This window comes from Pongo abelii, chromosome 3, assembly GCF_028885655.2.
Source record: "Pongo abelii isolate AG06213 chromosome 3, NHGRI_mPonAbe1-v2.0_pri, whole genome shotgun sequence".
In the NCBI taxonomy this organism is placed as follows: Eukaryota; Metazoa; Chordata; class Mammalia; order Primates; family Hominidae; genus Pongo; species Pongo abelii.
Genome location: NC_071988.2, coordinates 95543682 through 95615770, shown reverse-complemented (window position 1 = coordinate 95615770; position 72089 = coordinate 95543682). Strand labels below are relative to the sequence as shown.

The window sequence follows — 72089 nt, the reverse complement described above, 5'->3', positions numbered from 1 at the left end:
AGACATAGTGTAGGTGCTTAACAATGCTTTAAAGTGGAAATTAATTGCTTGATAAACTGAAATACTGATGGTACCATGGGTAAAAGTACCTAGAAATGAATCGATCTCTGAGTTTATAATAATGAATAGAGCAGAACAGATATGTGAAATAACTCTAAAAGACCAAAATTTCTCCTAGGCCTGTAAGATATTGATTAATTTAATAAAACTGAAGTACAAATCAGAAGGGAGATTTAGGAAGGCTAAGGTTGGCTCTGTCTATCTGAACACATTTCTAAGAAGGGTCTTCTCTAACTGAAGGAATCCATCTCTTTTCTCTTGTAGCTAATACATCATTATTGAAGAGATGAATATATCCACCTCACTCAGTCTAATGCCGTTGCAACTTTCTGGTTAGAATTTGTCTTCTCTGGTTCTTTAAGGGTAGTGCAGGCTAGATGGATCCTTTTGTCCTGTCACTTCAGTCATAATTCTCGCTATAAATTTATAAATTCACTTTCTGGATTTTTACTTCACTCTTGTGCAAGTTTGGTTAGACCACCTCTCCAAGTCAGCTTTACCCTCCAAGAATAGCCATGATGGAGTTTTGAGCCTACAGGTCACTGATTCATTCACCAAGTATTTATTCAGCACCTATTGCATTCCAGGCACCGTGATAGGCCCTAGGGTGCAGAAATTGATATAGATAAGAAGCAGAAAATAACAGTGCATTGTAATTAAGTGGCATGATACTAAGAAAATTACATGGAACCCTGAGATTTACAGAGTGTGGGCATTTAGCTTAGACTTGGTAGATTCAGCAAAGCTTCCTGGGAGAAATGATACCTGGAAAGGGTGAGTTGTACTGATTAGAATGGGACAAGGTGATGCTATGCGTATTTTATTGGGGGCAAGGATTGGGGAAGGAGTATACTAGTGTTCCAGGCAAAGGAACAGCATTTAGTCTGCATCTAATTAGGAGCCAGAGAAAAGCAGCTGTCAGAGCTGTGTCTATAAGCTGGCTGGACCACTGTCAGCAGCCTTATATAGAAACCATGAAATAGATTCTGAAGACACATCTTAAGACATATCTGATGTCTCATTCTTAAAACAACAAATACTCTTCTTCCGTGACCTCTTTTCTTTGTCACAAGCCATATAAACAGACAGCAAGCCACAGCTCAGGCAGTCAGTGGTGTTCCTCTGGGCCTCATCTTCTCTGACATCATCCTGCTTTGTTTCCTCATGTTTTGAGAGAGACTGTTACCTACCGAGAACTCTTGCTGTGGAGATTCTATTAAACATGAGTCATTCTGGAGACCTTACCATGTAACACTTTCATGCATTCAAGAGTTATCAAAATATGTGCTATTTGAAAATTATATACAATTCAGGGATTTGGAGACTGCTATTTGAGGCTTCTGATATTAATCTATGGAATTCAGTACACGTAATCAAGAAATGATTTTCCGAGCGCAAGCTGAAGAGAATTTTATTAAGGATTTCAACATGAAAAGGACAAATTTTGGTATAGAATAAAAGGACTGTATTGGGCTGTTGGGAACATTGACAGCAGATACTGCATTTCAAAGCTTAGACATGTCATCTAAGATGGGTCAGTTTTCTACCCAACCAGAATATCAGTGGTGGAGTGGAATAACCAGGGTGTGATTGAAAGGAAAACCTCTCTAATATCTCCTGAATCACCGACATGTTGCCTTGTAGCAACTATGTATTTTTTAGAACATTTTTCCTTCAACATATGTTCTCAAAATGTCAAAAGTATGCCTTGGAAAAAACAAATTCAAAATATAGTATTCGTATAAGAAAAAGCTTTAATAAATATAAAACCTAAAAACTCTCACAGAAGTGAGCCTCCTTAAGTTCTTTTTGGAATGCCAACACATAAAAATAAGTGACTAAACCACAGAATTGAAACCAAGTTGTTTCATTCATTTTATTGTTAAAGTTTCAAAGTAATTATAGGATATGATTAAATCAAAATAAATTAAGGGTAAAAATGTGCATAGAATAATTCCTAAAGGTCTCTTGCCTCCATTACCACTTCCTCAGTGCCATTTTCTAGATGTAATCTCTGGTATCTATTTGTTTTTAGTTCTTCTGGCGATGGTTATCATAATTTATATATATATTATATATATAATATAATTTATATATATATTTTATATAATATAATTTATATATATACACTATTGTAATAACTCTATTCTCAACTTATCAATTTTAAACATTATTTAGTTCCATTTATGGGAAAAAAAGTAATACCTAACATGATCTCCCAATTCCATTTAATTCTCTCTCTCTTTTCTTTTTTTTTTAATTGAGACAGTGTCTCACTCTGTCACCCAGGCTGGAGTCCTATGACATGATCTCGGCTCAGTGCAGCCTCTGCCTCCCAGGCTCAGTGATCTTCCTACCTCAGCCTCCTCAGTAGGTGGGATCACAGGAATATACTACCACACCTGGCTAATTTTTTGTATTTTTGGTGGAGATAAGTTTTTGCCATATTGCCCAGGCTGGTCTCGAACTTCTGACCTCAAGAGATCTGCCATTATCTGTCTCTCAAAGTGCTGGGATTATAAGCATGAGCCACTGAGTCTGGCCTAATTCTCAATTTTTCATAAGTTGTAATTTTATTCTTCTTTATTCAGTTGCCTTTATGATTTAAAAAATACTGTTTTTGATTGATTGACTTTACATAGAGAATATTTCTCGTTCCTAATGAAAAATAGAAATTAGTGCATTTTACTCTGTTTTTTAACTTCTTCACTTTTTACTTCCTAATCTCCTCCAATGGTTATTTTATTACATTAATATTGCCCTACTTTATACCTTTGACATTCTCTTCTGTTACTACAATTAGCATCATTTATGCTTTTTTACATAGATTATTTAAAAATTAAATATTAACAAATAGCATTTACAACATTAGGGAACCAAGAAAATATTATACCTGCAGAGAAAGGGATATCGTTTAAATTTTGCTGTTCAAAGGAGAATTTTCCAAGCATTTCTGTGTATCAGTATATCCGAAAGTATCTTTCTTCCTAGTTTCCTTTACTTCTTGTGGGTCATATTCAGCTAGTATTGTTTTTTGTTGTTTGTTTGTTTGTTTTTGTACCAGGTGTCATTCTCTTTCATGTTCTCTCTTTCAGTTTTGTTTTTGTATTTTTTTACCCTAATGTATCCCCTCAAATAAACATTTTCACAAAGGATGTGTGAGCTGTTGAGTACTTTTACATCTTAAAATTGCTTTATTTTCTTTCACATATGATTGATAGTTTAGCCATGTTTCAGAATTCCAGTTTCAGAATAATTTCACTCCATAGATTATAGTAATTGCTTCCTTGCCTTCTGATGTTCAGTCTTGCTGCTGAGAAGTCCAACAGCATCAGTCTGACTCTCCTTTTAGGATACCTCCCCCTTTTTGAAAGTTTTTAAGATTTTCCCTTAAGGCATATTGTCATACATTTTAGATATTATTTTAAAATTTAGCATATCTGTATTCTATTCTAATATGGATCATTAACACTTTCAGGGTTAAGTAAATTTAAGTTTTATAGTTGCAAGTAATTTTAAGTAAAATTTTTGTTTCATGAATAAAAGGGATTAATACGGACAGGGAATGCGGAAAGGCAGAATTAAACTTCCTTGACGTATCTCTAAATGGGGAAATTTGTTATGCTGCAATTTTTTTATTTTTATGATCAAATAGAGTGTACAAACGAAAGCATGTTTATATAAATTAATTATGCAAAGGAAGTACTAAAAATGAAAGAGCATTTGCATATCTATTCTTTAGTTTCAGTATAATTGATTGTTACCTGTATGGTGTCAGGAAATATTTGGGACAGATTCTTAATCAGATGTAATTTTTTTCCCTAAATGACTATTATTTAAAGCACCGACTATTGGATTTGTTTTCTCCTACATGTTTTCTAATGAATTTCCATGGCAGAGCTTTAATTGACTTCAAAAGGAACTCAGCATAAGGAGGAACTACGTGGGATACAAAGAAAGAGCCAGACTTGGCTTTCTATAAACATACCATGTCCTATGTCTGAGTCATAACCATTTTGTTGACTGTTTACTTTCCTTGTTGTCAGCACTATAGAGCTAACACCAACGACTTGGAAGTGAGTTACATGCTATTCTTAGTTTATTACAACCAGCTCTTGATAACTTTGTTTATCATCATGTACTCTGTGGACTGATATCTTTTCCCTACTACAGCCTGGGATGTGGCCTTGTGCCAGAGCATTAGACTCTTTAAAACCAGAACTTTTATCACAGTCTCAAAACATGGATGGGGGAATGAGAAGAGACTGTATTAGGACTGCAAACGAGATATTTACTTAACTTAGGTTAAAAGATTTGACCAATCTTCAGGTGGGTATAGATTTATGTGACCTCTATGGCACCTCCTAATTCCCATCATCGTTTTAGCCAAAAACTTCAGATTCCTCCCTAACAATAGCAAATAATCTTAAGAATTAGAAGGAACCATAGAAATCACAGAATTCTATATCCACCTGGAGGCTGGTCAAATCTTTTAACCTAAGTTAAGTAAATATCTCTCACAGTCCTAATTTCATCTTTTCTCATTCGCCTTATCCACAGTTTGACGCTTTGATAAAAGTTCTGGTTTGAAAGATTGGAATGCTCTAGCACAAGGCCGCCTCTCAGGCCATAGCAGAGAGAAGATACCAGCCCCCAGAATACATACAGAATCATGAAATAAGTATTAAATAATATAAGCATTACTGAGTAGGGGATAAAGACCTGACTCTTGGAGGGAAACAGTGTGGATTCAAATCTTGTTTTCCTACTTTTTATGTAGATGGCTTTAAGAGGTTACTTAACCTTTGAACACTTTGATTTACTTGTCTACAAAAAAAACTGGAAAGGAGATAGAGTTATGAACAGTGGATGTGGGAGCCAAAAGCCAGCCTGTTAACATTGGGAGTTGAAGCTTCGATCCCACACACACAAAAAAATGGCCACAGTTACACTAGATGGCCGTGTTCAATTTAAGAAACAGTCAACCCTGCTCAGCCTCTTCTTTTCTTGAGGGCTGAGTTATGGTGAATAGGATCACTCTCTCTCCTTTCTAGTTTCCTATTTAAAACTAAGTTTCATCACCTTTTCTTTTCCTATACCCTCCACACTCTCTACCCCAACTTCTCCTTTGCCTTACTTAATGGTATATTTCCTGTAAAAGTTATAGTAATAGCAAAAAAAAAAAAAAAATAGCCCCTGTTAAAGGTTGTTCATCAAAGACCAGAAACAGCAAATCAGAGCCTATTAATTGTGTGGAAGAAGAGTAATTTATGTGGTAAAAGAGAAACCCAAAATCTAGATTGATGTTGAGCCAAACATTTTGGTACAAGATGTAAATAGAGGAAAGGTGGTTTTCCGTTTAGCCTCATTTTCTGAAATAGGAGAGATGTCTATGTAAATTAGGCCAAAAAAGACACAAACACATACACACATGACAGATCCTTGTGCCAAGAGCCTTAATGTATGTGTTTTCTTTCTTTTGTCCTTCTTTCCTTCCTTTCTTCCTCCCTTCTTCCCTCTTTCTCTTCCTTCTCCTCCTTCTCCCCATTAGCATCCTCCTTTTCTTCTTTTTTCTTCTTTCTCTTTTCCTCCCCATCTTCTTTCCCCTTCCCCTCCTCTTCCCCTTCCTCTTTTCCTTCTTTTTTTCTTCCCCTCCTTCTTCTTCATAGTGATGATGGTAAAATAAGTCTACATCACTGAAGAAATGAGATCTCAGGGAAATAAGCATGTTTATGAGGAGGTAGAGGAATAAATGACCTACATTTTCTTTTATATTTCAAGGAATTCTGTTGCTAGGAGCCATCATGTTGAAATACTGCATGAAATGTGGATTAGGGACTGGGGAAAGTGATAAAATAATCAGCTCCCCCTTTCACACAGCACTGCCCTTCTGGAGCATCATGTTAGAGCAGAAAATACTAGTTTTGGAATCAGAACCAGCTTTAATTTTTAGTTTTGTGATCTTGGACAGACTATTAAAAACTCTTTTAATCGCAGTGTCCTCAGTAGAAAAATGGGAACGAAAAGGAGTATTTTGTAGGGTTGTTTTGAGGACAGTGATTGCACTCCGTCCATAGGAGACACTCGGAGGAGGTGGATTGCTTTCACGAGCTGCACCTTTAGTTTGTGTCTACTAGTTCTCCCCCATGTAACCATTGTTTTCCTCATTTTAAACAAAGAAGTAGGGTGAATGTAAGATGATTCTTGTTAATAGAAATAAAAACATTTTATGTTTATCAAGTACACCACAATGTGCAAGTGTTTTTACCTGCATGAATTAAGAACAGCTGGGGAAGAGAAATGAGTAAGCAGATGAAAGAGAATCCGCAGGACCTAGTTGTCCTCTGGGTTTTGGCTCATAGAAAGGCCAGTGTTATATTATACCAGAATCTTCTTCTTTTGTTTACTTCAGCTGTCAAGTGACTAGTTAGATAGTTGAACATCTAAGCTTTAGACATTGCTTTCAATAAACAATTTTTTTGAGATGGAGTTTCACTCTTGTTGCCCAGGCTGGAGTGCAATGGCACGATCTCGGCTCACTGCAATCTCCGCCTCCCGGGCTCAGTGATTCTCCTGCCTCAGCCTCCCGAGTAGCTGGGACTACAAGCACGTGCCACCACACCCAGCTAATTTTTGTATTTTTGGTAGAGACAGGGTTTCATCATGTTGACCAGGCTGGTCTCTAACTCCTGACCTCAGGTGATCCACCTGCATCGGCCTCCCAACGTGCTAAGATTACAGGCAGGACCCACCACGCCTGGCCCAATAAACTTATTTTATCAGCATAATTTGCATCATGTGCTTGTTTCATTCATTCATTGCTTCAGTAAATATTTATTTGGTACCTACTATGTGCCAGGTGCATTTATAGATGAAAACTAGCTTTATACTAGACAGATAAGTCTCCCATTCTTACTACAATGAAGGGCCACAACCTGTCAACAATTTAGTATAAAAATAAAGATAACAATTCCAAATGGTGTATGACAGTTTTAAAAAATGAGGTAAAGAGGATTGAGATGATGATGACTATCATATGTTAAAAGTGTCAGGAAAGTTCTCTTTGAGCTTGGATGAAAGATGAGGAGACAACCATGCAAACATTTAGGGGGATGATATTCAAAGCAGAGGGAATGGCAAGTGCAAAGCCACTGAGCCTGGAATTATTTTAGGGTATGTTATACTGCCTTAGGAGTCATTTAGAGCAGGGGCTCCAACCTTCAAGCCAGGGACCAATACCAGTTGGGTCCATGGCCTGTCATGAATTGGGCTACACAGCAGGAGGTGAATGGCTGGCAAGAGAAAGAAACTTCACCTGTATTTACAGGTGCTCCCCATTGCTTGCATTACCACCTGAGCTCTGCCACCTGTCAGATCCGCAGAGGCATTAGATTCCATAGGAGTGCAAACCCTTTTGGGAACTGCACATGTGAGGGATCTAGGTTGTGTGCTCCTTATGAGAATCTAATGCCTGATGATCTGTCACTGTCTCCCATCACCCCGAGATGGACCCATCTAGCTGCAGGAAAACAAACTCAGGGTTCTCACTCATTCTACATTATAATTCATTATATAATATATAATGAATATAATATGTAATGAATTACTTCATTACATATTATAATGCAATAATAATAGAAATAAAGTATACAATAAATGTAATGCACTTGAATCATCCTGAAACCATCCCCCCACACCCTGGTCTGTGGAAAAATTGTCTTCCATGAGACTGGTCCCTGGTGCCAAAACAGTTGAGGACTGCTGTTTTAGAGTGTGCATATGATGTTACTAACAACCAGATGATGTTATTTGAACTGTGAAGAAGGCAGAATTACAAATATGTCTGGCCACACTCTTGTAACTGAATAGAATGGACTAAAATCCTGTCCATATCCAGGTTAACAACCTATGTGCATCTCACATCCACAAGGAGAACCAGGTTCATAGGTCCCAGAAGAAACTTGGTGAATTACTTAATATAGTAAGCTCTATGAAATTTTATGCTTTGATTTTTCTTATTTCAGGAAGTGTCTAGAAGATGTAGGGATAGAGGAGTTTTGTTCATATACCTTCCTCTGCTTTCACTCCCCCTTACCACCTTCTTTTCTGTCTCTTTACAGAGGCTGTTGTGATATCCTGCATGGACAAGGAAATGATGTTCATCTAAAACACCCACTTGGGAACACTTTGATGCCATTGGCTCTGATTGTCTTTCTCTTATGCCTACCGCCATCTCTAGCCCTGTCCCAGTATGAGAACATGGAAACTCATTTTGGAAAATGTGAAATGAGTGATCCCCAAAAGTAGCCTTGCTCATGATTGGGTGATTATATTAAGGGTGATTTTTTTTTCTTCATTGTATTCAGCTGTTTTCCATTGGGTTTTTTGGCAACAAATATAAAAAGTTATAGTTTTCTTATTTTTAAAAGACATGTTGCCTCATAGAAGTAGATAATATCAGAAATGACTTTTTTTGTGTCCAATGGCTCCATCTGCCCCTAGTTATTGTCCCCCAAAAGAGGGGTATGTACGACTTGAAATAGCCAAATGACCTTGTCTCATACAGTTGTATCCATTTTGGCCGACAGCATAGATAAAAATTCTTTATTTATACATGACGGTGGGTAGACAGAAATAATTCCTTACTTTGTTTTCTATATTTTAAAGCATTTTTTCAGAGAACTGTTTTCAGTAGCAAGTTGCCATCATGCATTTAAAACAAATTTGATTCAGGGACAAATGTTAAGGAGATCACTTGCACAAAGGGAATTAAGCTTGCTGGGTGTAACATGGGCTAGGGATAAGAAAAACAGTTTAGAAAAGGATGTGATATCACTCATCTCTTTAGGAAAGCATTTCTCTGTCTTAGAGTTAGAGCTCCAGGCAGAGGAAATGGGAAGGCGGGGAAAACATGGACCGGTTCCAAAGGAGATGATGGGTCATAGAGAATGAATGAGTCAACTAGCATCAGAGGGTGTGTAGCAAGGGTTTAGGGGAGAGGGAATAATGGAATCTATGAGTTCTTTGAACCCCCTCACTCCCACACCCATATACACACACCAGGTTCTTGGGGGACATGAACAGTTCTTAGTGTCCTGAGAGAGTGACTGTGTTCCCCAAGCAACCAAATCACTCCAGAAACTGATTTGGCTGGGAGAGTGTGACACATCAAAGTTAGGGAGGTGACGAAAGTAGAAGAATCACTCTAATAGGAGAACATCATCAATTATCAGTATTTAGTTCTATTTAGAAAGGATTGGAAGGAAGGGAGAAGTCACTTCTTGAAGAGAAGATGCAAAAAGTTGATAGCATTTAGTCGTGGCAAAAGAAGTGCTTTGAAACAGTTCTAAAATGCAATCCTAATTAGTTACTTTAAAGTATCCCACAGGTCTCTCCAGATCATGTGTGTGAGGTATTTGAATTTTTCAGTGGTCACAGATGAGAAGACCATCGCTTCTGCGAACATCTACTTCTGCACCCCAGGCATCTAGCATACTCACCTATGTTCGCCCAAGTCTTTTATCATAGCTTGTTCATCATATTTATTAGGTTGGCAAAAATGTAATTGCAGTTTTTGCCATTACTTTCAATGGCAAAAAAAACCACAATTATGTTTGTACCAACTTAATATATTCCCAGCATTAAAATTTCTTGGAATGTATTTAATGCTTGCTATTCCAGGAATCTTAAAATTCTCTACTAGGATTTCTTACTTAGTGTTTAAGCCCTTAAATTAAACAAATAAAAATACTATGTAAGACATGTGCCATATACAGCAAATAAATCTCATGAACCCACATAAAACAGGTAAATAAAAATATGAACTGAGTTTTGTTCATACTAATATTCAGTGTCCTTTTGACACTGCTTCTTCTGAAGCAAACCAAAAGTGCTTGGAAATAAAACTAAAAGGTTGATTTTATCATCATACATCTATAGCCTCCAGAGTGACCTATTAAATTATAAATGGAATTACGTTACTCCTACAATTAATACCTTCTGTATGAGGAAACAACAACTTCATTATACCCAAAAGCTCCCGCATGATTTGGCCTCTGTCTGCTTGTCTAAACTAGGGTGTCGTGACACGCCTTGGTTATACCATCAAAAGTATTGTTTGAAAGTAAATCAGGTGGTCACTCAACTCCAACCTCACTTCTTTGCTACTTCTATTCTTTCACCATACTTAGGTTATACTTGCCATCTCTACGTTTCAGGAGGAGGCTAAATTATTCTATATTTTTGGATCCCTGCCTAAGACATCCCATCTGCCTAAAGTACACTTCTCCCCCTCTTCATCTGGTTAACATTTAGGCACCTTTCAAGTCTGCTGAAACTTAACTTCTGCACACCCCAGTATAAACCTGTGAGCCTCTTTAATTACACTCTCCATTGCACATGTGAGAATTTGTAGTCCTGTATTTTCATGTTTTTATTTCTTTAATATTTGTCATCACAAGTCTCTGAGGCAGAGACAGGACTGACATGCAACTGATTCTCACTATTATGGCCTTTAAAGGTTGTTGTATATCTGTTTTGTTGACAACAGACACCTAGTACACAACACAGTACCTAAAACATAGTAGACACTCAGCACATTTGTTCAACAAATGAGAGAATGACCATGGATGCTCTCATGGAATCGATTTTTGTGAATTCAATTAATGCAGCCTTTATCAAACTCTTATTCTGTGTAGATCATGAACACAATGGCTTAAAAATCAGCAGCATCAGTATCTGCTGGAGCATGACAGAAAGACAGAATCTTGAGTCCAAACCTAAATGACAATCTGCTGTTTAATGAGACACAGGGGAGGTTTCAATTATACGTTAAAGTCTAAATACTCATCTTAGCACACACTTATCTAGTAAGCCTGGAAAAACAAGAAGCTGAATGGTCATTCACACTCTTCACTTTTAAGAAACCTTCATGGCCTGCCAAATGGGCCAATTACTACTTTTAACGGGAATGAAAAATGTTGGGAATTTGCCAATTTATTCTAAACTTTTAAAATGCTATCCCTAGTTTTTCTTGAAGATCATATAGCAAAATAGATAAGGCTGCTAGTCATAAAGTTTCTGATTTCCTGTCTAAGCATATTGTCCTAATCTAACAAAGAATAGTCATAATTGGGGGTCTAAGCTAAAATAAAAATAAAGGTACACAGTATTAAAATTCTACAATGATTTTAAAATAAGTACAACTGTCTAACAAAAAATTTGCCATTAAAGTTAAAATCACAGTAATATATAATAAACTCATTCACATTGGTGACTCACACATCATTTATGCATGTCTTTAAAGTCCCAGCGGACTTTCACACAAAAAGAATTTTTGCCTTTCACTTACTTCAACAGAGTCAATTGATTTCCTGTTAATCAGGATTTTAAAATGTCAACTGAGGTTTACTTTGAAATAAGTGAGGACAATTTAGGAGGACTTAGATCAATATCCAGAATGTCAGTGGTGATCAAACGAACTTTGATTCATAGCAAATAATGTTACGAATTCCATAGTTGATCTGGCATTTTCATTGACTTGGGAGCCTTATTTGTCAGCATGAATGCCATAAGGAGGTCAAAGAGAGCAAACGCAGTGATACATGCAGAGGCATGTTTAAGTCTGGCATTTAGCATACCTGGTGGCTGCCAAATAAAAATCTTACATATTAGGCAAAACTTTATATATATATACATATATATATATATATTTATCACTGTACTCATTAAAATGTTTGACATAGTATTGAGAAACTAAGTAAGGCACTAATTTGTCTTTTAAGGCCCCAAACCCAGAACCTACAAACAAAATACCATATATGAATTAAAAAATTGAATTCTCTATTCCAGTATTTATTGATGAAGTAGGCTGATTTAGCTTACTTCCATTACATTTTGTAAAGATTCATGAACAGAGAAGAACTATGTTTTAATGAATATGAATTCAGGGCATCCCCACGTATAGATAAAAGTGTTCAAGGCTTCATGAAGGAAACAGAGACAGAGGCAGTACAGTGTAGAGGTTAAACCATAAGCTTTAGAGTCAACAGAACTAGACACAAGTCCTGGTTCCCATCATTAGCAGTGAGCCTCATCTAATAAAAATTATCTCAGAAAGGCTTTAAAGGATTAAAGCAAATAACCAGATAATGCATGAGAATTACTATTAACAATATAAAGAGAATAACAGAATGAATGACTATTTAAAAAATCATTTAGCTTTCTGGAAACTTCAACAACATTCACAGTGGAATAAAATAGCCATCGCAACACTGCTCTTACCAGAGGTTAGTTTTGCATAGTTCATTCATTCGGTTAATATGTCTTGATTAAGAACCCATACTACATTGTGCTAATTACCAGAGAATAAAAAAAACACAAACATCCTATGAAATGGAACTTAGAGCTTAATAGAGTTAAGATTTTTTAAATAATAATTATATCATCAAAACTATATGAATTTTAATAAGTATTACGGAAGAAAATCAAAATGCTATTGATAAATATTTCAAGGAGAACTTCTTTAAATATCAAGGTCGAGAAAGGTTTCTGAGAAAAAGCAGCATTTCAGCTAAGATATGAAGAAGGAGTAGGAGTTTGCCAAGGAAAGGGGCAGGAGAGTAGTCCAGGTACAGATCAATACAGATGTAGCTTTCAGGATGGCAAAGGGTTGACAATATTGGAGGAGCTGATCGGGCAAAGATCAAAGTGATGGGAGTTCAGGTGAAGCTAGACCATGCAAAGCCCTGGGTGTCTTTTATCCCAGATGTAATGGGCTGCCATCAAAGGGTTTTAAAAAGATGAATGATGTAATTGCATCACCCTGACTTCTGTATGGAGAATGAATTCGAATGTGACAATAGTGGAAGCAGAGAGACCAGTTTATTAGGGAATGTCTTAAAATGTTAAAACATAAATTTACCTTTAGCACATTCATTCTGGAGGCAACATTGCTGGAGCATGGGAAAACTGGGGTTCTACAAGTTCACGTTTCAGATGCTTTTCATATCATTTTAATACATGTGTTTGCTAAGAGATTATGTAATAATTGTGTATGTTGGCTCATTCTCTTTCAACAAATATTTATAAAGCATTCTCATGTGCCAGTTACTGTACTAGGCACTGGGAATAAGGAAGTGAATAAAACACATGAATACATTATTCTAATTGATCGTACATTTTAGTGGGGAAAAATTAAACTAGTAAATAAATATATAAGATATACCTATGAAGAAAAATCCAAATCCAAATGAGGGCACTAGTGAGTAAGAGATGATACAATTTGGGGATGGTTAGGGAAGATCTCTCAGATAAGGTGATTTTTGAGCAGAAATGAAGAGTAAGCCATTTAAAATCTAGACAGTGGGGACATAAGTGCAAAGGCTCTGAAATGAGCCTTGTGTTTAATTTTTTCAAGAGTCAGCAAGGCCTGGCACAGTGGCTCATCCCTGTAGTCCCAGCACTTTGCAAGGCTGAGGCAGGCGGATCACTTGAGGCCACGAGTTTGATACCAGCCCAGCCAACATGGTGAAACCCCATCTCCCCTTAAAAAAAAAAAAAATTAGCCGTGTGTGGTGGCAGGTACCTGTAATCCCAGCTACTCGGTAGGCTGAGGCAGGAGAATCACTTGAATCCAGGAGGCGGAGGTTGCAGTGAGCCAAGATGGCACCAAGGCAAGGCAAGGCAAGGCAGGGCAAGGCAGGGCAAGGCAAGGCAAGGCAAGGCAAAGGAAAGGAAAGGAAAGGAGTCAGCCTGGTCAAAATTAATGCGATTCCATCATCATCATCATTATCATCACCATTCTTATTCTCATCAGCATCACTACCCTCACCACCATTATAATCACCATTATCACCATTGCCACTGTCATCGTCACCATGGTCATCAGTATCTCTACTACCATCACCATCATCATCACCATGTAACTTTGGAAAAGTTTCTTAGAGGCTCCATAAGGCATATTGTTGATACAGCCTCATCAGAGACAGTCATGTTAGTCAGAAAGAGTCTAAATATTTTCGTAGTTGCAGTTTTTATGGTACTTTCATCTTAAAAATTATGAAAAATGTCATTTAAGGCAGATATTTTTAGTCTTTAGCCTGAGTTAAGAATCAACTGAGACACTTAATAAAAACATCCATTCCTGTGACAAGATTTTGACTCATTTGATCTAGAGTGGGGCCCAGGAATTCACATGTGCAAGAAACACCCCAGGTGATTATTGATGCAAGTGGCCCAAGGACTATACTTTGAAAAAAATGCCATTTTAATGCCTTTAGTGAGTGAGGTCTTACAACTCTTACAGTTTGTAAACACTTCCTCCATTGCACATCTGTGCTTCAACTCCATAACGGTGCTATAAAATATTATTCTGCAAATGCAAAATTCACAGACAAGTCAAGAAGGACTAACCTTAATGAGAAACTATCTATAATACCTGGAAATTGATGGACAAGTGAAACCAATGATGTCAAATTCATTGCCACTTGAAGTCTGAGACCAATACTTAATAATTTTTCTTCCATGTAACTTACTTTTCTAACTGGCCTCAATGACAAAAAATCTTTTTCAACTAATATTACTTAAGGGGAAATTCTTCAAACAGATATATTTTATAAGAAGCCTTATATCTGGAATTCTTAGGGAATAGTGTTATGGTTAATTAAGACATGTTAAACATGAATTACATAAGTATTGTTTATTTTCAAGTAGTACTAGAGTATACAATATGCTTAGCTTTAAAATAATGTTTTGCAATGCTTCAGTATCCCAGGGTTGTAATAATGATTAATAACTACCCCTGTACTGGAAATTTTCAGAAGTGCCAATTAGTAGAGAATTCTGATTAATAAAATGCTGGGTAATATAAAATGAAATAACTATTTCTCCCTTCAAATGTTAATATTTGCAATGCAGAAATGTGCTTTCAATAAAATTTATCTTGCCTTTATATCAAGTATCAGCTGATATTTTCATCTTAACTATTTAGTAGTAACCTAATTATCCTCTACACAATCTTCTTGCCAAGATGATTATATCCTGTTAGTGAGTTTACAATCTTTAAAAGTAGTTACTGGATCATCATCTTGTTTTGTCTTAGAAAAGGAAACTGACACCTAATATAGATCAGCTGTTTGAATATGCAGGGTTTATTTTTTTCCTCCCCAGTAATTAGCTCTTTTTATTACCTGATTTCAAAAGGGTAATAAGGTATTGGTTGATGTCTATTGTTTTTGAAACACAATAAACCTAAGATGAACATTTGTAGAAACATGGTAAGAAATATTAACAAAAAACCCACTAATTTTGGATTAGACTCTGAGATTCTCACCTTAGTAATTTGGTTAAATGATTGCCACACTGAAATTTTTTCAAGGTGCTTTTAAAAATAATTATGGCTATTATAATAAATAACTCTATTGAAGTTGAACTTAAAAGCAGACTAACATTCTTTATCCATATAAATCACTTTTATATTTAGACTAAAAACTCAAAATAACCTTCCCTCTCATTCCCACCCCACATCCCAGCATAATGTTAATTCTTTAATGGGGTGTTTACATTGACTATTACCTTGGCTTCATGCGAAGCACAGAGTTTTTTTGTTGTTTGTTATTGTTGGTTTTTTTTTTTTTTTTTTTTTTTTTGAGATGGAGTCTTGCTCTGTCACCCAGGCTGGAGTGCAATGTCACGATCTCGGCTCACTGCAACCTCCATCTCCCGGGTTCAAGCAATTCTCCTGCCTCAGCCTCCCGAGTAGCTGGGACCACAGGTGCCTGCCACCATGCCCAGCTAATTTTTTGTATTTTTAGTAGAGATGGGGTTTCACTGTGTCAGCCAGGATGATCTCGATCTCTTGACCTCATGATCTGCCCTCCTTGGCCTCCCAAAGTGCTGGGATTACAGGCATGAGCCACCGCGCCAAGCCGAAGTGCAGAGTTTTTTTTAACATTATCACTGCCGTTTTCCCATTCAGCCTGCCCGTGAAAATAAAAGATGTTTGGATCCCAAAATCCAATGAAATTAAACTGTAAAATCCAAAGTAGAATTTAGTAGCTATAAGCACATTTATTTTTGGCCAAGCCTTACCTGGTCTACCCTACAGGCAAGGTGCCTGTGAATCAGGATGTGACTTGGAGTAAGGTTAGGTGGATGTATGATTTTTCTTCACTTCTTCCCCTCCTTCCCTAGGACAGTCTTGAAATCATAAAGGCCAATAAGGCTGCTTTTCAAATCAGGTTATAGTTTCCATCAGTCTCTCTGATGATGCCCTGTTTTTCTTGCAAAGGAAGTGCAGCACTCATTAGATCTTTGCTTAAAAGGATGAAAAATGAGCTCTGACACTGGAGCAGGTTGGGGGAGTGCAAGAGCTTGGATTAACAGCAGGCTTTTTGAGGGTTTCCTTAGCCACTTTTTCAATTTTACCTAACCTAAGGGAAAGCCACCCTTATTCTTCTTAGAGTTGTTGATGGGTGATCATCATACATGCACACATACAGTTTTATTTTAATTGGTTTTTAAACTCATGCATGCTGAGACATCTCCCTGGCACATATCTTCATCTTAAATATTGCAGGTGTAAATCACCAGTAGAAATAAAAGACTCAGGTACAATCTTTCCTATGGAGAGATTGAATATAGATTACACGACATCCTGAGGCATTTGCATCATCTGCTAAGACTTCAGGTTTTTGTTCTATGCATTGCTAATGCATTCCTTTGGTTGTGGTGCTTAAATCTCTTGTGTGAGGAAGCTCAAAGTAATAGGAAGTTGTTGATTTAAAATGATAGAAAGATTGCAACAATCTAAGACAGGCTGATTCTTGATTGTCTGTTAGTCAAGAGAAAGGCATATGTCTCCTGTTTTTTTTTTTTTTTTTTTTTTTTTTTTGATTCATGCCAGTCCAGGAGCTCTGCTATGGCATGTCAGTACAGATGTGAGGCATGGAGTCGTCCTGGAAGTTGAGATCTCAGTATTTCATACATTTCCTGTAGTGTAAGCTCCTTAAAAACAGGGGCTAGGAGCTTTAAAATCCACTGTATTTAGAGGGCCTGCGTCAGACAGCCCAGAGGAGATGCTTAATAGTATTCATTGGAGCAAACAGAATTATTCAATCTTTTATTCAAGAGAAACTGACTGAACATTTATCAGATTAAAACATTTATGGAACACTTTTACAGTATATAAAGATAACATGATATAGAAATTAACCTTAAACAACTTGTAGTTTATTAGAGAAGTTATGTATGAGTTAAACTCTAGTAGATACAAGAAGGTAATAGGCAACACTAGAGAGGTATCAGTTTTGCATTTTTTTAGATTAATTAAAAAATATTTCCAGGCTGGGTGCATGGTCTATGCCTGTAATCCCAGCACTTTGGGAGGCCGAGGTGGAAGGATAGTTGAGCCCAGGAATTTGAGACCAGCCTGAGCAACACAGTGAGACACTGTCTCTAAAAAAAAAAAAAAAAAAAAACACATTAGCCAGAAATGGTGGCTTGTGCTTATAGTCCCAGCTACTCAGGAGGCTGAGGTGGGAGGATAGCTTGAGCCCAGGAGTTCAAGGCTGCAGTGACCTATGATGGTGCCACTGCCCTCTAGCCTGGGGACAGAGCAAGACACTGCTTCTGAAAAAATAATAAAATTAAATAAATAATAAAATATTTCCATACTGATTATTCAATATGATGTGATGCCTTGGAAAACACTATGAAATATACTGAATATAAAATAAATGTGAAGAATTATTATTGTTATAAATAGCTCTGTTGCTTCTCAAGGGACCCCATATTGGAGCCACTGCTTTAAGAGCCTTCTTCATGAAACCCCGTTTCTACTAAAAATACAAAAAATTAGCCGGGCGTGTTGGCGGGCGCCTGTAGTCCCAGCTACTCGGGAGGCTGAGGCAGGAGAATGGCGTGAACCTGGGAGGCGGAGCTTGCAGTGAGCTGAGATCGTGCCACTGCACTCCAACCTGGGGGACACAGTGAGACTCCGTCTCAAAAAAAAAAAAAAAAAAAAAAAAAAAAGAGCCCTCTTCTTCCTAGATTTCTACATATCTGTAAAGAGAAGAGGCAGAAAATCTATAAGGTCATGATCTTGGTCTTGCTGCATGTCAGAATCATCTGTGGAGTTTTTAAAACTCTTCATGTTCAGGCCACATTCCACACCATTAAGTCTGAATCCTTGAGGTTGGAACCCAAGTATTTCTACTTTATAAAGTTCACTAAGTGATTCCATTGGTTGAGGCCATTGTTCCCAGCCATGTCTGCATATAAACATCATGAGGAGATTTTAAACACCAAATCTCACTCTAAGAAATTCTGATTAATTTGTCTGGAGTAGGGCCTGGGCATAGACATTTTTTAAGTCTAAATTTGATAGTAATGTGTAGCCGGGACTGATACCCACAGGGTTAAGGGATTATATAAAGTTATATTTGTGAGGAATACATGGCAAAATCAGTCATGTGTTTTTGCCACTGGCTGTTGTTTGCTGGCCATCTTGGGATAACTAATATCCAATTTGAGAGACTACTTGTTTAACTAACTTTTCTGAGTTGTAGGGGGTTATGAAGATGATCAGAAAGGATTTCTATCCCTGAACCAATGACAGATTTGCACCTGGGCAGGCAAGAAGACTTTCCTGGAATTCTTGGCCTCGTGAGCTGCTATGGTCACACTTAGTCATTCCTCTTCAGTGAAAAAAGCCCAGGCATGAATAGCGTGCAAGTATGTGTGATCACTTCAAAACAATGTCCCCACCTATACAAACCACCATATGGGAAGAAAATTTGCCTCATGTACATGTCACATAGGTAAAACAAGACATTGTGTTATTTCAATTCTGGCTTGTTCATGAATACTTCTGTTGTATAATCCATGATACCATTTGGAAATTTCTTAGAGTATGCATTTCTCAGAACTATTAATATAAATTGATGATCTTTCTGATGCATTTTATCGCTGTTTATGAAAGTAAAATATTGCAAAACTGAATTTTATTCAAAAATTCAGATACCTCCCATTTAAAGGCAAAATTACCAACTGGAATTTCAAGTTGGTAAAAATCTAAATAATAATATGCTGGTTTTACAACTTTGAAAGAGTTTGTGTGATTTTTGTCCAGTTAAGACAAAAATGTAGACAAGTGGAGGAGTGAACACAAGGTTAAAGAGAAGGTGAAATAATTACAGGAAGACTAATGATTCTAAGTGATGTCAGCAGGAATTCTGGTGCTTTTGAAAAAAAATACTCATCTCCTCTCCAGACATTGAATTCATCTTATTTAGATCACTTAATATAATAATTTCCTTATGCATTCAGATAATTTTGTGTTTTCATTCAAATAAATCACAAGAATGGTAGCCTAGGGCAGTTTATTTTGTTAGATTTATTTTTTCAGCTCAGCTCCACCTAGACAAAGTCTGACAAGTTATTGTGGACTCATAACTGCATAGATTTTCACTGGGAAGTTCATTGGTGTGTGATTGCTCTTTTTTGGACACAGTTCAAAGAGAAATGGAATCCAAAACAATTTTGCATTTACTGGTGCTTTTGCTTAACCTTCTTGCATATACTCTAATTGTAGCCACAAATATCAACTCCATTAGTATCCTACCACTGACAAATTCCAAATCAACCTGAGGAAGATGAAAGATACAGATTAAATGGGTCAGCTCCATGTGGTTAGTCTTGGCTTCTCCTAAGAACAGTCCTTTCGGCAGAAGGGAAGGTAATATACACATATAGTGAATATCCATTAGATATGTTATTCCATGTAATTCTCATCACAATCCTTGAAGTTAGGGGAGATAATTATACTAATTTTAAGGAGTCACAAACAAGAATTACTTATAAGTAATTTTATACTTTTAACATTTTTCATTGTGAGTTGATTTTTATAGATGTAAATATGTAATTTGAAAGAACCTACATCTATATTTTAGTCTATTTGTATGCACACTAATAATCCCACATCAATTAGATTACTTGGAAGCTGAATGCATTGAAGGCATTGAAAAAAATTAAAAATCTCTAGGCATTGGATAAAAGAAAATCCATGGAATACTAGACTCTTAAATCCAAGTCTAAAATGTAATGTCAAACATACCTGGATAAAGGGATAAAAGAAACACGTGGCATATATTCTATTATTTGAAACTTTGAAAAGCTAACTTGCCTATAGAGATCTCTTTTTATCTTTCCTCTTCTTTTTAAATAAATCTCCCGCCCCTGCCCCCACCAGCACTGAGCACAAATCAGGGCCTTACTAGTCGACAGAACTAACAATCCAAACCCTTTCATCCTCATTGGGAGCATGTCTGGGAGTCAGAGTGGGGAATAAAGGATGAAAAATCAAGCCTGTTAGTGTGGCTACGGAGCAGTGGCTCCTGGAAAGGGTGTGGGGTGAGGGAGGACACTGTTATTATTGGTGTCTTGCTGCTCTTTGTTGGACATAGTTCAGAATCTCTAATATGACCTTAAGGTCCTGCTTAATTTGGCTCTGCTCACTTCACCAGTCTAATCTCCCACTATCTGCTCCTTACTCCCTTTTTTTGTTTTTGTTGTTGTTGTTGTTGTTTTGTTTTGTTTTTTTGAGTCAGAGTTTTGCTCTTGTTGGCCAGTCTGGAGTGCAATGGCATGATCTCAGTTCACTGCAACCTCCGCCTCCTGGGTTCAAGTGATTCTCCTGCCTCAGCCTCCCAAGTAGCTGGGATTACAGGCATGCGCCACCATGCCTGGCTAATTTTGTATTTTTAGTAGAGACGTGGTTTCTACGTTTTGGTCAGCAGGCTGGTCCCCAACTCCCGACCTCAGGTGATCAGCCCGCCCCAGCCTCTCAAAGAGCTGGGATTACAGGCATGAGCCACCACGCCTGGCCTATCTGATCCTTAAAATCTAGACTCATCTTACAGGATTTCCTCCAGGACTTCAAACGTGACTTGTGTTCTTCCATCTCAGGGTGTTTGCTCAGATTCCCTCTTTTACGTGGATAGAAAACACCTCTAGTCACTCCTTCCAGTTAACTAAAATCTAAAATGTACTCGAGTTTTTTTGTTTGTTTTTTAGGAGGAGTTTTGCTCTTGTCGCCCAGGTTGGAGTGCAGTGGCATGATCTCAGCTCATTGCAAACTCTGCCTCCTGGGTTCAAGCAATTCTCCTGTCTCAGCCTCCCAAGTAGCTGGGATTGCAGGCACCCACCACCACACCCAGCTAATTTTTTTTATATTTTTGGTAAAGATGGGATTTCACCATTTTGGTCAGGCTGGTCTCGAACTCCTGATCTCGTGATCCACCCACCTCTGCCTCCCAAAGTGCTGGGATTACAGGTGTGAGCCACCGCGCCCGGCCTGCACTCAGGGCTTTAAGCATTCTTTTTGGGGAACGTTTCCCTGATTCCTCTAGAGGTGTTTAGGTCCCTCTGATATATATACTACCATATCAGTCTGTGGTCTCTCTTTTGTAACATTTAATGGCTTTATGATTTCTTATCTAATAGCTGTCTTCCCTAGTGATGATGATGATTATAATTAACACCTATTTAATATCAGTAACAATTTCCTGAGGGAGCTATTATTATTATTTCCATTTACAGATGGGTAACTGATAATTAGTGTTATTTAATAACTGACACAGGGAGACAGTAAGTGATAAAGCCAGGAGTTAAATCTGGGCACTTGAAATACAAAGTCATACCCTTGATCATTTTATGCTAGCTGAGCTGCACCTGGCTGTCTTGTTTTCCAATCTATTCCTTGAATGTCACACAATGCCAGATGCATCCAGAAACTTATATTTGTTGAATGTGGAAATAAATGATCTGAGAAAGAAAAAACAAAATAAAACAGCTCTTGAAATTGACAGCTAGACCACAGTATTCCCCACTGAATAAAAACTATACTCACAGAATACCAAGAAGGGCCAAACAGGGCCACTTCACCACCACAGTAGAACTTAAAAACAAAACCACTGCCCAATAATTGCAAGCACAGAGACAGGGATGCAACACAATCGCTAAAATAACCAAATATCCTCCTCTCCCAGCAAACATGAGTGGCTGTTTTTTCTTTACTGATGACAACTGAGCCCCTAATCCTTCCTAATGCCTCTTAAATAAAAATTTTTAAATATCTAGTTATTGAACTTCCCATGTCTTCTGACATACTCAATCCAGAACAAAGCCTTACTTCCTTAATCTCCTGCAAAATCATCCAGCACAGAACCAAACTATAACGAGCCCTTTCCTACTCCATCTTACCAAAAATGCCCTGTGGTTATTTCTTGTTACCACAGCAGCACAGTTGATATACGTGGATTTTTTTGACTACATGTGTGTTTCTGGACTTTCAATGGTGAGCATTGACAGAGCAAATGTGTGCTTATTTAACAAAGTTGTGGTTAAGTAAATTAAACTTCAGAAAATTAAGTGAATTAACCTTCTGCCCATTAAAGTGTTAATATTCTTATTAGTAGTTTATGCAGATCAATTTTACAACATGCTATATACAGTAAGTCCTCAATGTGGTTGATGAGTTATTGAAAACTGTGACTTTAGGCAAAATGATTTATAATGAAAACAATATTACCATTGGCTAATTGATAGAAACAAGATTTAAGTTCCTATGGCATATTTCTGGTCATAAAAACATCACCATACTTCTAAGTAAGAAACAAAGCACTTCTAATATTAAATATTGAAATAAATGTGAGCTATACACACGTTTAAAATAAAGATTAATAAAAGCTAGTAAGATAATTATTTACTAAATTTGTGGTGAATCAGTGAGTGACAGAGGCCATAGTGGTGGAGAGTTAAATTAAGCAACACTTATTTGCAAAGAGAAAATTGTCCGGAGCATCTCCTACCACCACACGGTTGAAAAACAATCACCAATGTGGTCGGCCCTCTGAGTGCTTCTACTTCCTTACCGCAATGTTTATTGCTGAGTATTTGTATGATCGCCGCCTACTTTACAAATTTTTATTTGACAATACTTTGTGTTCATTCATTTTCCAACGCACTTATTCCAGTTCAGGGTAGCAGGTGGTCTGGAGCCTCTCTCAGCAGCTCAGGGGCAAGGCAGTATCCCACCTTGGTCACTCCATGCAGGGCACACATACACACACACACACACACACACATATACACACTCAGACTAGGACAATGTAGACACCCAATTGACCTACCATGCTCTAGTTTGGGAGCTAGAAGGAACCTGGAGTATCCAGAGAATATCCAGAGTCCTGGGGAGAACATGCACACTCCACACAGACAGTGGCCTCTGCCAGGAATTATTTTTTCCATCAATTTTATAACAAAATGATGATATTAGAGGACCAGCGGTACTGAATTACCCTACTCCTGACCCGTTGAATGATATATTAATGAATTTAGTTTACCATGTGAACATTTGGCCCTTTTAACCAACATACCTTGAGCATTGACTTAAAAAGCAAGCAAACAAACACAAAGCTAGTCCCTACTTATATTGTTACTCTTTGGGAAAGCAGCATTATTACCAGGAAGAGAAAAGATGAAATATAGACAGACACAAATGATATGGCTAGCTTTATAAACTTGATTACATGAGTTACAGAATATTCTTATATTTGAGAAACCTGGCAAAAAGCCGAAGGCTGTATATTGATGTCTTCCATATCTCTGTGCAGCATCCCTTTCTTTATTTATTGCTTCCCCTGGCGTTTAAAGACTTCCTTCTGTCCCCTCAATTCTCACTGTTCACACTCTTGCTTCTTAGCCAGGATTATCATCTTCAATAACTTTCCATTTTTCCTTCATTCTCTTCACATTAAAATCCCTCTCCTGGTGGGGCACCTTTTTCCATTAATATGATTTATGAATGTGTGCTAATGTAGTTAAAGGTGCTAATAGATTAATGGGTTATACCTCCTCTGTTACATTGGCCTTTTAAAAGGAATCATTTGTCTTAATCCAAAGATTGATATTAATATTGGGAAGAACATTTATGGTTTAGTAGCAGAGATCTGGAATGAAAAAGATTTCAGCATAAGCCAGTTATTTCATATAAATAGAATCTGGTAAATGTACAAATAGTGATACCTACATAATTATTTTCTATTATAGAAGCATCACTACTCAGGAACTTTCAACTTGTAAACTTATATACACTTTATAGATGCAAAAGAGAAGTACAATGCAAATGTAGATCAGTTCTGCTCACCATTAAAAAGTGGCATATGAAATCATGAGGGGCCACTTCTGCCTTTGGGCAGAGTGTTTTATTGGCTGTTTTGCATAGTTTTGAGGTGTTTCAGAAACATAGATCATTGTACAGTAAGATACTTATTAATAGGTTAAGAATACTGTTTATATGCCATCCACAGTAGTTAAAAACAGAAAACATTACAGACAAAAGTGGAAGAACTTCACATTATGGTTAGAGAATACATATCAGTGTTGAATGCCTGTTAGTCATATTAATTCAAGTAAAGACCAGAAATAGAAAATAACAAGTCAGGAAACTTAAAGTTTAAACAAAGATTGAAAGTATGGCTGTGGAAACTTTTCTAGCAATTCACACATGGCTCATAGGTCTGGGAACTGTTGGCTTCTAAGCAACATCAAAGAGAGCAGTTACGTGGAACATAACCCATGCTGCCCTGGCAGCTCTATATAATCCTGACAAAGATAACGAAGTAGGATGTTATGGCCCAGCCAACTGTCAGTGGAGATGATAGTGGTTTGTTTAAAAAAAAAAAATGCTTTGTAGGATATATATCACCAAGAAAGAGACAAATATAGCAAATTTTTAATGGTTTGAAGGATTAACTCCTTTCAATGTAGTAAAATACCTATAAACTGACTTCAACATAAGAAGAAAGAATTTTGGAACATTCTTTCAGAACTTAACTCGTTCATAAATAAAGCAGCTTTTGGATTATTCTTCCTTGGTTATTGATGTAATTATTTTTAGCACCTTTTAAAACAGGCAACACCTGTGTTGCACCCACAGTTTGCGAAGGCAGAGTTACAAATATATAATTGTTTCTAAGTGTTATAGTCATTGTCATAGCCTTCAATTTTTCAAAAAAATTAAAGATGCAAAAATTGGAAAATACATGTCCAGAAACAGAGGAATGAGGAACTAAACCATGGTCTGTATATAATGAAATATATTATATAGCTATTAAATTTATATGAAAGTCTTGTATTAAATGCAAAAAGAAAATATTAAATTGTATATATAAAATCAATGTACAGAAAATAATACCAGAAACACAGATAGTCATTGTCTTAGGCATGAAAACTTAGGAAAACTTTCTTCTTCTATTTATATTTTCCAAATTCTATATTTACTTTTAAGATAGAAAGAAACAAACACTCTCAAAGTGATTTTGCAGACAGGTACAAGAAGATTGTAACATATTGTTCTTTCACTAATTGTGAAAAGGAAACTTTAGACTTGCTATTTGGCTGTAATAAATGTTAACTTTATATTCTTAAATTTTGGTTTTAAAATATCAACTTTAGAGCTGATTCTGAAAACAGTGCTGGAAAATCCTCTTGAGTTCACAGGGAAACATTTACTGAAAACATATTTCTCTGCAAATCATTGAAGAATTGTGTATTGATCTAACAGCAAAAGTAACTGGGTATCTCTGTGACACAGGAATCTACACAAGCTTTTAAAAATGATTATTTAATTTAAGATGTGAGTGGGAACATATTTTATTCCTTTTCGAACTAATTTTCATGTGAGTTCTTTTTTGTCAATTTTCTTATTGTGAAAACAATACAGGATTATTGTAGAAATTTGTAAAATAATGGCCAGGTGTGGTGGCTCATACCTGTAATCCTGGGGGTTTTGGAGCCTGAGGCAGGAGGATCCTTGAGGCCAGGAATTTGAGACCAGGCTGGGTGACATAGCTAGACCCCAGTCTCTACAAAAAAATTTAAAAATTAGCAGGCTGGGCACAGTGGCTCACGCCTGTAAACCCAGTACTCTTGGAGGCCAAGGCGAGTGAATCACTTGAGGTCAAGAGTCCAAGACCAGCCTAGCTAACATGATGCAACCCTGTCTGTACTAAAAATATAAAAATTAGCTGGGCGTGGTGGCAGGCACCTGTAATCTCAGCTACTTGGGAGGCTGAAGCAGGAGAATTGCTTGAACCCAGGAGGTGGAGGTTGCGGTGAGCTGAGATCATGCGACTGCACTCCAGCCTGGATGACAGAGTGAGACTCTGTCTCAAAAAATAAAATAAAAATAAAAATAAAAATAAAAATTAGCTGGATGTGGTGGCAGGTGCCTGTAGTTCCAGTTACTCAGGGGGCCAAGGATGGCTTGAGCCCAGGAGGTCAAGGCTGCAGTGAGCTATGATTGTGCCAGTGCACTCCAGCCTGGGCAACAGAGCAAAACAAAAAAAAACAAAAAAGGAAAGAAAGAAAGAAAGAGAAGGAAGGAGGGAAGGAAGGAAGAAGGAAGGAAGGAAGGGAAGGAAGGAAGGAAGAAAGAAAGAGAAAGAGGAAGAAAGACAGAAAGAAAGAAAAAGAAAGAAAGAAGAAAGAAAGAAAGGAAAGAAAGAAAGAAAGAAAGAAAGAAAAGAAAGAAAGAAAAAGAAAGGAAGAAGGAAGGAAGGAAAGAGAGAGGAAGGAAGGAAAGAGAGAGGAATGAAGGAAGGAAAGAAGGGAGGGAGGGAAGGAAGGGAAGGAAGGAAGGGAAAATTAATGAAATACACAAATGACTTTTTCAAAATTCATATTCACACAGATTATACAGAGATAATAAATATTAACTTTATTTTATTCATTCTCTTTCTCTCATTTATCTTTTCCTTTCTTTCTCAAAGCTAGGAACTCACGGGATAGTTTTTGCCGCAGCCTGAAGGGTCACCAATCAGATCTCCCATCCAGAAAGAATGTGCCAATCAACTGTGAGGAGTGACTTAGCTAACAGTCTTCAGCCAGCAGGCACTTTAAAAATCTGCCATAGTGTTTGAGGAGCTCTGCTTGCGGTGTTCTCTGGCTTCTCTGCGTTCTCGTGGGAAGCTCTAGCACGTGACTGAGCACAGCCCCGGGTATTAGGGCCTGGCACTTTCTGCCCAGTGCACCATCGTCAGCACTCTCTGTGCCAGAGCTCCTGTTGGCCGAGATTTTCTTGGGGTTGAACTACAGCCAGAGTCTCCTTTTACCCCATCCTCTTTCTTCCCTCTCTCCTTCTACAGGTGTCAGATTTACACTGTCTTGTGAAGTCTGTTCTCCTATTTTATTGCCTCCTTTATCTGTCACAGGCATTATCCTGCCCAAAATGGTTTGCTTCCCGGAGGACCCAATTAAAACAGTTTTATATTTTGATTTTCTCATTTACCATTAAGTGGTGAGCATTCCCCAATGGTATTAAAATATTTTCATAAACATTATTTTCATTTTATGGATTTGTTTTATAGATGTATAAGATGTTCCCAACTCTTGCCATTACAAATAATAATATGAGGGACATAATTATTCAGATTCTTTACTTGAATTTCAGAATATTTTTTTCAGAATGGATTTCTCAAAGTGTAATTACCAGCTTAAGATTCTTGCTGCATTTTGAAAAACAGATTTTTTTAAAAAGTAACAAGTTACTTTCTAACCAGAAATGTATTCCCTATTCACTGACCTTTTATGTGGTGCCTAAGTATGTGCTCTTAAAAATAGAATTTTAATTAATATCTTCATTGGTAAATCTTTGTTTACCATAATCACATCCCTGATTATGAAGTCCCTCCAGCTCTGGTTTCTGTGGGATTTCTTCAGACATGCATAAAACACTGTGCTACCTCTTCCCTACTCCTGCACTACAGCCTCTAAAACAGAATCAGCAGCCCCTCAGAGGTGGCTCTGAGTCTTCTTTATGGGCACCTGATGACAGCAAGCTGCAGAAAGACCTGAATATGCTTCATTGTCTTCTGCAACTATACAGATGCCAAGGAAACCAAATGTCCCACTGAAAGGAAATGCTTCAGCTATAATACCATCTTCTCATGATGCTACTGAGAGGTGACAGCGTGCTGGCAGCCCTCACAGCCCTCGCTGGCTCTCGGCACCTCTTCTGCCTGGGCTCCCACTTTGGCAGCACTTGAGCCCTTCAGCCCACCGCTGCACTGTGGGAGCCCCTTCCTGGGCTGGCAGAGGCCGGAGCCAGCTCGCTCAGCTTGCCGGGAGGTGTGGAGGGAGAGGCGCGGGTGGGAACCGGGGCTGTGCGTGGTGCTTGCGGGCCAGCACAAGTTCCGGGTGGGTGTGGTCTCTGCGGCCGGGCACTCAGAGTGGCCGGCCAGCCCTGCCAGCCCCGCGCAATGAGGGGCTTAGCCTTAGCACCCGGGCCAGCGGCTGCAGAGGGTGTGCTGGGTCCCCCAGCAGTGCCAGCCCACCTGCGCTGCACTCGATTTCTCGCCGGGCCTTAGCTGCCTCCCAGCGGGGCAGGGCTCACGACCTGCAGCCCGCCATGCCTGAGCCTCCCCCACCCTCTGTGGGCTCCTGTACTGCCCGAGTCCCCTGCTCCAGGGTGCCCAGTCCCATGGACCACCCAAGGGCTGAGGAGTGCAGGTGCATGGCACGGGACTGGCAGGCAGCTCCACTGCCGCCCATGCGGATCCACTGGGTGAAGCCAGCTGGGCTCCTGACTGGTGGTAGGGACTTGGAGAATCTTTATGTCTAGCTAAGGAATTGTAAATACACCAGTTGGCACACTATATCTACCTCAAGTTTTGTAAACACACCAATAAGCACCCTGTGTCTAGCTCAGGGTTTGTGAATGCACCAGTCCACACTCTTTATCTAGCTACTCTGGTGGGGACTTGGAGAACCTTTATGTCTAGCTAAGGGATTGTAAATACACCAATTGGCACTCTGTATCTAGCTCAAGATTTGTAAACACACCAATCAGCACCCTGTGTCTATCTCAGGGTTTGTGAATGCACCAATCAACACTCTGTATCTAGCTACTCTAGTGGGGATGTGGAGAACCTTTGTGTCTAGCTCAGGGATTGTAAATGCACCAATCAGCACCCTGTCAAAACAGACCACTCGCTCTCTGTAAAATGGACCAATCAGCAGGATGTGGGTGGGGCCAGATAAGAGAATAAAAGCAGGCTGCTGGCGCCTGCAGTGGCAACCTGCTGGGGTCCCCTTCCAGGCTGTGGAAGCTTTGTTCTTTCACTCTTTGCAATGAATCTTGCTGCTGCTCACTCTTTGGGTCCACACTGCCTTTATGAGCTGTAACACTTACCGCGAAGTTCTGCAGCTTCACTCCTGAGCCAGCGAGACCACGAACCCACCAGAAGGAAAAAACTCCCAACACATCCGAACATCAGAAGGAACAAACTCGGGACACGCCGCCTTTAAGAACTGTAGCACTCACCGCGAGGGTCCACGGCTTCATTCTTGAAGTCAGTGAGACCAAGAACCCACCAATTTCGGACACACTACCTTCCACCTTCCAAGGAAGATGCAGGAAGCTGTGTGTTTCCCTAGTTTCTGTTGCCCAGGAATACTTCTGATAAAACATTAAGAATGTGTTTCTGAATTCTTACCAGAAACGAAACCAAAAGTGTAAAAGCACAACTGGTGTAGTTTTATAAGGAGAAATACAATCACCCCAGATGTAATTTAGAAATAACTGGAAGTGATTTGAACAAATTATTTAAATTTTTTATTTCTCCCAAGTAACCACCAGTTGTGAGGAACTTCTTTCTAAGTAGTAATAACAGATGGTACTTATTGAACATTCAGTATCTGCCAAATGCTGTTCTCAGCATTTTATATGTATTGATTCAGTGAATTCTTACAGTAGTCCTGTAAGGCAGAGTTGCTATAGAGATGAGGAAATGGTGGCACAGAGAGGTTAAGTAATATGCTCAAGGTGCTTAGTCCCTCTCCTAAACGGGCATGAAAGGTCTCTTCTGTTTAATTTGTAAATAGTGATAGAACAAATATTGATAGTTCATAGTGATAAAAATAAATAAGCCTTTAGGAAAAGCTCTTCCTTACAATAGAACCCCAAATAACAAATGTAGAAGACATGATCAAACATGAAAAACATCAATACGGAAACTAGTGGGTGAAATTTAAATGAGAAACAGTATATTTACATAGCCCAAAAATATCTCCCCACAAATTAGTTATTAATTATAAAGGGCAAAATAGTAAATTTATAGTGGAGAAATCTAATAAATGTCATCTTAACAAAATGATCAGTCTTAATATCATAAACATTAGGATAAATTGATATCCTGGGGTTCACAATATAAAGTATTCTGAGGGACACACTATTACTTCCAGTATGTTCCCTCCAAAGATACATAATCTGATTTTAATTATTAACCAACATCAGAGAAATACAAAATGTGGGACAATTTGGAACAGAGTTGTAATCTTTACAAATGTCTAGATCAAGAAGTCCAAAGAAATGCTGAGGAGCTGTTCAATGAAAAAGGAAATTAAAGAGATTGACAACAGAATGCAACCTGTGATCTTGGATTGAATTCTAAATGAAAAAAAAAAGAAATAATCATAAAGGACCTTATTAGGACAATTTAAATTTGAGTTAATATGGAATCGATGTCAGATAAAAGTATTCAATCAACGTTTAATTTCCTGATTTTGACAACTTGACTATGATTTTATAAGAGAATATCCTTATTCTTAGGAAATAATCACTGAAGTATTCAGAGGCAGAGCTTTGCAATATCTAACTTTTCTCAAATTGTTCAGAGAGGGAGAAGGAATGATGAAGCAAGTAGGGTGAAAAGCTCATAAGATAACTTATGATTGAATCATTTGCCAAGGTATCCTGTAGATATTTATATGTATATATTTTATTTTGTTACTTACAACTTAAAAAATAATTGCTGTTATATCAAACACAAAATGTGCTTATTCTTAGCTTTGGTTTAGTAATTTCACTTTAGGAACTTATTCTAAGGAAATAATATAAAAGAGGCACAATTTTGTTACAAGGGTATTCGTCGAAACTTATATGCAACTGTAGAAAACTGAAAACAACTCACACATCCAATAATAGAGTGTTGTTTTAGGATTATGCAGTCATGGCCAAGTGCGGTGGCTCACACCTGTAATTTCTGCACTTTGGGAGGCCGAGGCGGGCAAATCACGAGGTCAGGAGTTTGAGACCAGCCTGGCCAACATGATGAAACCCTGTCTCTACTAAAAATACAAAAAATTAGCTGGGCGTAGTGGCGGGCACCTGTAATCCCAGCTACTCAGGAGGCTGAGGCAGGAGAATCGCTTGAATTTGCGAGGCAGAGGTTGCAATGAGCCGAGATCACACGACTGCACTCCAGCCCGGGTGACAGAGTAAGACTCAATCTCAAAAATATATATATGTATATGATATATATAAAATATATATTATATATGATATATATAAAATATATGATATATGATAATATATCATACATTATATATATTTAAAATATATATTTTATATATATTTTATATATTATATATTATATAATATATAATATAAAATTTATATATATTAAATATATATATTTTATATATTTAAAATATTTTAAATATATTTAAAATAATATTTAAAATATATATGATATATTTTATATATATCATATATAATATATATAACATATATATGGTATATATAATATATATAAAATATGTCATATATAATATATGATATATATAATATATATAAAATATATCATATATAATATATGATATATATAATATATATAAAATATATCATATATAATACATGATATATATAATGGAGTCATTAAAATCCTGCAAAATAATATTTAATGGCATGGAAAATGTCATTGTTAAGTGATAAAGACAAGATATACAATGGTATCCACAGAATGACCCCTTTACTGTGTATACATACCCACAGTCACACGCATGAAAGATTGCAAAACTATAAATGAAAATGTTAATAGTGGTAATTTTAACATGTGAGGGAAAAAAGGTAACTTAAACTTCCTTAACACTACTTTGAAAATTTGCTAAAACAAACTTATTATTTTGTAATTAAAACAAATAAGTTTCTGTAGTCTAGAGTATGACTTAAAGAGGTATAAGTAGCCATAAATTTAAATGAAACTGTGAGCTTCTTATTAGATGTGTGCACATATGTAAACACCCACACCTTTATTACATGCTATAACTGGCTTCCAGTGACACAAGATCCTGCTACTGAGGTTGGTGAATGACATTGAAGCCTGACCCCTAAACTTGTCCTTTGGTGGAATGTACACCCAGGAAATCTCTTTTCCATAGTTGTAAACTGATGCATGACTGTTTTAAAGGGCCATGACCTGGTGGATTTGTTTCCTGGGAAAGTATCCCAAGCCTGAAATCAAGTGCTGCACATTCTCACAAGAAAATGTAATAAGGTTGATTAGAATCTGTGGAAGCGACGCAGTTCTTATTATTATATGCTAAATTTGCATTTTCTCTATGTAAAAACTTTCAAAATAATTCAATTACTTATTTTATAATTTAATTTCCAAGGTTAATTCCTTACACGTATTTTATGACCTAAATTTTACAGGATGGGCCTAGATTCAGAAACTCTTTCTGTTACAGTCTTTGTTTTAAGCCTTTTTACAACCTAGGTTGGTGCTAAGGAGGAATGACTAATTGCTATTAGTGTATTAATAATAAACATTGAATTCTTCTATTAAGTACCAAAGAATAACAAAGGACCAGAAAACAAACACATACTAACTACTGGAGATTGCCCCCAACCTAATCAATACCACAATGGAGATTCTCATATTAAGGATAACAAATTGTTACCCCTGAAACGTCAGCTAAGATTTATATCCATTAGCCCAAAACCTCCTCCTCATGATTTCCAAATTACACATCATTATCGACAGGTCCAGGAGACATCATGTGCATTGCAGAAGAATGAATTTTCAATGTAGCTAATGTGTATGTTCTTCAATTCAGATTTCTGTTCCATAGCCCCACCCATGTGTAAAAAGGCCCTACCCACTGATAAGGGACATATTCATATTCCCACAGCCAGATTCTCCCACTGTAATCGAGACTGCATCTAATGTAAGCACATGACTCACACACATTGGTCCCTTTCCTGAAACTCAGGGTGAAAGCCAACTCTCAGCTGTCTGTGGTCTGAGTGACAGAGGTGACTGGAAGAAGCGAAAACCACTGGTATTCCCAACTTCCATTTTAACTGATCTTAACCTCCTCCCTGCTGTCAACTCTCCTTTACTAAAGATTGTAATGAACACAGAAAGGGCCCAAGAAAAAAGCACAAGGCCTGCTAATTCTAAAACTATATAATCAACAACTGAACAATTGAGGGCTTGTCATTTCCATTTTCTTTCATGGCTAATATTCTAAATAAGTACTCTCTACCAACAGCCACCACCAACTCCCTTAATCTAGTGCAATTCTGCCTCCACTTTTATCACTCACTAAAAGCACTCTTTTTCAAGCTTCATGACATTCAGAGGTCAAAACCAGGGGCATTTTTCTTCTTTCCCATTTTTTTCTAGATTTTTTTTTTTTATTAGACAGTGTTGACTATCATTATAAATCTTGGGTTTTTTTTTTCTTTCTTCTGAGTTTTGTGCCGTTATGTTCTCCTAGATGTCCTGGTTATAACCATCAGCAAGTCCTGTTGATTTAAGTATAGTCTACTTATACTCCCAATTCAACATTTTCTCATTACTTCCACTACTGCTATCTTTCCCCTAACCATTTAGGTGGGTTATTAAAATACTCCCCACCTTATCTTTCAGTCTTGTCCTTTTTAGTCTACTTTCAGCAGAGCAGATAGACTGGTCTTTTTGAATTATTTCAACACCCTACCTCCAGCCCTCTGATAGTTTCTTTTATTTATTTATTTATTTTTTATTCATTTATTTATTTTTTAATTATTATACTTTAAGTTTTAGGGTACATGTGCATAACGTGCAGCTTTGTTACATATATATACATGTGCCATGTTGGTGTGCTGCACCCATTAACTCGTCATTTAGCATTAGGTGTATCTCCGAATGCTATCCCTCCTCCCTCCCCCAACCCCACAACAGTCCCCAAAGTGTGATGTTCCCCTTCCTGTGTCCATGTGTTCTCATTGTTCAATTCCCATCTATGTTCTTATTGCATTTTAAAGAAAAGACAAACACGTTACTAAATCTTATAGCCCCTAAAGTTTCTACCCTTGACTACCTCTCTGACTTCTCTTGCAACTGTCCATTGAGTATGCCCTGGGCCAGGCTGGTCTTACTGTCTTCTGAACATTAGAGTCCTTGCACTTACTGCTCCAAGCCAAGGATAGTTTGCCTCCACAAACTATAGGGATGCCTCCTTGACCACCCTAGCTAAAGACACCCTGAAATTGTAGCATGTTATGTTTTACTACCTTATTTTATCACTAACCATGAGACCCTGGACATGTTACCCTGTCTCAATTGCCTCATCTGAAAAATGCATTTTAAATAAATAGTTACATATCTCATCAAGTGGTTAGAAGGATTTCATAAGTTATTGTATTTGAAAAGCTTAACAACAAATAGTAAGCCCTATACACGTTTGCAACTGTTGTTATTAGTATTTATTTTCTTTCTTTTCCTGATAGAGTATAAATTTCAAGTTTTGTTTGTCATTTATCACTTATTCTCAAGATGTAGAACAGTAAGACACATAATAAGCCCTCAATAAGTATTTGAATGATTGAATGAAGAAATTAAACGTTTAATTATTTCTTTTGTCTGCAAAGTCTTCTTTTCTTTTACCCATTCCTTAGATAAAGTTTCTTTTATCACTTTACTGAGACTCAGTCACTGGTTTTCTTGGCATTTTTCCTCTACCCTCATACCTTTGGAGTGTTTAACTTGAAGTGATTCTTTGGCTTCAGCCATGGTTTCTGTGATGGGGGTTTTCATCATCACAGCTTTAGTCCAGACCACATACCCAACTTCTGCATTGGGGGGTTCGTCTAAGGGGAGGGAAATTTGGCCTGGGGCTTAGAGTCAGCACTAGGATAGTGTATGAGTTCTGTGACTTCACTTGCTTTGTGATCTGGTGCAAATCACAACTTCTCTGGAGACCATATTCTTTTTTAGGTAATAATTATGAATCTTACCTTCTATCTCAAAGTGTGCATCGAAATAAAGAGTTAATAGACGTGAAAGTATTCTGTAAATTGTAAAACAGTGAATAATTTTGAAGTGTTGTCAGATACCTCAAATATGCTATTTCTACTATATGCCTTGCTGTAATCTTAGGGTCAACATATCGAAACCATTTTTCTTCTTTCCTAAACTCAATTCTTTCCAACTTTGCTTTCTCTCATTTCTCATATCCAATTACTAAATACCTGATTTTCTCTCTGTGACGTATCTAAAATGCTCCTCCTACTCTGTTTTCCCAGACATAATCCTAGTCTCAACTTTCTTCAGTTTACATCTAGGTCATTACAACACTCCATTAGTAGGTCTCTCCGCCTCCTGCCTCTCTCAAGTAGTGTTCTCAAATAATCTCATTTCAATCTTTCCAAAAAATTAACCATATTAGATTTCTTTTAATGTCAACAAATTGCTATGATTTCAGTGACTTAAAACAACAGAATTTATTGTCTTACAATTCAGAAGTCTAATAGATGCCTGGGCTAGAGGAAGGTGTTGACACTGGGTGAAAATCGAGGTGTTGGCAGGGCTACATTCTGTTCTGAATAATATAGGGGAGAGTCTATTTTCTTGTCTTTACAAACTTTCATAGGCCACCAGTGTTTCTTGGCTTGGGACCCTCTTCCTTTGTCAGCAACTGTGAGTCAGGTCCTTCCTTTTCACATCACATCTCTCTGACGACAACTGGGAATGACTCTGTACTTTTGAGAACTCATGTGATTAGATTGGGCCTACCCAGTTAATCCACAATCGCCTCCTCATCTCAAGATCTGTAACCTTAATCATCAGTCATGTCCCTTTTACCATGGAAGGTAACATATTCATAGGTTCTGAGGATTAGAACACAGATATCTTTTGAGGTGAGGGGTATTGTTCTGCCTACCACACCAATTTATGGTGTCATTCCTCTGATTAAAAACTATAAATGATTCTCAATGGTCCATAAATGTAAAGCTTATCTTTTCGGTACATCTTTACTGAGCCTTCAAACTAAATTTGTAACTATTCCCAAATATAGATCCTCTGCTACTGTCAGGATAGTCTCCCTGACACATTGTAAACATGCTATGCTTTTTGTTAGTGTTTTTTGCTGATATTCTCCCATTTGAAATGTCCTACAATCTCTCCTTTGCTTATATCAAAGTCCTGTCATTTTTTCAAAGTCCAATTAAAGTCCTACCTCTTCAATGAAACTTCCCCTCTTGAAGTTACCTTTCTCTAAATTATTTTGTATGATACTATCTACTACATATAGTGGACTTCTGCCATTTGTCTTTTCAGAATTTATTCATTCTTCTGGTAATAGCATTTTATTTTCTTTGGGGTTTTTTTTTCTTATTAGATACAGACTTTTGCTTTTCTCAGCTAAAGTGCCCTTCTTTGGCCAGGAGTGTACTCATATTCTCAGTTAGACAGTCATATGCTGTCTTCTTAGATCGCGAGCTCCCAAGAAGTAAAATGGTTGGAATACACAACTTCTAGAAACAACACACTGCTACCTAAATCTCTAGAACTGTCCTGTTTTTTAGCTTTTACTCTAATTCTATTGACCTTCTCCTATCTTTCCTATAAATGTTTTAGTTTCACCAGAATTGGTTTTTTTCCCCTAAAAATCAAGAAACCCTAACTATTAAAGCCTCCACTGTTCTTTAAATTTTCTGATAACTTTGAATCCCTCGTCTAAGTTTTTTGCAAATGATAGTATATTTTATACTCTTTTGAATATTCCACAACTGTTTGCAAATTACTAGACACAGAAAAGCTTCTCAATAAATATTGATTAATTAATTCATAAAGCACTGTTTTTATCATTTTTTAAGAACGCAAATTTTTCCTGATAGTAACTTGAAGGTCAGAAACATGACACATACTTCTTTGGAACACATCCTGCCATCCCCAGAAGAAGGGACAGTGCTGAGAATAGAAAATAATTGATTCATAGATTAATTGGAAAGGTCATCATTGGTCAACAATATATGATTGCATTTTTATGTATATTTCATATCATCCACTAGTATAACCAATCCCTTATCTGTTCTGTATCACTTAGTCACATGGTCTCCATTTATTTAGCATGTAATGGATCCACTTACATTATCTGCATTAAATGAGCATAAGTTTTGCTTATTTTCTTAATAGGTACATTGCACTACAAGCTAATAAGAAAATTATGGAAGTCTTTTCCCAAGTATTTCTCTGAAATTTAGATAAACTGAGCAGAGTATCTGTGTTTGATTTTGTATGATAGATAGTTAGCATTAGTGGGTGACCAGACAGGATATTTAAAAGAGATCCATGTTTTATGTCTTTTCTTAATGAATTCATGTTGGAACTTAATGAACAGCACATATATTTCATGTTTTATGACTGTTTAGGGAAAAATATGTTCTAGAACTGAGCAGAGTCAAATTCAGTGCTTATAATTTTATCCTTTTGAAGACTTTGATATTCTGTTTAACTCCAGTTTCTTGGAATCTTTTTCCCCCTCTGCATAATCTCTTCAAAATGACCAATTCTGCCATCATTGTAAAACTTTAGGGTATTTCTCTCTGAAATCACTTGAAGATGAGTAATTTAGCACCTCCCAGAGAGAGATAGCAGGCTTTTGGTCTGAGATAAAAGAAAGATTGAGTTGAATTTAGTTGAAATAGTAACTAAACTGAAGAAACATTTATAGGGGAATATTAGTTATTGAACGTGTCACCTTTGAATGCCTAGTGAATATGTAAGTGGAGATGTTAGGTAATCAGACACAGATATCTGGAACTCATGGGAAATATCTAGACTGGGAGTAATCAGTATATAGACAGCAATTAAATATATGAAACTGTATGAAATGAAGTAGGTAGTGGCAATACGGAGAGAAAAATTACAAGATTGAGCTCTGGGGCACTCTATTGTTGATAGGTCCATGGTAGAGAATAGGGAAATATTGAGGAAGATCTAGCTAAAGACTGAGAAGCAGGTAGAAAAGCAGATGAGTGTGATATCCTGGAAACCAAGAGAAAAAAAGTGTTTCTAAGAGTTCTCTTCCTTAATCTTCTGGATTCTCAGACCTTGAACAAAATCAGTGTAATGATTCTATGACAATTCAAAGATTCTATTTTACAAGAATTTCTATTTCTCCCAAGAAAACGCTAAACTAAATCTGAGACTAACTCCTTATAATCTTCCTCTGCCTCTGACATGGCCCGAACATCAGTGGAATTAGGAGTCAGAAGACCTCAATTCTCATGACACCTCCACCTATTGCCAGTGGTGTGACCCAGGACAAATTGCTTAACCTCCCTGTCAAAGGGTTGAAGCCATAGGTCCCTTCCCCAGCTGCAAGCTAATGAAGGATCCAAGGAGCTAAGGAATGGAGCAAGTACTCTGTAGGCTGCTGACGCAGTATACCAAGGAAGTCATCCATCACTGTGATGAAGGGTGGGAAGAATCAAGCTTGTCTGCTCTGAAGGCTCAGGGGAGCCAAGCCTCTTTGCAGAGGCTGAGAGAATCATAAGACACCGTTCTAGCTGATGAATCTTTTCAAATGCTACTTCCCAATAGGATATCTATTCTTTTTAGAAATACTCTTTTAAAATACTCTTTAAAATATTATTTTAAAAAATACTAACCCCAGGTTTGGCACGGTGGCTCACGCCTGTAATCCCAGCACTTTGGGAGTTGGAGGCAGGCGGATCACAGGGTCATGAGTTTGAGACCAGTCTGGCCAACATAGTGAAACCCTGTCTCTACTAAAAATACAAAAATTAGCTGGGCATGGTGGCGTGTGCCTGTAGTCCTAGCTATTCGGGAGGCTGAGGCAGGAGAATCACTCAAACCCGGGAGGCAGAGGTTGTGGTGAGCCGAGATCGCGCTGCTGCATTCCAGCCTGGGCAATAGAGTGAGACTCTGTCTCAAAATAAATAAATAAATAAATAAATAAATAAATCCTAACTCCTAGGATTTTTAAATACCAACACCTAGAATTTTATAACTAATGTGGCTCCTTCTATTTCAAGAAATTCTTCACTATGCTGGCTATAAAATGTGATACATTTATAGAATGTTTTCCCCAATTAACACCATTGAGTTATTATATCTACACACATTATATCCCTGTCACTGCTTTTAAACCCTTTAATGTATTGTGGGAAAAAAATTGCAAAAGAAAAAAAAGAAGGAGGCTGCATTGTCAGTGTAGATTTTGAATGCATGATGTTCAATGCATTTTTATTTATTTCAATTTTTTTTCAGTTCCCAAGAAAAATAAATAAAAATTAATAATATCTTGTAAATTATCTATTTTCTCCTTCAATATCTTAAGGTACACAATTATCAAAGCTGATATTGAACACAAACAAATTGATACAATTCAGTATTCCGATAACATTCATAGTCAAATAAATTACTTTAAATTGCATGCAATACAACTTTATGTTCCATAGCATCTTTAATAAAAACTGTATACCAAAATGGCTCTTCAAACTTAAAAAGTGCAATTACAGAGTGCAAAATAAAAGGAAAATATATTATATTACATTTAACATCATCAAATTTGAATAACAGATATTTAAATAAAATTATTCTTTTTAAAAACATTAAAATATACACCAGAAATACTGTTTGTACAAGTTGTTACTCCCCCTTCTCCCATATGAACAAGAATTTTTTAAAAGTCAGAATACATTGGGCATCAAATTAAAAACTTTTTTTTCAAAAGTCTACAGAATGGATATTGGAGCAAAAATTACAAAGTGGGTCAGATACAGGTTTTTAAACACTGCATTATTGAATTTAACAAAAGTCAGACACTAGAATCATATATTTGCTGCATAAAAGTTGACTTGATACCTGGTGGTGATTGAATTTAGTCTCAGAGACTCATAAATAAAAATCTGACTTAAGACATAGTCATACCAGTATACCAATTCTCCCATCGCTTTGACTTTCGGCAGAGAGATTAGAGCAAAAAATATTCAGCAGAACAGTGGAGTTATATCGTATTATGTTTAATACAATATCAATTTTAAGGTTAAGGTTAAGGAAATCTCAATTTTAAGGTTAAACCTTGAGTACCAGTTATAGAACTTAATATTCCTGGTTAAAGAGTAAGTTAACTGGCTTATCATGTGGCCTTGGTTGAAGACCATAAATTATGCATTTATGCATTTGTGGTTTTTTTGGTTCTCAATACATTGAATATGCATAGCCCCTTCTAGAAATATACATAGTGAGAAATCTGTAAAATGGGGGAGTTAGACTAAATGTGAACTAAAATCTTTCCACTGTGTACAGGACACATGAGCTGAGAGCAATCAATTTTTATGTTTACTCAGCACCATCCTCACTAAAACAATTATTTTTGTCTTATTTTCACCCATGAACAGTAATGTGGGTCATACTTTATTATTTAATATGCATTTACAAAGATCTAACTATTTTAGGGATTAGCTTTTTAAAGCATTCTTAAAGATGAAAAATACAAAAATGACTTGTTTTTATGAATTGACATGCTTAAGATAAACTGACAAACCAAGATTGAGATGCTTACAATAAATCTTTTGTAAATGAAATAACTGGATTGCAGCTGATTTATTGAAGAGTCAATAGATTTTCTTTGAAACAGCCAAGATCACTGAAAATATTCAGACTCTCTTCACATCTAGTAAGCGTGAATAAATACAGTTGTACCTTGGTATCCACAGGGGACTGATTCCCAGATCGTCCCCCTGTACATACTAAAATCGGGCACAGATGTTCAAGTCACTTATATAAAAGGGCATAGTGCTTGCATATAACCTATTCACATCCTCCTGTATACTTAAATCATCTTTACATAACTTATAATACCTAATGTAAATGCTACGTGCGGTGGCTCACGCCTGTAATCCCAGCAGTTTGGGAGGCTGTGGAGGGTGGATCACAAGGTCAGGAGATTGAGACCATCCTGGCCAACATGGTGAAACCCCACCTCTACTAAAAATACAAAAATTAGCTGGGCTTGGTGGCATGTGCCTGTAGTCCCAGCTGCTCAGGAGGCTGAGGCAGGAGGATCTCTTGAACATGGGAGGTGGAAGTTGCAGTGAGCTGAGATCGTGCCACTGCACTCCAACCCGGGCAACAGAGCGAAACTCCGTCTCAAAAAAAAAAAAGTAAATAGTTGTTATAATGTATTGGTTTTTTGTTGTATTATTTTTTAAGTATTTTCCATCCTTGGTTGGTTGAATCCACAGATGTGGAACTAACCACAGAGGGCCAACTGTAAGCAGAGTACTTAAAATGTGTTCTTACATACTTTGACTTCAGCTATATTAAATAGGAAACAGAAATAACTGTTTAGATCTAATTGATTTTTCTTTTCTCTTGTTTTTAAATTTTATATAAATGGTTAATAGAGCACCAAATGACTGCAATTCTATGATCCATTAAGGTCATGTATACATACATGTTTGTATATGAATATATATACAATATGTATATGACAACATATACAATATGTATATGAACATATATATTTACTTGTTTTTGTCTGTTTATTTTCCTAATAGTAAGGGCCAGGGCCAGGACTTTAGATGACAGTCATGTGATTGCACCAGGGTATATAATGCATGGATACACATGGAGACAAGTCCTGGCACCTAGTGCTCCAGAGGTCAGCCATGGCTTATTATGTCTTCATTGCCCTAGCACATGCCAGGATAAAAGTGGAGGAAGAACAAATCCTCCCTGACCTGGTATGTGATCCAGGGAGACTCTACTTAAAGGTTTAGCATTCGATGAAGCAGCCTCCCATAAAATCCAAAGGTGGTGGCAGCAGTGGCTCCCTATGCAATAGCCCAAAAATACTCCTATTAACTCTCTGAGACCTATGGGCTCAGAGTGCAGAAGAAATCTTTGTCTCTTCCAAAAAATAAACAAATGTCAGAAAAATGAGCCCTAGTTTTCATCCCAGCCTCCATAGGAAGGTATGTTTAAGTTTCTACATTTTAAAAGCTTTCAATTGAGATTTTTCATTTGGAAAAATACACCATATTAATTTTTAAGTTTTTTCCCATTTCCTGTGTCAAGATACAACTTTAAATACATAACTTTACATTCGAGAAGAAGCCATTTACTGAGCTATATTAAAGTTAAAACTTCCTTGAATAAAAGATGAAATAACTGTATTTCCATCTTAAGACAACATGTAGAATTATTGTCTTCATGTATTTTAAAATAATAATTAGTCCATCAAATTTTGGGCTGTGATTTAATGTTAGAATTCAGCAAAGCCCCTATAAAAAGAAATACTCTAAAAATATTCTTAAAAAGCACAAATTTAGGCTTCAAGTGTGGGCTTTTTTCTAATTGTCTGTTGAGCAATAATTACCTCACATAAATGTTGTAATATACAAAAAAGGAATATTGTGAAGCTATGAAATGCCCACTACTTAAATAAAAGATTACAGAAAATTGTTTTTCAATTCATTTTACATAGGCAGAATCTGGCAGATGAATGACTAGTACCTGTAGGAGTCATGAGTTGGCATAGGGAACTGTCCACTGCCCCTCATATAACAGAATTATAGCTGAGACCTGAGTGAAGAGACCATAGACTCCCCAGGGTTAGCTTGTTTCAAATGTGTAGTGTTTAACACAGGACCTATATTTGCTTCTCCCAAATTCTAATTGCATTATTGTTTTAATATGTGATACCATGGTGCCAACTACATATCAAACCATGGTACAGTCAAACCAATTATCATTGATTTGAGGAACAGAAAAAAAAATACTAAATCGATTTGACTATATATATAGGCTTAGAGAAATCTGTCATTTGCTAACAATTCTTGAGCTATGACCCGGGAATTGCTTACTTCTAAGCACTGTGCACCAGGCATATAAACTTTGAAGCTTTCAGTGAAGCATTTAGCTCAGGAAATTACTTTTATAAAAATATCAATTTTCTTTTGATATTAAATATTTTCTGCATATTATACATTAGCAAATAGTCTGTCAAAAATAAAACAAAAATAAAAACATTTTTCAAGTATATTAAAATACAGTGTTATTGACCTAACACTTGACCCAACATAAATATTATTAATAAAATGAGAATATTAATATTAACCAGGCACACTGTTATCCCTGCCCATAAGTTTGATGGCGCCATTCAGACTTGTGGCAACTCTGGATCCCCTGAAGTAACTCTCTCATATTCCTTCTTTGGTTCTTTACTTTTTCGATTTCTGTACCTGGAAATATTCACAAACGAAACTGTTAGCACGGCAGTTAATAGTAAAGGAACAAGTGTGTTATATATGGACTCCAAAGGCACATTAGCATAGTGTTTCCAAAATGACAAAGTCAAACAGATTTAGGTTGGACAATGTTAAAAAAAAAAAAAAAAGAGGGATGAAGAGATGGTGTGCTGTAGTCAAACAATTTTGGAATGAAATGATAAAATACACTTAAAGAGCTTCTCAAAGTCTTTAACGTGATCATGAATATTGTGAAATTCCAAGTGGTGTGTGACCACATTTAAGTCTGAGTTTTAGGTTTTCTTTTTCTGTCTCTCTTTCTTTTTCCTTCCTCCCTTCTAAGGAATGAATATTTACAAATCATGCTACATTAATACACTCTGTCTATCACATTGATATAATGCTATCACTAATAAAAATAAAAATAATATTTATCAGGCACTAATTTGGTGACCTACAATTTTCTAAGTGCTATACATGCATTATTTATTTTACCCCCACATTTGCTGTTACCATCCTCATCTTACAGATGAAGAAAGGGAAATACAAATGGGTTATATATAATGTGCCCAAGGTCCAAGGTCTCATAGCTAGGATTCATAGATTTATCATAATTTAGAATCTTCTTTCATTTATTCATTAAGCTATTTTCCTAATATTTTTGAGTTTATTTTGTCTCTTTTTTGGAAATGAGACATGTAGCTTTGAGGAAACCACATCATGTCTATGTTTACTGGAAGAATATGAATTAGAAAGAATTTGTTCTTCACTCTGGCATTTGTCAACTATATGAGCTGGGACATTTGAATGAACCTCTCTAAGCCTCAGTGCCCCATCTATAAAGGAAAGGACTGTGGTCAAAGATTTGCAGGCATATTTCAGTTTTAATAATATTTAGTTCTGTCATGGCAACTTATTAGGAAGGCATTATTATTTGATGGATACTTAGAGTCAAATGTGGACAAAATAAATTTAATATTATGAAATTAGCACACTTTCAGACCTTCAAAATTGGAAGTGCACTACTTTCACAGAAAAATAAAAACTTAAATTTACCTTGAGTAATTTGTACCTGTTTCAAAATATGTTTCATGGAGACATTTTAAAGGGAACTGTTATTAATTAATTCACACTGTTCCCATCCTTTGCTCCTAACCCTTAAAAAAAAAAGCCAAACTATACTTTCAATGTTCACTTTCTATTTTTCTGTTTTCAGCTTGTGACAATAATGCACATGAGGATGAGGTACGACTGTTTTGGGGGACTGACACAAACTATTTTTTAACACCCATTTTTTATAATTGTCTAGAAATAGTTCCACCAGTCTGCTTAAACTGTAAGATAACCCAAGCTTCTAAGGTTATTAATTTACAAGGTTGTTTCTTATAAAATAAAAAATGTGACTTGATGAATTAAATTCAGGTGGTTAACTATAACAGTAGCACCTTTCCTGTGATTTACTTTCACATGAAATATCATTTTACATACTAAAAGCAACCACCCTATAACTAACGTAAGATAAGAATTTCTGTCCATATTTTATAAAGAAGGGAGTTGATACTCTCAATTTGACTTATGTAAGGTCACACAGGTAATAAGTATCAGAGCTGATAATAAAGTTCAATCCAGATGTTCTGCAGCAAAAATGTATTTTTAAAAAATAATTTCAAGTTATTTCAGATTCAGGGGTACATATGCAGGTTTCTTAACAGGATATATTGTATGATGCTGAGATTTGGGGTACAACTGATCCCATCACTCAGGTATTGGGCATAATACTTAATAGTTTCTCAACTCTTGTAAATATCATTTGTACAGGTTTGATCTTATCTCTCTAATACTTTATCCATATTTTTACCCAGTTTATAGGTCTGCATTATGTAAAAGTAATTTATAAAAGCAGAGTATAAAACCACACTGACTTACCATCTGCAGAAATAATATGTGGAACCGACGACTGTGATAAGAAACAAAATAATAAGAATCACGGTCAAAGCCACATATTCTTTGCTTAAAGGTTGGTGGACGGTTAAAAAGAAGTGTTCACATCGGACACCAGTATAACCCACTTCACACCTGAAGGAAAATACGGAAGAAAGAAAGATCAGTTATTTAAAAAGGAAATCATGGTTATGAATTAGTTTTATAAGGACTAACATCACACTGTAATGTAAGAAATCAACAAAATTTGCTAAAGACTGTAAAGAGGATTTCAAAGATTGAGTTAGACCAGTAATGACAAAAGGGCTCCACATAGCTCTTGTGCTAAACTGTGGTATTAAATGATGGATGTGTTCAGCTGTCATGGTGGCTGACAGTCTACAGTGGTGTTTTGTAAGTTGTACAGGTTTGAGATTCCTTTTGTCTAAATCAGTGGAATCAATTCTTTTTTTGTTTGTTTGTCTGTTTGGTTTTTTTGAGATGGAGTCTCGCTCTGTCACCCAGGCTGGATTGCAGTGGCATGATCTCTCGGCTCACTGCAACCTCCGCCTCCCAGGTTCAAGCAATTCTCCTATCTCAGCCTCCCGAGTAGACTACAGTCGTGCGCCACCACGCCTGGCTAATTTTTGTATTTTTAGTAGAGGCGGGGTTTCACCATGTTGGCCAGGCTGGTCAGGAACTCCTGACCTCAAGTGATCTGCCCGCCTCAGCCTCCCAAAGTGCTGGGGTTACAGGGTTGAGCCACCGCGCCTGGCCTGGAATCAATTCTTTTTTTTTTTTTTTTTTTGAAACGGAGTCTCGCACTGTTGCCCAGGCTGGAGTACAGTGGCATGATCTCTGCTCACTGCAAGCTCCGCCCCCCGGGTTCATGCCATTCTCCTGCCTCAGCCTCCTGAGTAGCTGGGACTACAGGCGCCTGCCACCACCCCTGGCTAATTTTTTTTTTTTTTGTATTTTTAGTAGAGAAGGGGTTTCACCATGTTCGCCAGGGTGGTCTTGATCTCCTGACCCCGTGATCCGCCCGCCTCGGCCTCCCAAAGTGCTGGGATTACAGGCATGAGCCAACGCGCCCGGCCTGGAATCAATTCTTAAAACAATACCTGATATAGAAGTTGAAGGAAAAGATCCAAAGCAGAGAGACACCATCTTGGCAAGTGTGAGAAGCATCAGAAGCCCTCCCTGCTCTGCACCTCTGACATATGTGTGCAATTTAAAAGCTACTACTTACTACCTAATTTTTAAAAACTCAGAAAAGTTTCTAATAATATATATACTGCATTTAACAGCCCATGGAAATATAGGGTAATTTCAAAATATAAAAATAGAAATACAAAGAATAAAACTGCATTTGTTTATCACATGTTCTCACAAGTGGGAGCTAAATAATGTGTACACATGGTCATAGAGAGTGGAGTCATAGACTCTGGAGACGTCAAAAGGTAGAAGAGTTTTGGGGGGGTTGAAACTCTTCTACCTTTTGAAGTCAAGGGATGAAAAATTACCTAATGGGTTCCATGCACACTATTTGAGGGGTAGGTACTCTAAAAGTTCAGACTTCAACACAACTGAATATATCCACTAACAAATCTGCACTTGTACCCCTAAATCTATAAAACAAAATTTTACAAACTGTATTTGTTTATTTCTGACATATTACCTGCAGTAGTTTTGACTCATGTCCACCAGGTAGATGCACTGTCCATGCAAACAGTAGCCATTCATGTCAGAGCTACACTTTGTTATTGACACTTGAGCCACACGTGGATTGTCTTCTGTCTGAACTGTAAAAGAAGTGGAAAGTTGAATATATTCTGCAGCCTTCATGGAAGAATTTCTCACTCTTTTATAACAGTAACCACTGAGCTACTTCTACAAAACAGGTCAGATGCCAATCAGTTGAGGAGAATTTTGAGAAGTAGGAAGTCACTCTAGTTGTCACACCCCCTAGACCAATCAATAAACACTTGAATCCAAAGGAAAATGTCCAACAGACTGAACAAAAGAAGATTATATGTGAGGATTTCATTCTCAAAAGACAACCTGTAAGGGTAGAGAAGGCAAATTTAACACACACGTGTCATTATCCTCCAAGTGGATGTTATTCACTTCTTCAAGCAAAATTTGTCTAATTTTTCTCAAGTCCCAAAACATTTCTGAAATCTATTACTCCCCAAAGCAGTTGCAAGCTCATACCATTAATTAATTCAAAGGAGCTTAATTCTACAGTGGATTTTTAATCAGTAAGGCTGGCTTTGGTATATGTTCTCAAGTTGTTGAGGTTACCATTAATGAAATTAACCAGTCTCCCAATATCTCTAATGATGAGGCCTGAATCCAAACTAGACAAACCCTGAGTGAGAAAGGCCTCTGGTAGACAAATACAGCAATGAAAATAGGAGCCTCTGTGTAAAATTCACTTTAGAAAGCTTTAGATACCAAAATGTGAAAGATGTTATAAAATTACTTTTAAAACAGCAATGTGATTGTAATACTCTTGCCCAAATAACCAAAGAAGGAAAAAAAAAAAAAAAAAAGGTGATGCGGGGGAGTCTGACCAAACCTCCAGAGAACCTGATGGTGAGGGAAAAAAGATAAAATTGTTATGGAAAATATCCTGTTTCCTCAAAATAACTCAGTTATCTTGATTCAATAGCTCAGAATGAAGATAAAGCTGATCCCCCTTGGACCATATCTGGAGTCCACAGTCCTCGAGGGGAAAAAACTGTATTACTTATCTTTGTATCTGTATGCCTTAGCACAGCGTTTGGTTCATACTACATACTCAATAAATGTTTTCTGAATGAACACTGTGCCTAGAAATAAAGGACCATCATTTTTTCTTCTTACAGAGAGAGAGAGGGGTAGAAAGAGAGAGATAGAGAACCTACTCTGTACAAAGTTTTCCTGTTTTGCTGTTTTGCCTGGAATCCAGTCAGTGTGGTCTCTGAGGATGTTTTGCAGTAAAGTGCCAGGAAACAGCCAAAGGGAATGTAATTTTTTGTTGTTGTTGTTCTCTATGTCTTCACAATCAAATCTATGTATATAATTTGTCCGGTCCTTCTCCTACCAGTTATTCATTTATATAATTTTTTCGGAACATTAGTTTATATGGTGGTTTAAAAAGTAATATAGCAGCTATTCTTACCCTTTTTAAAAATTATCACATACTTATAGTCTTTGAGTTTATATTTCTGTTTAAAAATATGTAGTCTCTTGACGCCACATTGACAAACTTGGGCTTACCTAAAGCTGTGCAGTTATCACTGGACTCTCCTGGGATACATGATGGAATCACAGTTGTACTGAGGACTGCCTGTAGAAGATGAAAACCTATTTATAAAGAAAAATCGAATATATAATTAATGTGTTAAGGAAAGAAATCTTGATCAAATTTCTACATAACTGCAGTACTTATAGAGTTGTTTTGTTTCACAGATTTGGTCCATCAAAACCATAAAACAAAATAATTCATGGAAACAGGCATATAACAGAAAATACAAACTCCCCCAGCTATTCTGTGGAAGGATAAAAGCCTTGGCATTACATTCACGGTTACAGATTTGACCTGCTCTAAATATTTCACAATAACATTTTCAAAGATTTGATTTTGAAGTTTGATTTCTTAAGATGCACATCAGTTGGAGAATTTCCACTATTTTATTCCATCATGTGTTCAGAGAAATGCTCCTAATTAGACCCCATCACAAAAGAAGGCTGTAAATAAAAACTCGGTTTCCACTTATGGTAACAACAATAAACTCAATCTAAGAAACATTCATTATTGATTTATGTACCTAAGTTACTCTTTGCTTTGCATTACACATGAGTATAGATTTTAATTAATACAATGCAAGCTAGGTAAAATCAGAATATATCTTGTCTAATATGAGGAGGAACAGGCATACCAAATGAACCATACTGAGCCCTAGAATCCAGTTTCTATCAGCATAGGAAGAGTCTGAATCAGCTGTTTCATCATGTGTATTCAGTGAAAAGATAAAATGTTGGAACATAGATATCAAGAATGACTCAAGTACTTTCTGAATTGTGTAGGAATCATCATAAGAACTCTTGTAATTTCACAGATGTTTACTTAAGAGCTTTAGCTGCTTCTGTTTAAGCTTTAGGTATTTGCACTTCAAACACTCTTTCCAATGTATTTGAGTAACTGTTATTTGAGTAACTGTTACTAATGGTGGCGGTAGTAGTAGTAGTAGCAGCAATTAAGCTCCACTAAATTAATTAATGGCTTCAGCTTGCAATTGCTTTGGGGAATAATGAATTTCAGAACTGAGATTTGAAAAAAATTAGACATATTTTGTTTGAAGAAGTGAATAATACCTACTGTGGGGGATAATGACATGTGTGTTAAGCTTGCTTTTTCTACACCCTAAAGGTTGTCTTTTGAGAATAAATACCTCCTGTGTTATTTTGTTTAGTCGGTTGGACATTTTCGTTTGGATTCCGGTGCTTATTGGCCTAGGGTGCGTGATAACTAGAATGACTTCCTACTCCTGAAAATTCTCCTTGACCGATTGGCAGCTAGGTAAATGTAATCTAGGTAAAATCAGAACATATCCTGTCTAATAGGAGAAGGAATAGGCATGCCAGATGAACCACACTGAGAGTCCAGTTTCTGTAAACACAGGAAGAGTTTGAATCAACCTGTTTCATTGAAGTAGCTAAGTAAGTGGTAACTGTTACAAAAGGATGATTAATGCCTCCGTAAAGGCAACAAAATATATTCAACTTTCCATTTCTTTCACAGTTCAGACAGAGGACGATCCATCTCTCGAACATGTACTATGTACCAGTGATATGGTTTGGCTCCGTGTCCCCACCCACATCTCATCTGGAATTGCAATCCCCATGTGTTGAGAGAGGGACCTGTAATCCCCATGTGTCGAAGAAGGGAGGTGATTGAATCAATGGGGGTGGTTTCCTGCATGCTGTTCTCAGGATAGTGAGTGAGTTTTCATGAGATCTGATGGTTTTATAAGTGTTTGGAAGTTCCTCCTTCCCCCCTCTCTCTCCTGCCACCTTGTGAAAAAGGGGCTTGCTTCCCCTTTGCCTTTGGCCATGATAAGTTTCCTGAGACTTCCCCAGCCATACAGAACTGTGAGTCAATTAAAGTTCTTTCCTTTATAAATTACCCAGTCTCAGGGAAGTTCTTTATAGTAGTGTGAAAACAAACTAATACAACCGGGTATGGTCCTATTCACCTTATCTGTATTATATTATTTAGTCCTCTCAGTGCCAATTTGAGGAAGATACTATTATTAGCCCCATTAGAGAAAACTAAGGCATAAAGAGTTTAAATAACTTTTCCCAAGGATACATATTGTTAATGGGTCACTTTATAGAATTTGGAAATAGGCAATAATGCTAGATTATAATGGACATCACAGAGAACAAATTATGGTAGCTGTAATTGAAGTAGAGTATTTAACCCAACATAGAGGCCACAAAGTATGGTGGAAAGGCAGTCTTGTGAGGAAAACTTGAGCTACATGATCTTGAAAAAAAATTAATTTACTTTTCTGGGTCTTAATTTTTCTTATCTTATAGATTTTGGGGGAGAATACAGTGAAATAAACTAATGTTTTTTTTTTTCTGAAATGGCTGACACATCCAATAAATGTTCCTTGACTCTCAACTTCTAACCTCGGGTTTTAGCAGTGTATGTGAACAGTGCCCTCTACTGGTTTATAACAAGTTTGCATAGCTCTGTAATTTGGTACTGTAAAGAAAGATTTAATTTGTGTAATACAAGAATTTTATTTTTTCTCAGTTAGAGAAGGCTTGTATCTGTTAAGCTGATTGTATATTTTTGGGTTCTGAAAAGTAAATTACATATTGGCATCAGCATCATAATGTATAACTTCATACATCAAATTTCACACTTAATTCTGTGAAGTAGTTATTAGTCTCAAATACCCTCAGTGCATTTAAATTAAATGTCTTGTCTAAGATCACTTATGACCACAGAAGAGAAGAGTTACGAATTTATCTTTTGACATCAAGTCTCCTATTCTTCAATGATTTGAAAATTCTGTTGTCTTTAAAGGTTCAGAATTATCCCTTCCCCACTCCATGCTTTTTCTACAACATAAATGCTGCTTCAATTGCTCTTGTGGAACCACAAAAAATATATTTTTGTTGAATGACAAATAGCTAAAGCTTAGATTTCATTGTCAGCTGAACAGAGTTGAAAACTATTTTACTAAGCTTTTTATGGAGAATAAGCTAGATTCTCATTCAAGTCCATTTTATTTTATATCCCAATAATAATTTCACCACTGAAGAATTAAATCCTTTAACTAATACAGTTTCCTCAATACAAATTGGAGTTTTAGTTGCACGTGCTTACATCCTTGACATTCCTATTCCTACATATTTCTTCAACTGAGGAAAGCTTTGGAGGAGACATTACCAATTCTCCCTCCAGGAAAATGCTAGCCAGAGAAAAAAAAATGCACATTTGAAGCTAGTTTCTCTATCCTTTGCATAAACTAAAGCCTAATCTTTCCTGCTTGGAATTGCCTCCAACTACAACCTGCAACTATTATAGAATCCAACTTACTTTGGAGTGTTGCCGTTAGTCTTCTTTTTTAAAGATTTTTAGTAGTTGTTAGTTTTTCCACCGTTGGAAACTTTGTTCCAGTTGTTCAGGCCACAGGTGAAATTTTTGTCTTTGTTAATTAAAGAATGTTCAGCCCAGGGTGTGCCTCCACAAAAACTGGGCTTTCCTTACTTGTGACGCTCCCTTGGACACAGTCCATCGCTCAGGATAGTTTCTGTGAGACTTGCTGCATTAATCCTATAGCAGGATATTTTACAGGTGGAAACGTATATAATTTTTAAATGTTCCTTTCAAATTAAAGTGTATAACTGCAATTCCATCATGGATGGATGTGGCCAAAAAAACAGCAAAATTAATTCTAAGTCATGTCCATCTGCACAGCACTTTTGCTTTAAAACGGTGGTTCTCAAATGTTCCTGCAATATGCGTCTGCTCCCAAACACTTGCAAACTAGGGTAGAAGAGTGAATGCGATCCAATGAATAAAAAATCTATCTCCAGAGAAATATTACATCCACTATCCTGCTAACCTTAAGAATCGCTGGTCAGGGCCAGGCGCGGTGGCTCACGCCTGTAATCCCAGCACTTTGGGAGGCCGAGGCGTGCGGATCACGAGGTCAGGATATCGAGACCATCCTGGCTAACACAGTAAAACCCCGTCTCTACTAAAAATACAGAAAAAAAAAAAAATTAGCCAGGCGTGGTGGCGGCCGCCTGTAGTCCCAGCTACTCTGGCGGCTGAGGCAGGAGAATGGCGTGAACCCGGGAGGCGGAGCTTGCAGTGAACGGAGATCGCGCCACTGCACTCCAGCCAGGGCGACAGAGCAAGACGCCCTCTCAAAACAAAACAAAACAAAAAAGAATCGCTAGTCATTATTTTAATGAGTCATACAGGGAGGGAATAAATGCTAAAGTCATGCATATATTTCCTTAATGTCAGATTTTTCATGACCTTAGTGTTGTTTGAACATAATTTCTGTATGATTGGACCTCAAATACTATATTTGGCTTTTTCATTCTTGACAGTAGATTCTTCCTAAGCAAATAATTCACTACGATACTAAAGATTTTAGATAGTGTCTGTGTCAAAAAAACAGATCTGGTGGCATTTCTTGTCTGGTGGCATTGGTAACTAAGATACAGAGGAATTTCTTGCCAGGTGATATAACACAGATGATCTGTAAACTCAAAATTGGCAGTTGGCGCTTCTTTTACAATACAGCTACAAAAATGGAAATGCATTCAGAGGTCATTGTTTCTATCAAATTTCCAAATGGGTTTTAGGAATGTGAACCTCACCTATATATCTCTCTGCCTTCATTTTTCAGGTTATGTTTCAGTGAAATCTCAGATGTGCCAGCAGGAAGTGGTGCCAGTGACTCAGAGGATACAAATCGCCTCTTCCCTGTGAGTCAGGGCCGAGCCTACACCCTTACACAATATTGGGGACCGCGCGTGGGAGAGGTTGAGTGCCATCATAGGAATGGCAATAGCAGTAAATGTCGTGGGCCCTAGAGCACTAAGAAGTGGTTGCCCAACAGTCAGACAAAATGCCAGACGTAGAAAATGTACTTCCTATTTCATACGGTTTCTTTTGACCTTGCTTCATTTTTATTTATATTTATTTTGTTTTTCGAGGCTCTTGCTCATTTGCCCAGACTGGAGTGCAGTGGTGCAATCACAGCTCACTGCAGCCTCGAACTCCTGGGCTCAAGTGATCCTCCCATGTTGGCCTCCAAAAATGCTAGGATTACAGACTTGAGCCATTGTGCCTGGATTGACCTTGCTTCCTAAGGATCACACTGAGGGCTCATCCAGAAGGAGGCCAGTACAGAGGAGGCTAGGATTTGGTGACTGGATGACCAAGCCAAGTCAGCAAAATCAATTGCAAATCTTAGGGTAAAATGACTATTCTGGAAAACAATCAAGAAAATAAAAATGATCCAAATTAAAATCAGATAGATTACAGAATAAAAGAAATGCATCTCATTTTCCCAATTTAACCTTTTAGGCTATTTAGACCAGAAAAGCAAACTTGTGCAGACTCATAGCATTTGTCCAGCCCAAACACATAGCAAAATCCTCTTTGTTCACACTTTTGCTCTGGTCACATGCCAACCTACTCAGACTGTTCATTTTCTACCATCTTCCATGGCAGTCTGTGATTTTAGAATTTGTCTACAACATAATAGGCTTGTTGGATCTTGTGTGCTTTTAAGGAGTGAATACGCCTTCACTGTTTTTGGATGTCTTTTTGTTTTAAATTAAATTCCACTATTTGATAAGCTCTTACTTCACCTTGGTCAAAATAACTCTAACACTCATTATCACATCAGATACTGAAAAGACTGTCAGCACCTTCTAATAGCAATCTACTTTTCAGAGAGTATATATATGTGTGTGTGTATATATATATACACACACATACTTATATATACACACATATATACTTATAAATATTACTTATATGTAAATATATATGAACACATATATACCCACATATATACATATATTACATATATATATATACACTCACATATATACACACATATATAATCTATAGAAAACTAAACTTGCCTTCTGCCAGTAATAATTCTATTCCTATATATTTTTAATGTTAGCTTTGTAACTGCACTTCATTAAGACCTAAGTGTAAAAAGTGTCTATAGCAATTTGAGATAAAACATATGAAACCCAAGGTTAATATAACAGGTTAAAAATAAGTAATTATTTTAATTTTGAGTTTTGAAAAATAGCCATAGAATCTTCCTTGTCAAGTAGCAAAAATATTATTATGCCGTGTGTTTCTAGTCATAAGCATTAAGTTATACTCTCCAATTTAGGTAGTCATTTCTAAATCATACTTCAAATGCTAATATATTTCACTTACATATTATCATACAATGCTATACTTAAAGCTAGTCAAATAAAGAATCAGTGAGTCAAAATATAAGGGAATTATCTATTTTGCACTAAATATGAATTTAAAGATGTATATCTTGTTTATAACAGAAGTATTTCCAGAATGCAGGAGAATACACACCAACTCTTGTGTAAAGAGTACAACCCAGCACTTTGGGAGGCTGAGGCTGGTGGATCATGAGGTCAAGAGATCGAGACCATCCTGGCCAACATGGTGAAACCAAAATACCAAAAAAAAAAAAAAAAAAATTAGCCAGATGTGATGGCGGGCGCCTGTGGTCCCAGCTACTCGAGAAGCTGAGGCAGGAGAATGGCGTGAACCCGGGAAGCAGAGGTTGCAGTGAGCCGAGTTCACCCCACTGCACTCCAGCCTGGTGACAGAACAAGACTCTGTTTCAAAAAAAAAAAAAAAAAAAAAGTACAATTTAAGTTAATCTGAGTGTTTGGAACTTTGTGACTAAAATCTCTAAAGGTGGGACTTGCCTCCCCCAAAAGCCAAAGCTTCATTTATAAAGTATTGTTTCAAATTATCTTTTGGAAACATATTTTTTTCCTCAAGACAATCTTACATAAGAAGGGCTTTTTTATAACGTTTTCTACCTTGACTCCCTTCCATCGGGCTTCTCACTTCCATAAATCCAATTTAAATTATTCTTACATTATTATTCCAAAAGAAAAATCTCCTAAGGGAGCAACAGTTTGGACTATAAGTGTCTGCAATTTGCCTTCTTTTCATTATGGCCACATTGTGGCATGAAGCTTGGATATTTAATGGCACTTTGATAAGTATATTGACTATATTGTATTCTCTGTAGATACCTATGGCCAAACATGAATCTGCAAGGATACAGTTTTAATCAGTGAGCACACACAAAACAAGAGAAAGGGAATACATTAAAGATGATTTCAAAAGACTCGAAGTTAATTACTTTTTATTGAGAAAACCCACATAATACAACTCACACACTGGAGGCTGCTAAGGAATTCTACTTTCAGATAATATAGTTTATGAAAATATAGTTTGAGTTGACGTTGGCGACCTTGACTTCAGTGAGAGCCACATATGCCTCCATAGCATGATAGCTGGTGGGATGGGCTTAGTTACAACCCAGTCATCAAAAAGGAGGGCAGCTTACCCCATCCTTGCTTTTAGTAACTACATTTGTCAAATAATATTTACTCAATAAATATCTATTGAGAATTGTCTACATGCAAGATATTGAACAAAACACTGGAAAGAAAACTGGTACAAAAGACATTGTTCCTGCCCTAAGTAGACTTAAAGGAGTTGGACACCTAAGGGTGGTAAGGAAAGGAGAGAATTTATAGATGATGCCAAGTTTCTAGTCAGAAAAAAAACAGAGAATGCTGCCATTAAAAAAGGAGGAGACATAGGCAGGACAGCAGGCTTGTGGTGGCGTTTGGGCATGAAGGCATGAAGGGAGTGAACACATTCGAGTTTAATGTTTACCTATAGGTATTACCTATTTATATTTCTGAGGCTGTTGGGAATACAGTAAAGGAATAAGAATTTATTTGGAGGTCAGGAGAAGTCTATTTGAAAGTCATATGAGGAGATACTACCTTTAAAGGAATGGAAGTCATTTAAACGTTCCAAGGAAAACAGTATGGAATGGAAAATAACAGAACTTTGAGAAACAGGTGGTAGAGAGCAGACGGAAGTGGCAAAGAAAAGAGAAAAAGAAATTAGAGAAAAAAGAAAATTAAGTGTGCTGACAGCTAAGAGAGTAGAGTTGTAAAAGGAAGTAGAGGGTGGTTATCAAAGGAATAATCAGAGAAAGTATTCATGATTCCATCGTAAATAAGACTCATCATTATTAGATGTGAATGGTGCTAAAATCAGCAATAAATATTGCCAAGCTGATTTTTTAAACATGAGAATGGGCTTTATATTTGTATCCAGATTATCATTAAAATTAATTTTGTCTTGATAACTCAAGCACTAATTTTCCAGACTGTGAATTATGGGTGGCAATGTGTAACAGCAATTAAAAAAAAGTATATTTTATGTTATTGGTTCTCAACCGGGAGCAAAATTGCCAAGCAAGGTTGGCAAAATTGTATCCCTCATTGGCAAAATTGCTCCTGGGGACCATTGCTACCATATGGTAATGTCTGGAGACTATGTTGGTTGTCACAACTGGGGATGCTACTGACATCTAGTGGGTAGAGACCAGGGTTGCTGCTAAACACCCTGCAATACATAGGACAGCCCCCCTGCAACAAAGAATTATTTAGTCCCTAATGTCAACTGAGACAAGGTTGAAAAACCCTGCATTAGACTCATGAGAAATGGGATCCAGTTCTAGCTCACATACTTATTTTGTTGCCCTGCAACTGAGTTGCCTTATCTCTGAAAACAGAGAACATGGAGTGAGGTGGGGTAGAGGGTGAAATGAAGTTTGGATTAGATTTCTGCAAGGTTTCTTTAATTTCTAAAACAATGCTTCTCTTTCTGCCACTGGCAGTCATATCACTGCCACTTTATTCAGTCATATCACTGCCACTTTATTCAGTCATATCATAGCTCAGTAACCCCTCTCTCTTCCTCTCGTCCTCTCTCTCTTTCTGTCTCTCTCTCTCTCACACACACACACATGAATATCTTCAGTTAATACTGAATAATATAATAATATAATAAGAGATAAAAATGTGAAAGAGAGGGAAGAAAACTTATTAGACTTCATCAGAAACAACAACAGAATTGAATTTTCCAAAACTGTTACTTAATCTCAAGATATTTTGCTTCTCAAAATATCTTTTTAAATATTTTTAAATACATTTTTAAAGTGCAGGTAATTGAGTCTATAACATAGTGGTGATAACTCCAAATAAAGTGTCAATGTAATCATCCATCTAGCAAACATTTATTGTGTTTAATATAAGCCTATCACAATAGAAATGATAAAAGATGACTATAGCACCAGCAAGGAGGGACAGAGTTATACACACACTTACAGTGTTGTGTGTGGTGTGACAGGGGCCATAGGACAAAAGGGATGGGAAAGGTGCAATTGAGGAGGGTCAGGGCTTATCAGAGAAGTGCCTAAGGAAGTGGCTCCTTTTTCAGTCTTAAAGGATGAGTACTTTCACCAAAAGTAAAGAGTGACTTGAGGGCATTGACAGTAAAGGGTACAGCATATTCAAACCCGAAGCCTTACATGCTGTGAACTCCTGTTTCCTCATTTGTAAAATGGGAACAATAATAACTTTCTGGGCTAAAAATGCATCCTAAGAACTAAGTGAGGCTTTTGTTTGTAAGAAACCATTTTGATGATGACAGCTCTAATTTTAAAAGTGCTTTCTATGAATTCGTGTATCATCTTATCCATTAAATCTATGTACAATTTCCTGACAAGGTTATTGTGGATAACCTTTTTTTTTTTTTCGGATGAGAAAACTGAGGCTCAGAGATAAATCACTCTTTCTGAAAGTATGAAAGAAAAAAATGGTGCATGAAATTTGTGTTTTATACACTATACACTATGCCTCTTAGTTCAAGACTATAAAATTTACATATATAAAGATGTGTGTGTGTGTGTGCACATATCAATCACTTTCATGCCTCAAATTTAAAATTGAGAATTTTTAACCTAAGAGATTAATGTTTAACATTTTTCTTTCTGAATGTTACATATATCTCCATGGAATACATCCATATATCCATGGAATACTACTCAGCCATTAAAAGGAATGAAATAATGTCTTTTGCAGCAAACTGGATGGAGCTGGAGGCCATTATTCCAAGTGAAGTAACACAGGAGTGGAAAAACAAAAACCATATGTTCTCACTTATACATGTACTATGTGTACTATGAGTACTATGTACTATGTACTATGAGTACACAAAGGCATACAGAGTGATATAATGGACTTTAGAGACCCAGAAGGAGAAGGGTGGGGGGTGGGCTAGGGATTGATAAAAAAACTGCACATTAGGTACAATGTACACTACTCAGGTGATAGGCGCACTAAAATCTCAGAATTCACCACTATGTAATTCACCCATGTAACAAAAAACCAGTTGTACCCCAAATGCTACTGAAATTTTTTAAAAAGGAGATGGAGGATAAACCTATATATTAAGTGTCTTATGAGATATATTTAAAAAATCCATTTTTTTCTGGACAATTATCAAATCATCCTGAGTATTATAAATAGTATCCCAGTAAGTTAAATCATTACTTTAACCTAGAAGGCCACTCAACCTTTATGTGCCCTATAACTAAACACCCAGTCTTACATAAACTGCATCTCCAGAGGATGCTGAGTATGTGGCATTACTTCATTTTTTCAAAGGTTCCAGAATTGCCATGTCAAGGCAATGGCTGTCAGACTACTCCTCCCTGAGGATCTCTTCTATTACACCATTGGGAAGCATTCTCATTGTCTCCCGATGGAATGTTCCCAGCAGCAGTTACAGCCATATTAATTAGACGATTTGTATAGGCCTACACTCAAAGTAAAGACTGACAGATGAGGAAACCCCACCTTAATTTACATTCTCTTTGAAGAGGATTTCTTACTTGACATTTGCATGTTTCACGTGAACATTAACCAGGAAATGGGAGATCCTTTTGCAAAAATAGACAGAAAACATTCAAATTCAGTTTCTCCAAAGTGATTATATGAGTATTGTTATTTTTTTAAAACCAAGGAAATACATTTACATTCTCACAGTTAACAGGAATGGACTATAAATCCCAAGTTGATCCCTTATCGATGCTATATTGAATTCACAATAATATACAAAGAATACAAGGAATAAAACAGACATAAGTTACCCTCTTTATTGCTTTACTTAATGTAAACCTTGTAAAATATAAAAATAAGGGCCCCAATCAACTCACTTCTTTATAATAAAAATCATATCTTAGGAACTGTGTTTTATAATAAAATAAATTATATATATAATAACAATCATATCTTATAATGCTTTATAATAAAAATCTTTATAATAAAAATCATATCTTATAATATCTTATATTATATCTTTATAATAAAAATCATATCTTATAATAAAAATCTTTATAATAAAAATGATATCTTAGGAACTGTGTTGATTAGAAATTATGAACATTAAGTAAAAATTCAACATATTTTAGCACAGCTTAAGAGAATAGTCACATTTTATTTGCCTGATTTTGCACAGAGCCAGAAAGCCCATTTGTACATGTGCTGTGCCTACGAGATGGTCTGAATCCTGGAGCAGCCCCAGGCTACTCTGGAACTTCTCTATTAGAATCTGCTATGTTTATTATGCTCCTGCTAACCCTGAATCTCACTGGCTCTTTCCTCATTATCACAGAGTGACCTGGCCATTTACTATCTCTGAGTCTTTGTAAGGTACTTGACTTCACTGGGCTAATCAAATCTACCTCACGCAGTTATTTTAAGAAGTAAAGGTGATGATGTATTTAAAGCACCTAATACACAACATGGCTGCCACACAGTAGGCATTTAGTAACTGTTAGTTTTCTTCTCAACTCCCGGATTTGGGTCTTACTGCTGAATCAGACACCCCAATTACCCAAGCTGCTCACATGGCAAGACTATGCAGAAGGTGGCAAGGGTACCTGGTCAAAATCCAGACAGAAAAGGCCTGTCATCACGTTTTCTGACAAGATTTGTCATCTCAGGTTGTGCCAAGACTCAGGTAACTCATAAACTCTCAGGGTCAACAGAAATGATCAAAGACAAGCCTATTGTCTCATTGAGATTTATGCTTCTCATATTTTCAAAAAAGAATATTTCTTCTGCTTAATTCTCTCTCATTGATGAAGTACGACTAAATTGTCTTGGAGATATCATTCAGGGACATATTCAAAAACCCATGTAGTCATGAATAAAAATGTCTGATGTTAAATAGAAAGCCCCTGAACATAACTGCAGAATTCAAGATAAAAATTTATCCTCCTCTCTTTAGAAAAATCACAAGATTAAAAAAGACAAAATTCTGCTCTAAAATTATAGATTATTTAGAAAAATGTTATCCAGTATTTCAACTCTTCTACTTAATGTTCAGTAGGCCAAATATGCTAGCAAGCCCAAGTGTGGACTCTCTCACTTTGTCACTACTTTTCTATGTGAACTTGGGTCACAGTTCCCCAATTTATAAAAAAAGAACATCAATATTAAACACGTGTAAAATTTAAAAGTAACCAAATGATTGTGCGTAGCAATTTAAATCTGTATGTGTTAAGGGTGGAGGCTGGAACTTTATTCCCTAGTCATAACTACATAAAGCAGTTATAATATGTATGCTAAAATTTTAAAATAAATGTCTCTCTTTTTTTGCGGGGGGAAGGACAGGATTTGGGAAAAGTATTTTTAGGAAATATTTTGTTTGGGGAAAAGAAGGCAATTTCAGAAATAACAGGTGGTCTTGCCAAAATAAGGCTATGGGCTCTGCATAACTGAATAGAGTTTAGAGATATAACACAAAACTTGAAACAGGAACTTTCCTAGTGGCAGAGAAATATCCAAACAAACTGGGAAAACAGAAACTGACCTAACTCATTTGGAAATGGGCTTGGCAGCTGACGAAATAGATGAACTATAATTAAGTAATGCAATGAAGGAGGTAAGCACTTTCATGACAACAAAACACACACAACACACACACTAGTGGGTAGTAACCAGGTTATTCACAGGCTCTTGTTGTCTCAAATTAGAATATTCAATGAAACACCCAGAACAGACATGTGCATTGTTCAGATGCAACCTTAACACGTGGGGAAAATAATAAGTGCTAAGTTATTCTGACCTCGAGGTTAATTTCTAACTCTAGGAAGACTGTCACCTTTCTAATTTAATTCTTTTCAAAACAAAGACAGCAAAGCCACGTTGTTTACTGAGAATCTTCTAGCAAGTCTTTCTTAGCTCAGTTTTGGCAGAAACCACATATCTAGTTTCCACTTGTGTTCCTGGACTTAGACTTGTAGTTTCAACTATGCATAATATGCATTTCATTAGGTCTCTCAACCCCTGAGATAAGGTGTGTCAGAATAATAATTTAGCAGTCACATCCTTCACAGGTAGAGTTCGAGTGCCTGGGGAATCAGCCTCATTCCAACTCCAGGGAGAATATGAGACTGGTGGTAACTTTTATTTTTTTATTAAGATATTCATATACGACTTCAAACTCTTTCAAATTCCTTAAACTGAAGTTTAAGGAATTAGAAAGAAGTAATTTTTTTTTTAACAGAAAGGCTATTTAGGAAATTTTTCCCCTTGAACTAAACCATCTCAAATAGGAAGACTGGCATTAAAATACCCTCAGCGATCACAGGCTGTGGGGTGCAATTAGCAGCAAGTGCAGAACGCTTGCTCCAGAGGCTGCTTAGGAGGCTGCAGGGGAAAACGGAAGCAGCAGGTGTAGGGGCGAAGGGCGATGGGGAGCGCCAGAACCTACCCAGGGCCCTTCTGTTCCAGATACCCTCGACCAGCGTTTTATTTCTCTTGCGTCTGGAGCTCAGCCAACTGGCACTGGCGCATACCAGCTCCTCCGGGAAAGCTAAACCAGGCTAGGTTTTAGAAAACTGAGTGAAAGACAGAGGAGAAAAGCTTTCCCCCCCAAAAAAAATTTCTTACGCTAGTTTCTATTCCCCACTCTCCAACAAAAAGGAACAAGACATGAAATGTTAACAGTGCGTCCCAGGCCTTTAGATTTCTAGGATTGGCAACTTTTCAAAAAAAAAAAAAAAGCTTTTTCAACAACTTTTTATTTTATTTAATAAGGAGATATTTCAATCCATGCATAACATATATGCCAATAATTAATTCACCAATAAAAGGCATTTTAACATCGATCCCCAGTCCGCACCCCCAGTCCCACCATAGCGGAAGACAGACTCACAAAACAAGACATAATTTTAAATAGAGCACACTTGAACCTGGAGACAACTCCGTACTTGTCGAATGACAAATGCACAGGAGCGTTCCTTATTTGTCTCCTCTTTGGGGCGGCCGGAAGCCAGAGGGGGAGAACTTACCCAGGCAGAGCAGCAGCGCAGGGACCCTGCCGGCACAGAGCATCTCCATCCTCCTCCCCGCGGTCATCGGCGATGGGAGCGGGCGCTGGGGCTCGGCGGAGGGCGGCTGCGGGGAGTGCACCGGCAGGGCGGGAGCAGACGGGCTCGCAGCAATGGCTGGAGCGCGGCTGTCAGCCTGGAAGGGGCTACACGTTGGCCGTGTCCCTCTGACACTGGAAATATCAGGCAAGTGAGCTCAACTGTCCGGTGCTGCGAACTTTATACTAGGGAGCCCCTCCCGGGCCCTAACGGGGTGAGGTCAAGAGTGCCCAGAGTTTCATAATTGACCCGAGGGAGGAGCGGCAGGAGGACTGTCCGGAAGTCATCCTCCCTCCCTGGAGCACCTGAGAGTAGTGGTTGAGGAATGAAAAATGTCTTTCCGATTGGCCGGGGACTACTCCCGAAACTTTTCCATCTCCCTCCCGGAGGTGGGGAGCGTGGACCAGATGGCTTGGTTTGCTTTGTGGGGTCACCTGCCCTGTAGTGGGTGGTTTTGGTTGCTCAGGGTGACGGACATAACTTGAATCAGTCTTTTAGCCAAGGCTGGCGTTCCCCGTACATGCCTTTGGAGAGCTGTGCGTGTGTGACTTACTAACCTCAGCCACGAAAACTCCCTTAACTTGAAGTCTGTCAGTGATTCAAGCGCCCTCCTTGCATTGAAACGCCACCGCCCAGAAAAGCCTTTCCCATCTGCGCCTTCCTTCTGAGACCCCTGCTTCTAATGTGGCTCAGGCGTTTATTATCTCAAAGTCGAGACATTGTGAAGAAAATTCCTGTTGTTTTTTTTTTCCTTCTGTCGTATTTGCCATTTATCAGGTTGCTGCTTTTGATATGACTTCCTCCTAAATAGTGCCTTAATCCTGTCGCTCCCCTGCACGAAACCTTTCAACGACTTCCCATTGCTTTTTGGGCAAGGCCTGCCACAAATGTGAAGCCAATCAGTCTTTTCAACCTCAGCTCCCACTATTTCCCCAGGCAAATTGTCTGACCCCAGCGAGGCTGGAAAACTCTCTTAAGCCTTTCCTCACTCCCACTTTCCTGCCTATGCTGATGTAGTCGTACTTTGAGGGAATGGCTACTTTTTAAAGGAATTAGTCAAATCCTGCTCAAATTCATGGTTCTCCTCAAGGGCCTGGGCTTCTTAGGCTTGTGGATCTCTTTTCATTCTGATCTCTTACAGCTTTTGTCGTTTATCTTCTCCCTAGCCTCATAGAATTCTAGACCCGGTACTTTACACCTGGGGAAGCTACTTTGTATTACTTGACTTTTTTTATGTTTGTAAGTCCTATGTTCAGCTCTGTACTGTGTAAATTGTCTTCCTTTTCACTGCACTCCTCTATAGGACCTAAGAACTGTGAGTCAATTCAGCAGTACTGTATGTAAATATACGTATTTGAATAGAAAATGGAATCTAATGGATGTTAACTCCTTACCTTTTTCTTTCTACTTTTTAAAAAATTATTATTACTATTCCTTTTTTTTTTTTTTTCTGGCTTTTTTCTCTCTTACTCTAAGGCCCTTTAATGTCCAGAACGCTCTTGTTAGAAACGAATACTTCATCATGTTATCAGGGGTTAAGGTTTAAACGGTCCATATGCGAATTCCTGGACAAGTTATTTAATCTGTCTCAATTTCCTCATACGTAAAACAGGGATAGTAATAGTATCCAGCGCATAGGAAAATAATGAAAGTGCTTAGTAGAGTGCCTAGTACCGAGTTAGTGCTCACTAAAAATACCTACCATTGTATGCAAACGTTGATGCTTAAGATGGTGGCACTTGGTAGTTGGTCAATATTTGTGAGTTAAATGAATCAATGAACAGTAGGATAGAGGTAGGCTGGGTTCCTAAGTCTAGCTTCCAAATCTATCAAGAAAGCAGGCATTGAGTGACTTCTCACTTAATAGCTTATTTTGGAAAAGAAGAAATGGAACCAAGGAAGATGATATTAGAAATGGGTTATAGTTTTATGGAGCATTGGTAGGGATCACAAGTTTCATAAATTAGAAAGAGGAAAAGTGACTTTTATGGTTATATAATGGCTTTTGTCCTACAAATTGGATCTGGAAAAAAAAAATAATAGTCCCAGTGTTTTTGAGGAATGAAAGCAGAATTCAAATGAATGGAATGTCAACTGGGAGCATTTTCTATCAGGTACTTGCAAAGAGTGAGAGGAAGAGTTTTTAATCCTGATTAATGTCTTGTTTCTTTAAATATAGTGTGTTTTATGCTGATAAGAAAGATGGTGGGGATGTGATGGGGAGAATGGGGTCATGCTGACAATAATTGACAACAGTCACCTCTATGGTATTGATAAGTGAAGAGGAATTTTTTCACTTTGTAACTAATGCCTGCAAGCATGAGATATCATCACTGTGAAAAAAAATCCTTGTGCTTGTCTCAAAATTTTCCACAGCAATGTGCTCTTCTGTAGGCTGATTTTATATGATGTGAAGAAATCTTTTCTTTATTAGTTCTATGTTTACTCAATTTTCTAGCCATTAGATTTTGAGAATGACTCCACCATGACACATCAGAGGATTTGCACGCACTGCCTCCGCAAAATAGTATTCTTCTTCTTTTTTTTAAAAATAATTGGAAACAATTTTCATTAATTGTTCATTTAAATATATATACATAGTATGAGGTATAATCATAATTCCTCTTAAAGGCACAAAGCTTATTTAAAGATAGAATGGTTTGGGAAGAAAATAACCAGGTCATATAGAATTTTCCGATTAGGAAGTCACTTTAATACATCAGCAATGTCAGCAATTCCCAGTTTGAGATGTACTGGACTTCCTTTCCAAGGGGTTGGTAAATCGAATTATCTATAGACTAAAGACACACACACACACACATATATATAAATACTATTTTAAACATACATTGTCTCTATTGTGATTAGTAACATGTATTCATTTTAAATTGATACTGAATTCATAAAGGCTTTGTGGCATGTGTTTTTTTAATTGATATATAACAAACGTATAAGTGCCGTTAAATCGGGAAGAAGAGCCTTGCAAAAGATAATCCTTTTAAATTAAAAGGGAGTCCTCTTATGAGAAAAATTAGAAAATCCTAGACTGGGAACATACACACACAGGCCCTAAACTGATATCAGTATTAAACCTATTGTAGACTGCACTCAGACGAAGCCCTGGGCTCTACCCATAGAACTAGCATTTAGCAACAGACGAGGTCATATAACACGTTACAATTCTTCCATCTCTTCCTCTTTCCCTTAGGTTATTGTTTCTTCTGACTATAACTGGCACTTATTTATTATGAAATTACTGCTTTTCTAACTAAAAAAATGAGCATAGCTACTTGAGTGAATTAGTTTTTACGTAACACAAAATGTTTTAAGTTGTTTTTTAGTCCTTAGCAGAAACCACTGAGATAAAATGGTATTGGGTTGCCTTTTTACAATTAAGAACTTGAAAAATGTAGGAACGTGTTCAAGATCAAATTGTTACATTTAATATAAAAAAAGACCTTAAATATGAATTCTGTTCTAGCAGAAGCTAATTTTTAAATTAACATTATAAATTTAATTGCATGTTAACCATACGGGATATTTTTAGCAAGCTCCATGTAAATGAAAAATTTATGCCTTTTATGATATATATATATTTTTTGAGACGAAGTTTCATTCTTGTTGCCTAGGTTGGCGTGCAATGGCACAATCCTGGCTCACTGCAACCTCCGTCTCCTGGGTTCAAGTGATTCTCCTGCCTGAGCCTCTAGAGTAGCTGGGATTACAAGCATGCACCCCGATACCCAGCTAATTTTGTATTTTTAGTAGAGGCAGGATTTCACCATGTAAGTCCGGCTGGTCTCAAACTCCTGACCTCAGGTGATCCACCTGCCTCAGCCTCCCAAAGTGCTGGGATCACAGGCGTGAGCCACCATGCCTGGCCTGTAATAGCATTTTTATAGAGATATACGTAGATATAGAGAAAGTTGCAATTCTGAACCCCAAAAACAATCCAGTTAGAGACAAAATAGAGAAAAGGAAGGAACATATATTGAATGTAGTAATACTCTATTTTACTCAAACAGCTTTTATCATAGGTTTTTAAAAAATATTTTTCCTGTGGACTAATCCATTCTTGAATTGGTTTAAGAACTCAAAAAGAAAATTCTCTTGTTTTTCTTTCAATAGATAATTAGATGTAGAAGAAAACAAGAACTAAGGAAGTTTTAAAGTTTACTGAAATCTAAATTACATTTTCTTACTGATTAACTTGATATTTTGAGAGTTTTTCTGAAATTGAAAATGACTCCAATGCATTTAAAAATTTACATACCATTTGAGTGTTGAGTGACTGATATGGATCGCTGATTAGCCAAGAGCTGATTAGATGAGAGGATTCATTAAAATACAATTTATTCTATTTATTCAAAACCATGGGTGGAAAGGAACATGAAAGTAATGGATACTTGTTCTCAAATCTAAATGAGATATAACAAATAATAAGAATAATAGCAGCAAATATTTCTACATGATACTTATAACTCACTAAGTGGTTCAAAATATATTTGGTGACCAGCCACTGTGGCTCATGACTGTAATCTCAGCAATTTGGGAGGCTGAGGCAGGAGTATTACTTGAGCTCAGCAGTTTGATACTAGCCTGGGAAACAGTGAGACTTTGTCTCTACAAAAAATGAAAAAAAAAAATTAGCCAGGCAAAGTAGCACATGCCTGTAGTCCCAGCTACTCCGAGGCTGAGGTGGGAAGATCACCTGAGCCCAGGAGGTCAAGGCTACAGTGAGCCATGATTACACTACTACACTCTAGCCTGGACAACAGAGTAAGACCCTGTCTCAAAAAAGTAAAATAAAATAAAATATAAATATATCTGCTTATTTATTCCTCAAAATAGCCCTATGAAGTAAGTACTCTTTTATTTCATTTTATAGATTAAAGCAAAAAGGATTAAGAAATTCGCCCAAGGTTCTTTAGCTCATAAATCGCTGAGATGGGATTCAAACCAGGCAGCCTGACTATAGCATCTATGCTCTTTGCCATTATATTATATTGCTTTAACCTGTAGCATTAAGTGCACCTAAAGTTGAGTTTGTTATACATATGATCCTCTCATTTTTTAAATTAAAATCCATGTTTCTGGAGTTTTTTAGTCTCAGATTACTTGCAAAGAACATTCATATTCCTTTGCAGATAGTTTTTATTTTTTCTGAAAAAGAAATTTATATGTTGTTGTCTTTTTATCAAGAAGAAAATCATGTTTGCCAATCTTCCAGTTTCCATTGCTAAAGCATTTGCTAATTACACTTTTTTATTGCTCATTGTGTTTATGAAAACCATTTTATTCTAAAAATGTCACAGCAAAAATACCATCCATGAATTTCATCAACATAATTCTCTGGAAAATTACCCAGTAATCACAAAATATTAAAAGGCCAGATACTATTTGATTTTAGGCAACTAGATGATTCTGAAGCTGCTGCTTGTTATACTTGCCATGAGTTGCGCCCTAATAATAGAAGAACCTCCCCTTCAGTCACTTATGCAAACCCACACAGCAGTAATTTATACACACAGTGATGATGAATTAGGAATGCAGCTATACCTACTTAAAGGACTGCTTTTTCATGTTTTATGTTTAGCTAACACCTAGTTGCATATAATTGTATGTTTCCTACTCCTTAAGCAACATTTAACAGTTAAAATGCTAACTTTCAAAAAGCCATTCATTCAACATTTTATGTCTCTTGCAACCACAAGACAGCCATTTAAATGCATATATTTAATCCGAGGAACTTTGCATTTTACTTGTCAGTCATTTATATGATTATTTCATAATCATATGTGGATTTATGTGATTTTTACAAATATTAATGTTAATGTTCTTCTCAGATGTAGAAAAAGGATAAAACATACATAGTAGATATTTAAACTTGAAATCTTCTTGTCTTTCAATCTCCTTAAAGATATCTGAATTACTTCCTATATCTAAGATTCAATAAGCAGTACCGAATTTATGCAGACTCTGGAGGTAAAATACACAGATGACTGAGTGCAATGCCACAAAAGCTCCAAGAATTTTTTCATGGTTAGTATGTTTTTCTCTGTTTATCAGTACCACCAACAGACAGTAAAACATTGCTAGTGAATGCAATAAAACAATAGCCATTAAAGTCTTTATTACTTGTAATATATATTTGAACTTAAATAGCCCCCAATAAAATTACACTTAAATAAGATTATATCTTCTAGGGCATCTTACTCTGTAAGGGATTATTTGTGTAAATTATTAAAATTTTATTGTAAGTTTATTGAACTCTGGTTCTCACCTGTGGATACATTTTTAAACCATTTGGTCAGCTTCAAAAATATATAATTATATCTGGGCCTTACCTTTCCAGGATTCTAATTCATTCGGTCCAGAAAGAATCCCAAATCAATGCAGCTTTACAAGCAAACAGCTTTAGTCTTAAGTAAAACACAGAAAGAGAAAGAATATTGAACTATACATTCTAGATTCAAGCTCTCATCCTGACTCTGAAAATAAATTGTTACCTGATCTTGCGTAGGTTATTTAACCTCTCTGAATCAGACATTTCTCATCCTTAAAATGTAGGCTTGAACTACATGATCTCTAATCACATAGCTTACTTAGTACCACTTTAAGAATATAGAACCACAACTTCATTATCTCTTGACCTGTATGTGCCTTTAAACATTAGGCAACCTTAGGCAAGTGTGCAAAGGTATTGGCTAAAATATTCTAGAGTGATAGCACAGATAATGTCCTCAGGATATGGAAAAGTTATACATCTTATAAACAGGTTTCTCCGGTTTTCTAAAATCTTGACTTCATCTCTCCTAAGATTTTTGCTTAGGCTTTTTTTTTCCTTTTTTTATGTTCCTCCCTTTGCTTAAAACATATGAATCATGAACTCCACAGAACACAATCTGAGGATTTAGGAGCTAGAAAATCCAGATCCTGCTGAGGATTAAGAAGTCAATCTTGTTGTATGACCCAAACCACATTCATAAAGAAAGTTTCAATTTTTCTGATGGGAGAAAAGTATATAAATTGAATATTCTAAAAACCAGAAAAGAAAATAATCAGTCAAGCCAAAAAGACACCAAATTAATAGTCAGAAGTCCTAGGTTTGAATCCTGTCTCTCACCATTTCTGAGTCCCTTGGCCTTATGACATTGAAACTATATTAGCCTCATCTCTACACCTTGCAGATAGTTGCTTTTGTCCTTCATGGGACTCCAATAAGATTATGTTTAATAAAAGAGTGAGACAAAACTATAAGATATAATCATTGACAATAATACACATCAGATATTTGTTTAGGGCCAGGAGATACAAAAGAGTTAAAAATGGTAAGAGAGTAATCATGATAGCGCTGGATTCTCAAAGGAGAAGGAGGTGGGTGTTCCCAAGAGGAAGCATAGGCACCAATAGCAGGTGGAACAATGACGTCAAAACAATAGGAATGGAGGAAAAGATGTGGCAGTAATGAGATCACCGGTAACCTTTCAAGAGAAAGTTCAGAAGCATAGAGAGGATATAAGTCAAATTACAGATGTATAAAATCATGTATTTCTTCTAATTCCAAATTATCCATAAGTGAGGATGGGTATGAGTGAGCTTCAGAATGAGGACATTTACGGCCTGGGCCTCTTGTTAGTTGTCAAAGTGTAAGTGTAAAACTCAGGTAGTACAGATAAATCATTCTTCCATGTGGGCCTTTGTCTAACCTACGATATATTCAAATGAATGGGATAGAAAGCTACTTACGGTAAATCTTACTATGACATGCATACTTACATTTTTCTATTTAATTTGAAAGAAACATCAAAAATAATTTTCTCTAATACTACATAGCACTTATAAACATTATTTCTTCTTAAGTATTCTTGCACATTGCAATAATGAGATTAGGAGCAAAGTGATTCTCTAAGATTCTATACTTAATATTACATTCAGTCCTTATTTAATTTATTGGTCTCTCTTCTTATTCCTTTCCAATCTACCTCAATTTTGGGGGAAAAACTTTTATCTTCAGTGAGGGCTAAAAGCTGAGACTGAGAAACAAATATGAGTCAACGTGCTCAGTGTTAACATGGTGCTATGGAACTTGAACTGATTTGAACCTCAGAATGGCATATCAGAAAAATGATGAAATGAAAGAAAATCATTCTTAAGGCTCCTAGACTCTACTTTCAAGTGACTGTGTCTCTCTCAGACTATAAATCCAGCCTCAGAATCCCTCAAAATGCTTGTCATCTCACCAGTCAACCCCACCAACTTCCTGGAACACCATTAATTTTCCTTCCTCTAAAGATGTCTTCCAAAACACACTTACATATAAAATCCAGTTAACTTTCCACCTTTGTACCAGAAGAAATAATACTTTAGATCTGTTCTTTCTGACTCAATGCAACTGTATTCTTAAGAGTATATGAAAAAAATGAAGTTAAATGAAACTCCAAATCTCACCAACAGAATATCTAAGTTTTATGTAAAGTTTGAGCCAATTCCCTAGAGGCCATCTGTGTCCTACCTAGATGACAAGGTGTGTCTTTGGACTTGGAAAACATACATCCCATGTACGTACCATAGGTCTCCAAAACAAATGGTTGTTCATTTATAGCTACCCTTCTCTTTATAGCTACCTGTAATGCCAGTTTCATGAACATTAGAGCCCTCAAAGATGAAACTTTCTGCTCTTTGTTAACACATCTGCTGTACCAAGGTCTCTGGAAGCTCTGAGAAACCCTGACCCTCCAAAATCACAGGTCAATAAAATATATTTAGAAGGAAAAAACTAAATCAAACTCAATAGTACAACAACAAGGTAGGAATTTTTTTTTATGTTAGAGGGTAAATTTGAGGGTTGAAGCCTTGGGGTTATATAACATTTCCACTTTTGTGACTTTTGAATTCAAAATATTTTATATGACACTTGAGATCAAGTTAATTGGTACTTTTGTTTATTTCTTGTCCTGGTCAACTCTCAAATTATCTCTACTTAAATACCACTTCCTTCAGAAGTCTTCCATGATCTTCCTGGACCATGTTAGGTTACTTGAGTGATAACCTTGCATTACATTTTGGACTTATTCTATCATAAAACTTATCACTTT

At 36.9% G+C, this 72089-nt stretch overlaps 1 protein-coding gene across 1 annotated transcript; it reads right to left on the bottom strand.

The window, feature by feature from the left end:
- Positions 1-39411: 39411 nt before the first annotated feature.
- On the bottom strand, positions 39412-63391 carry EREG (epiregulin). The gene is made up of 5 exons (XM_002814873.5): positions 62914-63391; positions 48638-48724; positions 47052-47175; positions 45380-45529; positions 39412-43447 (listed from the first exon to the last, which is right to left on the bottom strand). Exons 1-5 carry the CDS (start codon positions 62978-62980, stop codon positions 43366-43368), a joined length of 510 nt encoding a protein of 169 aa, XP_002814919.2. The 5' UTR covers positions 62981-63391; the 3' UTR covers positions 39412-43365.
- Positions 63392-72089: the final 8698 nt, after the last annotated feature.

Coding starts and splice junctions, on each gene's coding strand:
- EREG (XM_002814873.5), bottom strand. CDS start 62,980: ATGACCGCGGGGAGGAGGATGGAGATGCTCTGTGCCGGCAGGGTCCCT. Junction 48,725..62,913: donor TGCGCTGCTGCTCTGCCTGG/GTAAGTTCTCCC, acceptor CTTTATAAATAG/GTTTTCATCTTCTACAGGCA. Junction 47,176..48,637: donor TGATAACTGCACAGCTTTAG/GTAAGCCCAAGT, acceptor CTTCTTTTACAG/TTCAGACAGAAGACAATCCA.